This window comes from Hordeum vulgare, chromosome 3H (genome assembly GCF_904849725.1).
Source record: "Hordeum vulgare subsp. vulgare chromosome 3H, MorexV3_pseudomolecules_assembly, whole genome shotgun sequence".
In the NCBI taxonomy this organism is placed as follows: domain Eukaryota; kingdom Viridiplantae; phylum Streptophyta; class Magnoliopsida; order Poales; family Poaceae; genus Hordeum; species Hordeum vulgare.
Genome location: NC_058520.1, coordinates 42,231,828 through 42,303,916, shown reverse-complemented (window position 1 = coordinate 42,303,916; position 72,089 = coordinate 42,231,828).

Below are 72,089 nucleotides of genomic sequence, written 5' to 3'. Positions count from 1 at the left end.
CTCATGTATTGCGTGAGAGTTGAAAAAGTTTGAGAAAGCAAAGGTGTGAAAACAATTACTTGGCCAATACCGGGGTTGTGCATGCTTTAAATTCGTTGTGCAAGGATGATAGAGCATAGCCAGACTATATGATTTTGTAGGGATAACTTCCTTTTGGCGTTGTTATTTCGAAAGTTCATGATTACCTTGCTAGTTTGCTTGAATTATTATTGTCTCCACGTCAATAGCAAACTATTGTTTTGAATCTAACGGATCTGAACATTCACGTCACATAAGAGGAGTTACGAAGGACATCTATGTTAGGTAGCATGAAAGCATCAAAAATTCATTCTTTATCACTTCCCTACTCGAGGACGAGCAGGAGTTAAGCATGGCGATGCTTGATACGTCTCAAACGTATCTATAATTTTTGATGGTTTCACGCTGTTATCTTGTCAACTTTGGATGTTTTGTTTACCTTTTATATCTTTTTTGGGACTAACTTATTAATCCAGTGTCAAGTGTGAGTTCCTGTTTTTTCTATGTTTTTGGTTCTTTTCAGATCTGATTTTGGAACGGAGTCCAAACGGAATAAAATCCCCGAAATAATTTTTTCCAGAACAGAAGAGGATCGGGAGGCTTGAGGGCCAAGGTAGTGGGCCCATAGGGAGCCCAGAAGCCCTGTTGCCATGGCCAGGGGGGCCCGCGGCAACCAGGCTTGTGGCCTCCCTGGCGCTCCCCTGCCCTAGCTCTTTGCCGTATAAATTCCCTGAAAATCCAGAAAAAATCAGGGCATCCACGAAAACACTTTTCCGCCGCTGCAAGCTTCCGTTTCCGCGAGATCTCATCTGGAGACCCTTCACGGTGCCCTGCCGGAGGGGACTTTGGAGTTGGAGGGCTTCTACATCAACATCATCGCCTCTCCAATGACTCGTGAGTAGTCTACTTCAGACCTACGGGTCTGTAGTTAGTAGCTATATGGCTTCTTCGCTCTCTTGGATCTTCAATACAAAGTTTTCCATGATCTTCATTGAGATCTATCCGATGTAATCCTCTTTGGCGGTGTGTTTGTCGAGATTCGATGAATTGTGGATTTGTGATCAGATTATCTATGAATTATATTTGAGTCTTTGCTGATTTCTGTTGGAATTATGCCCTAGAGGCAACAATAAATGTATAGTTATTATTATAATTCCTGTATCAAGATAATAGTTTATTATCCATGCTATAATTGTATTGAATGAAGACTCATTTACATGTGTGGGTACATAGACAAAACACCGTCCCTAGCATGCCTCTAGTTGGCTAGCCAGTTGATCGATGATAGTCAGTGTCTTCTGATTATGAACAAGGTGTTGTTGCTTGATAACTGGATCACGTCATTGGGAGAATCACGTGATGGACTAGACCCAAACTAATAGACGTAGCATGTTGATCGTGTCATTTTGTTGCTACTGTTTTCTGCGTGTCAAGTATTTATTCCTATGACCATGAGATCATATAACTCACTGACACCGGAGGAATGCTTTGTGTGTATCAAACGTCGCAACGTAACTGGGTGACTATAAAGATACTCTACAGGTATCTCCGAAGGTGTTAGTTGAGTTAGTATGGATCAAGACTGGGATTTGTCACTCCGTGTGACGGAGAGGTATCTCGGGGCCCACTCGGTAATACAACATCACACACAAGCCTTGCAAGCAATGTAACTTAGTGTAAGTTGCGGGATCTTGTATTAGGCAACGAGTAAAGAGACTTGCCGGTAAACGAGATTGAAATAGGTATGCGGATACTGACGATCGAATCTCGGGCAAGTAACATACCGAAGGACAAAGGGAATGACATACGGGATTATACGAATCCTTGGCACTGAGGTTCAAACGATAAGATCTTCGTAGAATATGTAGGATCCAATATGGGCATCCAGGTCCCGCTGTTGGATATTGACCGAGGAGTCTCTCGGGTCATGTATACATAGTTCTCGAACCCGCAGGGTCTGCACACTTAAGGTTCGACGTTGTTTTATGCGTATTTGAGTTATATGGTTGGTTACCGAATGTTGTTCGGAGTCCCGGATGAGATCACGGACGTCACGAGGGTTTCCGGAATAGTCCGGAAACGAAGATTGATATATAGGATGACCTCATTTGATTACCGGAAGGTTTTCGGAGTTACCGGGAATGTACCGGGAATGACGAATGGGTTCCGGAAGTTCACCGGAGGGGGGCAACCCACTCCGGGGAAGCCCATAGGCATTTGGGGGGGGGGTCACACCAGCCCTTAGTGGGCTGGTGGGACAGCCCACCAATCCCCTATGCGCCAAGAGAGAAAAAATCAAAGGAAAGAAAAAAAAAAGGAAGAAGTGGGAAGGGGGAAGGACTCCCTCCCACCAAACCAAGTAGGACTCGGTTTGGGGGGGGGGGAGTCCTCCCCCCTGGCTCGGCCGACCCCTTGGGGATCCCTTGGACCCCAAGGCAAGGTCCCCCTCCCTCCTCCTATATATATGGGGCTTTTTAGGGCAGATTTGAGACGACTTTCTCACGGCTGCCCGACCACATACCTCCATAGTTTTTCCTCTAGATCGTGTTTCTGCGGAGCTCGGGCGGAGCCCTGCTGAGACGAGATCATCACCAACCTCTGGAGCGCCGTCACGCTGCTGGAGAACTCTTCTACCTCTCCGTCTCTCTTGCTGGATCAAGAAGGCCGAGATCATCGTCGAGCTGTACGTGTGCTGAACGCGGAGGTGCCGTCCGTTCGGTACTAGATCGTGGGACTGATCGCGGGATTGTTCGCGGGGCGGATCGAGGGACGTGAGGATGTTCCACTACATCAACCGCATTCTCTAAACGCTTCTGCTGTGCGATCTAGAAGGGTACGTAGATCACTCATCCCCTCTCGTAGATGGACATCACCATGATAGGTCTTCGTGCGCGTAGGAAAATTTTTGTTTCCCATGCGACGTTCCCCAACAGTGGCATCATGAGCTAGGTTCATGCGTAGATGTCTTCTCGAGTAGAACACAAAAGGTTTTGTGGGCGGTGATGTGCGTTTTGCTGCCCTCCTTAGTCTTTTCTTGATTCCGCGGTATTGTTGGATTGAAGCGGCTTGGACCGACATTACTCGTACGCTTACGAGAGACTGGTTTCATCGTTACGAGTAACCCCCTTTGCTCAAAGATGACTGGCAAGTGACGGTTTCTCCAACTTTAGTTGAATCGGATTTGACCGAGGAGGTCCTTGGATGAGGTTAAATAGCAACTCATATATCTCCGTTGTGGTGTTTGCGTAAGTAAGATGCGATCCTACTAGATACCCTTGGTCACCACGTAAAACATGCAACAACAAAATTAGAGGACGTCTAACTTGTTTTTGCAGGGTATGATTGTGATGTGATATGGCCAATGATGTGATGTGATATATTGGATGTATGAGATGATCATGTTGTAATAGAAATATCGACTTGCATGTCGATGGTACGACAACCGGCAGGAGCCATAGGGTTGTCTTTATACTAACGTTTGTGCTTGCAGATGCGTTTACTATTTTGCTAGGATGTAGCTTTAGTAGTAATAGCATAAGTAGCACGACAACCCCGATGGCAACACGTTGATGGATGATCATGGTGTGGCGCCGGTGACAAGAAGATCGTGCCGGTGCTTTGGTGATGGAGATCAAGAAGCACGTGATGATGGCCATATCATGTCACTTATGAATTGCATGTGATGTTAATCGTTTTCATGCACCTTATTTTGCTTAGAACGACGGTAGCATTATGAGGTGATCTCTCACTAAAATTTCAAGACGAAATTGTGTTCTCCCCGACTGTGCACCGTTGCTACAGTTCGTCGTTTCGAGACACCACGTGATGATCGGGTGTGATAGACTCAACGTTCACATACAACGGGTGCAAAACAGTTGCGCACGCGGAACACTCGGGTTAAGCTTGACGAGCCTAGCATGTGCAGACATGGCCTCGGAACACATGAGACCGAAAGGTCGATCATGAATCATATAGTTGATATGATTAGCATAGGGATGCTTACCACTGAAACTATACTCAACTCACGTGATGATCGGACTTGGGATAGTGTAAGTGGATCATGAACCACTCAAATGACTAGAGAGATGTACTTTTTGAGTGGGAGTTTAGCATATAATTTGATTAAGTTAAACTCTAATTATCTTGAACATAGTCTAAGTCCACTTTGAATATATTTGTGTTGTAGATCATGGCTCACGCAAGTGTCATCCTGAATTTTAATACGTTCCTAGAGAAAGCTAAGTTGAAAGATGATGGAAGCAACTTTGTAGACTGGGCTCGTAATCTTAAGCTAATCTTACAAGCTGGAAAGAAGGATTATGTCCTTAATGCTGCGCTAGGAGATGAACCACCCGTTACGGCTGATCAGGATGTTAAGAACGCTTGGTTAGCGCGTAAGGAGGACTACTCAATAGTTCAATGTGCAGTCTTGTATGGCTTAGAACCGGGACTTCAACGTCGCTTTGAGCGTCATGGAGCATTTGAGATGTTCCAGGAGTTGAAGTTCATCTTTCAGAAGAACGCCCAGATCGAGAGGTATGAGACCTCCGATAAATTCTATGCTTGCAAGATGGAGGAAAACTCGTCTGTCAGTGAACATGTGCTCAAAATGTCTGGGTACTCAAACCGTCTAGCTGAACTGGGGATTGAACTCCCGCAAGAAGCTATCACTGACAGAATTCTTCAATCACTGCCGGCAAGCTATAAAGGCTTTGTGTTGAACTACAACATGCAAGGGATGAACAAGTCTCCCGGCGAGTTGTTTGCGATGCTGAAAGTCGCAGAGTCTGAACTCCGTAAAGAGCATCAAGTGTTGATGGTGAGCAAGACCACTAGTTTCAAGAGAAACGGCAAAGGCAAGAAGGGCAATTCCAAGAAGAGCGGCAAGCCTGTTGCCAATCCGCCGAAGAAGCCCAAGGCTGGACCTAAGCCTGAAACAGAGTGCTTCTATTGCAAGGGTATGGGTCACTGGAAGCGCAATTGCCCCAAGTATGTGGCAGATAAGAAGGCGGGCAAAGAAAAATCAGGTATATTTGATATACATGTTATTGATGTGTACTTAACCGGCTCTCGTAGTAGTGCCTGGGTATTCGATACCGGTTCTGTTGCTCACATTTGCAACTCGAAGCAGGAACTGCGGAATAGACGAAGGCTGGCGAAAGACGAAGTGACGATGCGCGTAGGAAACGGTTCCAAGGTTGATGCAATCGCCGTCGGCACAGTGTCACTTCAACTACCATCGGGATTAGTGATGAGCTTAAATCATTGTTATTTAGTGCCTGCGTTGAGCATGAACATTATATCTGGATCTTGTTTAATGCGAGACGGTTACTCTTTTAAGTCTGAGAATAATGGTTGTTCTATTTCTATGAGTAACATCTTTTATGGTCATGCACCGAATGTGAGAGGATTGTTCATATTGAATCTTGATAGAGATACGCATATACATAACATTGAGACCAAAAGAGTTAGAGTAAACAATGATAGCACCATATATTTGTGGCACTGCCGCTTGGGTCATATTGGTGTAAAGCGCATGAAGAAACTCCATGCTGATGGACTTTTGGAGTCACTTGACTTTGATTCACTTGACACGTGCGAACCATGCCTCATGGGCAAGATAACTAAGACTCCGTTCTCCGGAACAATGGAGCGTGCAAGTGACTTGTTGGAAATCATACATACCGATGTGTGTGGTCCAATGAGCGTGGAGGCACGCGGCGGATATCGTTATTTTCTCACCTGCACTGACGATTTAAGTAGATATGGTTATGTCTACTTGATGAAGCACAAGTCTGAAACATTTGAAAAGTTCAAGCAATTTCAGAGTGAAGTGGAAAATCATCGTAACAAGAAGATCAAGTTCCTACGGTCTGATCGTGGGGGTGAATATCTGAGTTTCGAGTTTGGTACTCACTTAAGACAATGTGGAATTGTTTCGCAGTTAACACCGCCTGGAACACCACAGCGTAATGGTGTGTCCGAACGTCGTAATCGTACTTTGTTAGAAATGGTACGATCTATGATGTCTCTTACTGATTTGCCGTTATCGTTTTGGGGTTATGCATTAGAAACAGCTGCATTCACTTTAAATAGGGCACCATCGAAATCCGTTGAGACGACACCATACGAACTGTGGTATGGCAAAAGGCCAAAGTTGTCGTTTCTTAAAGTTTGGGGATGTGATGCTTATGTCAAAAAGCTTCAGCCCGAAAAGCTGGAACCCAAAGCGGAAAAGTGCGTCTTCATAGGTTACCCAAAAGAGACAGTTGGGTACACCTTCTATCTCAAATCCGAAGGCAAAGTGTTTGTTGCTAAGAACGGAACTTTTCTCGAGAAGGAGTTTCTCTCGAGAGAATTGAGTGGGAGGAAGATAGAACTTGACGAGGTTGTCGAACCTCTCATCCCTCTGGATGGTGGCGCAGGGCAAGGGGAAACCTCTGTCATTGCGACGCCGGTTGAGGAGGAAGTTAATGATGATGATCATGAAACTCCAGTTCAAGTTTCTGTTGAACCACGCAGGTCGACGAGATCACGCGCTGCTCCAGAGTGGTACGGTAATCCCGTCTTATCAATCATGTTGTTAGACAACAATGAACCTGCAAATTATGAAGAAGCAATGGTGGGCCCAGATTCCAACAAATGGCTAGAAGCCATGGAATCCGAGATAGGATCCATGTATGAGAACAAAGTGTGGACTTTGGAGATACTGCCTGAGGGCCGCAAGGCTATTCAGAACAAATGGATCTTTAAGAAGAAGACGGACGCTGACGGTAATGTGACCGTTTATAAAGCTCGACTTGTGGCAAAGGGTTTTTCACAAGTTCCAGGAATTGACTACGATGAGACTTTCTCTCCCGTAGCGATGCTTAAGTCCGTCAGAATCATGTTAGCAATAGCTGCATTTTTCGATTATGAAATCTGGCAGATGGATGTCAAAACAGCATTCCTTAACGGTTTCCTTAAGGAAGAGTTGTATATGATGCAACCCGAAGGTTTTGTCGATCCTAAAAATGCTGACAAGGTGTGCAAGCTCCAGCGATCCATTTATGGACTGGTGCAAGCATCTCGGAGTTGGAACAAACGCTTTGATGAGGTGATCAAAGCATTTGGGTTTATACAAGTGGTTGGAGAATCTTGTATTTACAAGAATGTGAGTGGGAGCTCTGTGGCGTTTCTAATATTATATGTGGATGACATATTACTGATTGGAAACAATGTAGAGCTTTTGGAGAGCATAAAAGGTTACTTGAATAAAAGTTTCTCTATGAAGGACCTAGGAGAAGCTGCTTACATACTAGGCATTAAGATCTATAGGGATAGATCAAAACGCCTGATAGGACTTTCACAAAGCACGTACCTTGATAAAGTTTTGAAGAGGTTCAAAATGGAACAGTCCAAGAAAGGGTTCTTGCCAGTGTTACAAGGTACGAGATTGAGTAAGACTCAGTGCCCAGCAACTGATGAAGATAGAGAGCATATGCACTCCGTCCCCTATGCTTCAGCCATAGGCTCTATCATGTATGCAATGTTGTGCACTAGACCGGATGTTAGCCTGGCCATAAGTATGGCAGGTAGGTTCCAGAGTAATCCAGGAGTGGGTCACTGGACGGCGGTCAAGAATATCCTGAAGTACCTGTAAAGGACTAAGGAGATGTTTCTCGTGTATGGAGGTGACGAAGAGCTTGCCGTAAAAGGTTACGTCGATGCAAGCTTTGACACAGATCCGGACGACTCTAAGTCGCAAACCGGATACGTATTTATTCTTAATGGGGGTGCAGTAAGCTGGTGCAGTTCCAAGCAAAGCGTCGTAGCAGATTCTACATGTGAAGCAGAGTACATGGCTGCCTCGGAGGCGGCTAAGGAGGGTGTCTGGATGAAGCAGTTCATGACGGATCTTGGAGTGGTGTCAAGTGCACTGGATCCAATAAACTTGTTCTGTGACAACACTGGTGCCATTGCCTTAGCAAAGGAACCAAGGTTTCACAAGAAGACCAGACACATCAAACGACGCTTCAACCTCATCCGCGACTACGTTGAGGAGGAGGACGTAAATATATGCAAGGTGCACACGGATCTGAATGTAGCAGACCCGCTGACTAAACCTCTTCCACGGCCAAAACATGATCGACACCAGAACTGTATGGGTGTTAGATTTATTACAATGTAATTCACATGGTGATGTGAGGGCTAGATTATTGACTCTAGTGCAAGTGGGAGACTGTTGGAATTATGCCCTAGAGGCAATAATAAATGTATAGTTATTTTTATAATTCCTGTATCAAGATAATAGTTTATTATCCATGCTATAATTGTATTGAATGAAGACTCATTTACATGTGTGGGTACATAGACAAAACACCGTCCCTAGCATGCCTCTAGTTGGCTAGCCAGTTGATCGATGATAGTCAGTGTCTTCTGATTATGAACAAGGTGTTGTTGCTTGATAACTGGATCACGTCATTGGGAGAATCGCGTGATGGACTAGACCCAAACTAATAGACGTAGCATGTTGATCGTGTCATTTTGTTGCTACTGTTTTCTGCGTGTCAAGTATTTATTCCTATGACCATGAGATCATATAACTCACTGACACCGGAGGAATGCTTTGTGTGTATCAAACGTCGCAACGTAACTGGGTGACTATAAAGATACTCTACAGGTATCTCCGAAGGTGTTAGTTGAGTTAGTATGGATCAAGACTGGGATTTGTCACTCCGTGTGACGGAGAGGTATCTCGGGGCCCACTCGGTAATACAACATCACACACAAGCCTTGCAAGCAATGTAACTTAGTGTAAGTTGCGGGATCTTGTATTACGCAACGAGTAAAGAGACTTGCCGGTAAACGAGATTGAAATAGGTATGCGGATACTGACGATCGAATCTCGGGCAAGTAACATACCGAAGGACAAAGGGAATGACATACGGGATTATACGAATCCTTGGCACTGAGGTTCAAACGATAAGATCTTCGTAGAATATGTAGGATCCAATATGGGCATCCAGGTCCCGCTGTTGGATATTGACCGAGGAGTCTCTCGGGTCATGTCTACATAGTTCTCGAACCCGCAGGGTCTGCACACTTAAGGTTCGACGTTGTTTTATGCGTATTTGAGTTATATGGTTGGTTACCGAATGTTGTCCGGAGTCCCGGTTGAGATCACGGACGTCACGAGGGTTTCCGGAATAGTCCAGAAACGAAGATTGATATATAGGATGACCTCATTTGATTACCGGAAGGTTTTCGAAGTTACCGGGAATGTACCGGGAATGACGAATAGGTTCCGGAAGTTCACCGGAGGGGGGCAACCCACTCCGGGGAAGCCCATAGGCATTTGGGGGGGTCACACCAGCCCTTAGTGGGCTGGTGGGACAGCCCACCAATCCCCTATGCGCCAAGAGAGAAAAAATCAAAGGAAAGAAAAAAAAAGGAAGAAGTGGGAAGGGGGAAGGACTCCCTCCCACCAAACCAAGTAGGACTCGGTTTGGGGGGGGAGAGTCCTCCCCCCTGGCTCGGCCGACCCCTTGGGGATCCCTTGGACTCCAAGGCAAGGTCCCCCTCCCTCCTCCTATATATATGGGGCTTTTTAGGGCAGATTTGAGACGACTTTCTCACGGCTGCCCGACCACATACCTCCATAGTTTTTCCTCTAGATCGTGTTTCTGCGGAGCTCGGGCGGAGCCCTGCTGAGACGAGATCATCACCAACCTCCGGAGCGCCGTCATGATGCCGGAGAACTCTTCTACCTCTCCGTCTCTCTTGCTGGATCAAGAAGGCCGAGATCATCGTCGAGCTGTACGTGTGCTGAACGCGGAGGTGCCGTCCGTTCGGTACTAGATCGTGGGACTGATCGCGGGATTGTTCGCGGGGCGGATCGAGGGACGTGAGGACGTTCCACTACATCAACCGCGTTCTCTAAACGCTTCTACTGTGCGATCTACAAGGGTACGTAGATCACTCATCCCCTCTCGTAGATGGACATCACCATGATAGGTCTTCGTGCGCGTAGGAAATTTTTTGTTTCCGATGCGACGTTCCCCAACAATTTCTTATATGCATGATTTGATATCCTTGTAAGTCTCTCCGAGTCTTGGGTTTTTTTTGGCCAACTAGATCTATGATTCTTGCAATGGGAGAAGTGCTTGGTTTTGGGTTCATACCGTGTGGTGACTGATACGTCTCCAACGTATCTATAATTTTTGATGGTTCCCTGCTATTATCTTGTCAACTTTGGATGTTTTATATGCATGAATATGAAATTAAATATCTTTTTCGGGACTAACCTATTAACTCAGTGCCAAGTGCTAGTTTCTGTTTTTTTTTGTGTTTTTGACCCTTTTTCAGACGGAGTCCAAATGGAATGAAACTTTACGATGATTATTTTTGCAATGGGAGAAGTGCTTGGTTTTGGGTTCATACCGTGTGGTGACCTTTCCTAGTGACAGAAGGGGCAGCAAGGCACACATCGTGTTGTTGCCATCTAGGGTAACAAGATGGGCTTTTATCGTAGATATGAGATTGTCCATCTACATCATGTCAACTTGTTTAAGGCGTTACTCTGTTCGTTTGGACTTAATACACTAGATGCATGCTAGATAGTGGTCGACGTGTGGAGTAATAGTAGTAGATGCAGAATGTATCGGTCTACTTGTTTTGGACGTGATGCCTATAGACATAATCATTGCCTTAGATAACGTCACGACTTTGCACGGTTCTATCAATTGCTCGACAGTAATTCGTTCACCCACCGTCTACTTGCTTTCATGAGAGAAGCCACTAGTGAACACTACGGCCCCCGGGTCTATTCACAACTATCTTTTCCACTTTCACTTTTACTTTACTTTGTTTTCTTTGTTGCTTTTAGTTCTCACTTTGCAAACAATCTATAAGGGATTGACAACCCCTTCATAGTGTTGGGTGCAAGCTTTTTGTGTTTGTGCAGGTACTTGTGACTTGACGCAATCCTTTCTCTGGTTCGATACCTTGGTTCTCAAAACTGAGGGAAATACTTGCCGCCGCTGTGCTACATCACCCTTTCCGCTTCGAGGGAACACCAACGCAAGGCTCCAAGGCCACGGGGGAATCCTTTGCATATTAGCCAAAGAAGTCCCTAAAGGTGTAGCCGTAGCAGAAGGATTCCTGGCGCCGTTGCTGAGGAGTTTCAAGACAAGAATAGTCTCCCATCAACACGCTTGTTTCTCGCGCCGTTGGAAGATCTTTTGTTGCAGTAGCAGTATTCAACCCAAATTTATTGATTCGACACAAGGGGAAGCCAAAGAATATTCTCAAGTATTAGCAGTTGAGTTGTCAATTCAACCACACCTGAAAGTTTTAGTATCTGCAGCAAAGTATCAGTAGCAAGGTAGTATGATAGCAACAGTAGCAACAATATCTAATGGCAGCAAAGTGACAGCGGTAGCAGCAAAGTAACAGCAGTAGCAACAGAGTAACAGTAGCAGCAGTGACAGCAGTAGGAGCGAAGTAACGTAGCAAGGACCAGTAGTAAAAGACTCGTAGGCATTGGATCGGTGATTAAGCTGGATGTTATTCATCACGCAACAGTTATAACACGGAGAGATATGTAATTAGCTCTAGTTCGTCAATGTAATATAGGCATGTATTTCGTATGTAGTCATACATGCTTAGGGAAAGGAACTTGCGTGACATCTATTGTCCATCCCTCCCATGGCTGCGGGGTCCTAATGGAAACTATGGGATATTAAGGTTCTCCTTTTAATAAAGAACCGGACCAACGCATTAACACTTGGTGAATACATGAACTCCTCATACTATGGTCATCTCCGGGAGTGGTTCCGGGTATTGTCACTCCGGGGTTGCCGGGTCATAACACATAGTAGGTGACTACAACTTGCAAGATAGGATCAAGAACACACATATATTGGCGACAACATAATAGGTTCAGATCTGAAATCATGGCACTCGGGCCCTAGTGAGAAGCATTAAGCATGGCAAAGTAGTAGCAACGTTAATCTCAGAACATAGTGGATACTAGGGATCAATCCCCGTCAAAACTAACTCGATTACATGATAGATCTCATCCAACCCATCACCGTCCAGCAAGCCTACGATGAGATTACTCACGAACGGTGAAGAGCATCATGGAATTAGCGATGAAGGAAGGTTGGTGATGACGATAGCGACGATCTCCCCTCTCCGGACCCCAGAACGGACTCCAGATCTGCCCTCCAAACGAAGAACATGAGGTGGCGGCACCTCCGTATCGTAAAACGCAATGAACTCTTCTCTCTGATTTTTTCCGGACGAAAGGGACTATATAGAGCTGAGATCGGAAGCGGTGGAACAACGTGGGCCCCACAAGCCTGCCAGGCGCGGCCAGGGGGGCCCGCGCCTGGTGGGCTTGTGGGATCCACGCTCCACTTCCTCCATTGATTCTTGCGCTAGTATTTTTATATATTCCACAAAAACTCTCCGTAAATTTCCAGGTCATTCCAAGAACTTTTATTTCTGCTCAAAAACAACACCATGACAATTCTGCTGAAAACAACGCTAGTCCGGGTTAGTTCCATTCAAATCATGCAAATTAGAGTCCAAAACAAGGGCAAAAGAGTTTGGAAAAGTAGATACGACGGAGACGTATCAGACACCAGCATACAGAAACTGACACTAGGTGCACTGAGTTAGTAGGTTAGTCCAAATATGTGTAAAATGATATAAAAGTGTAATAAAACATATAACAATGTCACCCAAAAGATCATGGAACAAGCAGAAATTATAGATACGTTTGTGACGTATCAACATCCCCAAGCTTAATTTATACTCGTCCTCGAGTAGATAAATGATAACACAATAATTTCTGTGGTGACATGCTAACACACATATAAGAACTTCTAAGTAAACCAAGTGAGATATGCAATTCAATTCAAGACAATAACAAGAAAGAGTCTATATCTAGTATTGAATTTAGCAAAGTAAGAACATAAAGGTGCAAGAGCTCTCGCTGTCCGTGACTCGAATGTCCCGAAATGGTGTTTGCGTGCAAGAAGTGGGAGATGGGTTCAGAGATAAAATATTTTTTTAATTGAGAACTCAATCTACTAAACCTCACACTTAGTCTCCTTTGGAATCTTATTTTGACTCATCCCTAGACCACTTGTCAGGCACGAGTCAAAATGATCCTCTCCCTTTTGACTTTGAGCACTCATGCAATGGATGAGCGTAAGCAAGATATGTTGGCACTTAGGATGGCAAATAGAATAATGACGAGGAAGGAAGACAAAAAGGTGTGAAAGGCTCACATCAATGAGGACAACCATAGGCGAGATAAAGCCAAATAATAGATATGATGCGAGCAGTAGGGATTGGCATGTAACAGATGCACATATGAGCTAAGGTAAGCTCTCCAGTGGAACTGGTGGGGTGCATCCAACTTGTTTTCTCATGAAGACCTAGAGCTCATTTGAGGAGGCTCATCATTGGAATATGCAAACTAAGTTCTATAGTGTAAGGATCCCCACATAGTAATGCATGAATGATAATCTCTATGTAGTACGAATATAGTAATGGAGTACGAGTGTGGATCTTTCAAAAGGAATAGTAGTGTTGCCCCCTTCTCTCTTTTTATTTGTTTTTCTTTTTCTCGTTCTTTTTTATTTTTTTGTGTGCCTCTTTGGCTCTTTCTTTTTATCTCTCATTTGTCCTTTTTGGGATCTTTTGTTTGTCCTCTTTGGGATCTTTTCCTCACTTAGGGGCAACACACTCTATTTTACATGAATAAAAATAAAAATCATCGTACTTTATAAGAAGTACTAAACATAAAGACAAGTGAAAACTATTATGATGTATGCAAATGTATGCCTCTCCTAGTGTAGCAGGATATGCAATGATACTAGCGCGTCATGTAGCAGTAATGAGGGCAAGGCCCAACTAGCATGCGGCTCTATGATCAAGCAAAAGCATGTATGACATGAAGATGAAGTCATGAGATGATGGATGTTACATGGAAATGTATCTCGGAAAGGCTATGGAAATGCCTTAATAGGTAGGTATGGTGGCTGTTTTGAGGAAAGATATAATGAGGCTTATCTATGACAGAGCGTATCATGTCATCGTTTTGGATGCACCGGTGGAGTTTGCACCAACTCTCAATGTGATAAAGGGCAATGCACGGTACCGAAGAGGCTAGCAAAATATGGATGGTGGAAGTGCCAACAATCGAATACTCACATTAGTCCGAAGAACTTATACACTTATTATCGGCAACTCTATATCTAGTTAGGAAATTCACAAAGAGAAAAGTACCCCGAGGAGGAATGTTTGGGGGTTTGGTTATCCTGGCGCATCCTCGACTCATGGTAACGTGAGGGTACTATATATATTCTAACCCCAACACAGGTTAGCGATCAATTTAGTAGCTAGAGTTCTCAACTAATTTTTAGTTTTTGAGAAACACACGGATGTCCCAAAATACGACACCTATCACTAGTAGGCTCAAGCTCTTGTCACCAATAGTCCAAACGTTACTCAAATCAATACCTCAAAACTATTGCAAGTTACTACTATACTTAAATAGCAACCTCAATTACCTACTTATGCAAGACACACAATTCAGTCCAACAAGCCAACTCTCTAAACAAGATAAGCATGATAACTCAAGGGAATTCGAAAATCAACCTAAGTGAAAGCTCTTAAAAAGATAAGCATGAAAACTAAGAGCTAAGCATGACAGCAGCTACGAAAAGATGAAGAACACACAAAAAGAATAAGCATGAAACCTATGTTGTGTTCTAGAGTGGAGTGGAGCGTGTCTCTCTCCCAAACAAGGTAGGCTATGTTCTAAATTGTTATGAGCAGCAAGAAAAAATAAAACAAACTAAAAAGAAAATAGCGGGACGATCCAAGCATAGCACATATCATATGAAGTGATAAAAATATAGCATGGAGATGGACGACCTAATGATTGTTGATAGAGAAGGGGACGCACGGGGGCATCCCCAAGCTTAGATGCTTGAGTCTCCTTGAATATTTCTTGGGATGCATGGGAGCATCACCAAGCTTGAACATTTGACACTCCTTTATCTTCTTTCATCATATCTCCCATCACAATACTTGAAAACCCCCTTCATAGAAAACTCATCATAAGCTGATTAGAGTAGTTAGTTCCCTTAATAAAATAATTCAATACCTGCTAGAAAAAGATTTTAATGAAAAGCTACTACTTATTATGAATTCCAAAGGTTTTTTGCAAATAAAAAGCAAGCTTAGGATTTGCAAAACAATGAAAACGCAAAACATGGCAGAATCTGTGAAAAATAGAACAACATGTAGTAAATAATTTATTCGTGGCACTTCTGCAACTCAAATCAAAAAACTCAGAACAAATGCCAGAAAGACAATTATATAGAGCTGCTGTCAATTTTTTTCCGTCAATCAGACAAAATCTGTTTTTCTGGACAACATGTCACAATTTTTGAACTTTCTTGCAATCGGAGGCTATAACCTGGCACAAAGCTTAAAAATAAAGATACAATGATGTTGCTATAGTAGTAACACACATCAAGACCACTAAAAACAGAAAGTAAAAACTCAAAGTAAAGATAACAAGGGTTGTCTCCCTAGAGCTCTTTCTTTATAGCCATAAAGATAGGCTTAAGATTTTAATGATGCTCTCATAGGAATAAGAGTTGTAGAACAAAAGAGAGCATCAAGAAGAAAATACCAAACACATTTAAGTCTAACATGCTTCCTATGCATAGGAATATTGCAATAGAATAATTCAATGAAGCACAAAGCAATAAGCATAGGAAGGCAAAACAAGTGCAGCTTCAAAACCTTCAACATAAAGAGAGGGAGCTTGATATTATTGAAATATCTATAAGCATATGTTCCCTTCTCATAATAATTTTCAGTAGGATCATGAATAAACTCAACAATATAAGTATCGCATAATGCATTGTTACCATGATCCACATGGATTTCATGAAGAGGATAAAACTTGGAGTAAAAGAGAGACTGAATCTCTTCCCAATCCCGTAGGTGAGAATCATCTAGTAGCTTATACCATTCCAATGATTTTCCTTTTAGTGACAAGGCAAATAATTTCCTCATGACTCCATCTCTTGTCAAACCTGAAATTTTAAACAACTCACAAAGTTCTGTAAGTTTCAACAAATGAATACTAGGATTGACTGTTCCATCTCCTACATAACAATAATTCCTAATTATTTCAATTATCCGAAGTGGTATTTTGAATGGGATACATTCAGTAGGTGGAGGAGACTTCTCTACCACGGGTGTGGTAAAGCGGCCTTCCCCAAGCAGAGAACTAAGAGTGCAGTTTTCCATAAGCCTAACAAGTGGAGTCACCCAACTTAGTGTTCTCGGTGGAACCCACGGCAGCGGCAACAAGCAAGAACAAATCAACTATTTTTGTGTGTGTTTTTGGTATAGAACTCTAAAGCAAAAACTAAAAAGAAAACTAACAAGACTAAAAAGCAAAGGTAAATGATACTGTGCAACTCCTCTATCTTGAAGACTGGAGTCCACGGCAACGGCGCCAGAAATTCGCTTGATGACGAGGTGATGTATATACTTCTCGCCCCTCGTTGGACCCCAAGTGGAAGGTGGAGATGTAGTCAGCAGCAAATTTCCCTTACACGGAGACTGTAAGGTTTATCGAACCAGGAGGACTCCTAGGCTCAACAAGTAGGTGTCTTCCACCCTGGCGCTAGCAGAAGACGTGGACCTGCACACACACCAAATAACTTTGCTCCCAACGAGTACAGAGAGGTTGTCAATCTCTCCGGCCTTGTAGTTTGCAAATGATCAAAACACAAGCGGGAAGGTAATAGTGATTGCAATGGAAAAGTAAATAAAGCGGTAAATGGTGGAGGTGTAAGCAATGATGGTGATATGGACCGGAGTCACATGACGTTCACTAGTGAAGTATCTCTCCCAAAAGGCGATAACCAACTATGCTAGGGTAAACAAATCACAGTTGGGCAATTGACACAACTATGACCGCACCGCAATGCTAAATATGCTCCTTGATAGTTAGAGGTTCAATAGTAATGGGCAATACGCCAAGACAAGTAGACTTTATTCATCGGCATCTACTTACTAATGATCCACCTTGAGATATCTATCCAGAACATCTCTCCGGTATTAAGTTGCGAGCCCCACCCAAAGTGTAAACTCAAAGCAACGGACAACTGCATTAATGAACTATGCTTAAGGTAAACAATCCTTGCAACCTTGGTCACAAGCACCGTTGTTTTCTAAACCCACAATCATGCATAACTCTCCCTCTTGGAGTTACGATCTACTACTTGGCCAAAGCAATAAAAAGCAACGAAGAACATGCATGAATCACTAAGGAACATATTCTAAAAGGATAATGAAATATATAACTCATAACAATCTGAACATAATCTCATAATCCATCGGATTCCAACAAACCGATCATAGCAATAGCAAGAGAATTACATAGATGCCTTGATCATGTAGGGAAGCTCACAAGGACTAACCATTGAAGCACAAGATTGGAGAGAAGACATCACATAGCTACTGGTCATGGAGTCATGGTCCAAGGGAAACTACTCACGGCACATCCGGGAGGCGTCCATGGTGGTGGAGAAGCTCCCGAAGGTCAATCCTCCCTCCGACAGGGTGCCGGGAAGATGTCTCCTGACGCTCCCGATCTCGGAAGCGTTGCGACGGCGGAACGATGGAGAAATTCGCGATTCCAGAAGGTCTGCGAGGGTTTCCTCACGGAACACTAAATATAGGTGGGGCCCACCCAGGCGACCTCCTGGCCTGGCCTAGGGATAGGCCGTGCTGGCAGGCCGCCTGGGAGGCCCCTGGCCCCCCTCTCGCCCTCCTTCGATGATCCCGAAGCTTCTGTTTCGCTGATTGTTTTATATATTTTTCTGGATTTTTTCAGGCTTCGAAAAATTGGGTAAAAGCCCGTGCAAAAAAGACATCAGCAGACAGAAACTCACACTGGGTGCACTGGATTAGTAGGCTAATCCAAATATGTGTAAAATGATATAAAAGTGTAGCAAAACATATAACAATGTCACCCGAAAGATCATGGAATAAGCAGAAATTATAGATACGTTTGGGACGTATCACTTCCCACCAGGGAGGTGGACTACTTTGGGAGGACTCCTCATTACTTTCCTTTTAAAGGACTTCTGCCTTTTATCTCCACTCCTAGCCACATGGGCTTTTGACAGAGGCTTCGGCCAGCCCACCAGGGGCTGGTCCACCTCCTATCACAGCCCAGAAGGCTCTTGGGTCGTCACACCCCTGTCGGGGGGGGGATAACCCCGGGGTTGGCTCATCAAGCCTGTTCCTTCATTTCCGGCCCAATGGACATGAAGATATGGAAATTCCCAAGGCCCAAGTCTTCTGACCGGCTAGGCATCACCTGCCGGCTGGAAGACGAGGCGGCCACCTTTTTGGCCGGCCAGGCAGCCCCTGCCAGCTAGAATGCAGGCGGCCTCCCCTTCAGAGCCGGCCTGGTCCCGCCAGCCGGACTGAGGAGGAGGCGGCCACCCTCAAGCCGGTTGACCAAGCAGGCTAGCCGGCCGAGGATCACAAGTCACATCAGATCGTTGGTCAGGAAGAGACCTCACGACTAAAGGTAGCTACGCGTCAGCAAAGGTACAGGATCAGGGCGCCCGGCTGGTACGAGCGTCAGCGGCCATGCCGCTGACCTACCTCGGCTCTGATCCATCACCTAGCATAGTGTCGTACCGTCACACTCCCACTCCATTACTGCACTCGGCGTTGGGAACGGTGGAGGCGATCGTACTGCCTACCCATGAAGAATCTCACGGCGCGACGCTTGACGTACATCGTGTGCACAACGTCAACCTTACACAGGAGCCCCATTGCCCAGCCGGCGGGTCCCACAAGTAATCGAGACCATGCAGCTGGCGGGCCCCTCATCGACAAGACAAGACCCTTGTGGGCCCCTGTCCAGCCGGCGAAGCAGCCAGTCGTGTCCCACGCCTGTACCCTTTATCCATATTGTAGGCCGGCGGGTTTGTCTATAAAACCCCCCGGTCGCCCCCCATGCAGAGGGGCCGATCATTCATTAGTCATTCTACACTACACACTCACCAACCCACAAAGAGAGAGGTGAGACGAGCCGGCTGCTCCCCTCTTCTTCCTCCCAACACAGCTCCAGGAGCAACATTGTACTCTGTTCGCATACATCGAACACACCAGCAGGATTAGGGGTATTATCTCTACGGAGAGCCCTGAACCTGGGTACATCGTGCGTCCCATGCGTGTACCAACCTTGTTCCCAGGGCCCTCCTTTGTCCCTTCAGTTCTCATCGAATTTAGCCTACCTATGGCATATGTTGTGAGTATTCACCGACATTTGGCGCCCACCGTGGGGCCGATCGCGGCATCGGCTGGCTTTACGCACTGGGCGGCGCCCCGCACCTATACCACCGGATGCATCGCATCCAGATCAGTCTGCATGCCCATGGAGCTCGCTTTCGACGAGGCGACGCCCATGATGATCGATGTCCCCGTCCTCCATGCGGATTCAGACGAAGATTCTGATGACGAGGTGCTCCCTAGCGTCGTCGTCGCTGCTATGGAGAACCTCAGTGTTCTCTTGAGCGTCCTTCGCCTCAACGATGGCCCGTGCTACTTCGGTGAGGACTACGACGTTGAGGCGCTCTATGCCAGGTTCAGCAGGCTCTCTATCGCTGAGATGCCTGCCCATGCCGTTTACCCCAGTAACGTCCTCATCTTCGACGGCCCTCCACCGTCGGTAGGGTTCTTCACCCCATACTACATTGTTGCCGTCTCCAAAACCGTGGAGGTGATGGTTATCGACGCTGGCACCAACACGGCTCGTGGCAAGGCCTCCGCAGGCGCCGGCGAGCCCGCTGCGGCCATCGCTGATACTCTTCGGGACGCCATCGCCGGCCTGAAGACACCGGTCACCGCTTCCGCCGACCCTACAGACGCTCGGGCCTTGCTGGAGGAGGCTCGCAAGCGTATCTTGGAGGAGGGAATCGCCGTGGCCTCGGCGAAACATCGGTTGGAGGCTACGCATCGCGAGTATAACTCCGCGTACGGTCTCACTCCGATTTCCGAGGGCCCTAGTTGGCTTGGATCGGTCCGCAGCCGCGGCCAGTTCGTCGCCGAAGTTCTAGGCGGTGATCTGCCCACCTACGAGACTCCTGCGGCCAACATGCGAGCGGCGCAGGCAGCCATGGAGGAGATGGCAAGTTTGGAAGGCGAGGAGTGCGCCTTCCAGGAGAAGCGTGTCAGGGATCTCCTTGACGCCGCCAACCAGCAACACGCTCGGCTTGACCCTGGTCAGGCTCAATCGGAGTCCCCGGGACCAAACTCGGGGGCTCGACGCAACCCTAGCGGCCAGCACCACGCCGAAGGATCTTCCTCGCATCGCCCTTCCGGCTGGAGGGTCGAAGGAATCCAAGACCGGCACTCGCAGCGCCAGAGCGAGCACACTTCGGGCTTGCGCCGCGGAGGCGACAAGGGCGATTCGGAGTACGGGGATCTTCCCCCGCGACGGACTCATGGCTCCGGCTCCCGAGGCACCTCCCCTCTCGGCGGCGGGACTGGCGCCCCCGTCACCCAGGATGAGTGGGACGCTCGCCGGCGTATCGTCGCCCTGGCCCATGCGGCCTTCCTAGAGGAGGACGGACCCGTCGGTCCGGGATGCTTCGGCCCCCGGATCCGAGGGGAGCCGTTCCCCCGAGGTTTCACCCAGCCTCGGGATACGCCGAAATACAACGGCACGGCCAAGCCAGAAGACTGGCTGATTGACTACACCACGGCCGTAGGCATCGCCAGGGGCAACAAGCGCGTAGCGGTTCGCTATGTGCCACTCATGCTGGCCGGCTCGGCCCGGACTTGGCTTAACAGCCTCCCGGCCGGCAGTGTCGACTCCTGGGAGGACTTCGAGGAGGTGTTCATCCGTAACTTCACCGGCACCTACAAGCGCCTTGGTCGGCCCCGCGAGCTGGCCATGTGCGTCCAGAAGGCCAACGAACCCCTCCGCGACTACGTCACCTGGTGGACTGAGCTCTGCAACTCCTGTGAGGGGGTGCATGAGGTACAAGCCATCCAGTACTTCATCGACGGATGCCGAGATGGCACCCTCCTCAAGCACAAGCTCATGTGCGCCGAGCCCACCTCTTTGGCTGTGCTCATGGCCAAGGCGGACAAGTACGCCACGGTCAACTCCGCAATGCACATCAAGGTGACCGCCTTGGACAAGGTTGTGCCTGCGTCGGCTACTCCCAAGCCGGCTGGGGACAACCGAGGCGGCCAGAATAACTACAAGCGCAAGGCGGATCAGATGGATCCCCGCTCCAACAACAAGCTGGTGTCCAATGTGGAGGGCGAGGCATCGGCCTCTCAAGCCGGCCCTCCACGAAAGCGTCGCAATCAGGGCAACCCCAACTGGCTGCCCAGGCAGACTCTCGAGCAGCTACTCGACGCCCCCTGCAAGATACATTCTGGGGCGACGCCGTCTACCCACACCCTTCGACAGTGCAGCATCGCACACCGGTTGTCGCAAGGGGAGGGCCTGCGGGCTCCTCCGGGTGCGCAGGCGGCGCCCCGTGCACTGGCTCCCAATCACGCTCCGCTTCCGCCGCCACCGCCTTGCGATGACAATCCTCACCCTGATGACTACCCTCACCAAGACGGAGCGTTCGTCGTCTTCACCAGCAAAGGCGACGACAAACACAGCCTGCGCCAAAGACGGCGCGAGGTGAACGCCACTGTCCCCCCGGTTCCCCAGTACATGCATTGGTCTGACAAACCAATCACATGGAGCCGGGTGGACCATCCTGCGGTGATGCCCAACCCGGGGTCATACAAACTCGTCCTCGACCCCACCTTCGCCTCCAAAAGGCTCACCTGCCGATTCTCCCGGGTGCTGGTCGATGGCGGCAGCAGCATCAACATCCTCTACCTCGACACTCTCCGCAAGCTCGGGCTCAAGGAGACGGACGTCCTGCCAACCAGCACTGTCTTCCAGGGCATCGTGCCTGGGCAGTCATGCTCGCCCATCGGCAAGATCCAGTTGGACATCCTCTTCAGCAACAAGGCCCACTTCCGCTGAGAGTCCATATGGTTCGAGGCAGTGGACCTCAGTAGCCCGTATCACGCGCTGCTGGGGAGACCGGCTCTGGCCAAGTTCATGGCTATTCCGTACAACGCTTATCTGAAAATGAAGATGTCGGGCCCCAAGGGCATCATCACTGTTGTTGGCGACTACAAGAAGTCGCTCGAGTGTGCCCAAGATAGCATTCGCCTCGCCGACGCCTTGGTGATTGCTGAGGAGAAGCGGCAGATCGACCGGCTCGTGGCCCAGGCTACCGAGCAGCCGACGATTCCTTCTCCTCCGTCCCAATCGGCCAACAAGGGCTCTTTCAAGCCGGCTAAAGAGACCAAGCAGGTCCCACTCGACCCTCCCAACCCGAAGCAGTGCATCACCATTGGGGCTGGCCTCAGCCCCAAATAGGAAGGCGAGCTCGTCGACTTCCTCCGTGAGAATCGGGACATCTTTGCGTGGTCCCCCAAGGACATGCCGGGTGTTCCGAGGAAGTACACCAAGCACAAACTTCACGTGCGACCGGATGCAAAGCGGGTGAAACAACCTTTGCGCCGCTTCGCCGAGGGGAAGCGGCGCACAATCCGAGAAGAGATCACCCGGCTCCTTGCAGCCGGCTTCATCATGGAGGTTTTCTACCCGGACTGGCTGGCAAACCCAATCCTGGTGCTGAAGAAGAACAACACATGGCGAATGTGTATCGACTACACTAGCCTGAATAAGGCCTATCCAAAAGACCCTTTCGCATTGCCTAGGATAGATCAAGTGATCGACTCCACTGCAGGCTGCGAACTGTTGTCGTTTCTGGATGCTTATTCGGGCTACCATCAAATCAAGCTGGATCCAGCTGATCGCCTGAAGACCTCCTTCATCACGCCCTTCGGGGCCTACTGCTACACCACCATGACGTTCGGTCTGAAGAACGCAGGTGCGACGTTCCAACACTGCATGCAGTAGTGCCTACTGCCACAGATTGGCAGAAACATCCACGTCTATGTGGATGACATCGTCGTCAAGACGAAGCAGCACTTCAGCCTCCCCGACGACCTGCGGGAGACATTCGCCAATCTGCGCGAATACAAGATCCGGCTCAACCCTGAGAATTGCGCCTTCGGGGTCCCGGGCGGCAAGCTCTAAGGGTTCTTCATATCCGCCCGCGGCATCGAAGCGAACCCTGAGAGGATTAGCACCATCGAGCGGATGGTGCGGCCGGCTCGGATCCTCGACGTCCAGAAGTTCGCCGGCTGCTTGGCATCCCTCGGCCGGTTCGTCAGCCGGCTTGGCGAGAAGGCCCTTCCACTCTACCAGCTCATGAAGAAGACGACGAAGTTCGAGTGGAACGACCAGGTGGACGAAGCCTTCCGCGACCTAAAGCGGGTAATCTCGAGCCTGCCAATCTTGGAAGCCCCGTCTGAAAGGGAACCCATACTCATATACATCGCGGCAACCACTCGCGTGGTCAGCGTAGTGTTGGTAGTTCAGCGCAAAGAGGAAGGCAAGGCCCTGCCAGTGCAGCGCCCTGTCTACTACCTTAGCGAGGTCTTGTCTGCCTCTAAGCAGAACTACCCTCATTGTCAGAAAATGTGTTATGGTGTTTACCTTGCTGCAAAGAAATTGAAACAATACTTCCAAGAGCATGCCATCACTGTGGTGAGCACTGCTCCTCTCTCAGAGATCATGGGCAACCGTGATGCCACAGGCAGAATTGCCAAATGGTTGATCGCCATGGCGGACCATGACATTCGGTACGAGCCTCGCACCGCTATCAAATCACAGGTGGTGGCCGACTTCTTAGTCGACTGGGCCGAGACCCAGCTCGAGCCACCGCCTCCAGACTCCATGCATTGGCGGATGCACTTTGACGGCTCGAAGATGCGGACAGGACTGGGAGCCGGCATCATCTTGACGTCTCCGAAAGGGGACCAGCTCAAGTACGCTCTCTAGATCCATTTCGCCGCCTCCAACAACGTCGCCGAGTACGAAGCACTGGCTCATGGCCTCCGGCTTGCCAAGGAGATCGGCATCCGGCAGCTCATATGCTTCGGCGATTTAGACTTGGTGGTGCAACAGGTCTCTGGCGAATGGGACGCCAGGGATGCCAACATGGCGAGCTACCGCTTCCTCATCCAGCAGCTCAGCGGCCCCTTTGAGGGTTGTGAGTTCCACCATGTCCCCACGGCGGAAAATGCGGCGGCCGATACGCTGGCGAAGATCGGCTCCACGAGGCAGGCCATCCCAGCTGGCGTCTCCCTCGAGCAACTCCACAAGCCGTCTATCAAGCCGTCTCCCGAGTCGACATCAATCTTCGTACCAGCCGACTCAACGATTCAAGCGCCGCCGGCTCTGCCAGTTACGCCGGCTGTGGACCCCATGCCGGCTGAGCTGGCGGCACCGGCTGAGTCTACGGTGCAAGCACCGTCGGCTCTGCCGCCTACGTCGGCTTCAGATCCTAATCCGGCTCCATTGGTCCAACCGACTCCAATAGCGGCACCAGCTACAACGACAACCCCGGCTCTATCCGGGCTCGAATCCTCCCAGTGGGTGGACGTCATGGAGATAGATGGTGAGCCGGCTGCAGTAATAACACCATCAAGCTCTGGGGCTGCAGAAGCCCCCAACAGTCAAATCGAGGCAGAGGCGACCCATGTGTCGGCTCCATCATGGGCTCAGGCCATTCTGGCCTTCCTTCTTCACGGCGAACTTCCTCAGAACTAGGCAGAGGCGAGACAGATCCAACGCAGGTCCGCCGCCTACGCCATCATCAATCGCGAACTGGTGCGACGCAGCACGACCGGCGTGTTCCAACGCTACGTCGAATCAGAAAAAGGGCAGGAGATCCTTAGAGACATCCACCAGGGGGAGTGTGGGCATCATGCCACCTCCAGAACCCTGGTGGCCAAAGCATTCCGTCATGGATTCTACTGGCCCACGGCCCTCGAGGAGGTCATGGATCTAGTGGACAAATGCGAAGGCTGCCAACGCTTCAGTGCACAAAGCCATATGCCGCCTTCAGCGCTGAAAACCATTCCCTTATCATGGCCATTCGCCGCCTGGGGACTGGACATGGTTGGGCCCTTCAAAACGGCTCGCGGAGGGATGACACATCTTTTGGTAGCCGTCGACAAGTTCACCAAGTGGATTGAAGCCAGGCCTATCAAGAAGCTTGACGGCCCCACTACTGTCAGGTTCATCGCAGGCATCTCTGTCCGATATGGTGTTCCCCACAGCATAATCACCTACAATGGCACCAACTTCGCCAAAGGCGCCCTGGCGCTCTACTGTTCCAAGGTAGGCATCCGGCTCGACCTGGCCTCAGTGGCACACCCTCAGTCAAACGGCCAAGCGGAGAGGGCCAACTGCCTGATCCTAGCCGGCATCAAGCCATGGCTGGTGGCACCATTGGTCAGGTCAGCCGGCTGCTGGATTGAAGAACTGCCAGCTGTGCTATGGAGCCTCCGCACCGCGCCCAATCGGTCGACCGGCTTCACTCCATTCTTTCTGGTATATGGGTCTGAAGCTATTATCCCCATGGATGTCGAGTTCGACTCGCCTAGGGTCACCCTATACACAGAAACACACGCGAATGAGGCCAGAGAACACGGTGTGGATCTCCCTAAAGAAGCAAGGGACTTGGATTTAAGCCGGACGGGCATCTACCAACAGAAGCTGAGATACTACCACAGCAAAAGGATCAGGCCTCTCTCTTTCAGAGAGGGAGACTTGGTCCTCAGAAGAATCCAGCGCACTGCCGACCAGCACAAACTCTCACCCCCCTCGGAGGGACCCTTCATCATCAGTAGGGCGCTACACAACAACGCTTACTACCTGATTGACGCCCAGAAGCCAAGGAAGCGCAAGAGGGACGACTCCGGCCAAGAAACGGAGCACCCATGGAACGCGGCGTTTCTTCGCCCGTTCTATTGCTAAAAGGCATAAGACAAGCAAAGGAAAGAGCATGCACATGTATGTCCCTCCCTCTTCAGGGAACAACGAAGGCAATAAAAAGAACAAGCTCCATGTTTCTTTTTGTCAAGAGTTTTCACTCAGTGTACGGGCTACACAACGTACCACCTCTTTCCAGCTTAATCAAGCTCGGAGGCTACGCAGCGCGGCCCCTTGCTAGCTTAAACAAGCTCGGGTGCTCGCGAGCCGCCTGAATAGTCCACCCTTATAACGGACACATGGTGTACCGGCTGACTCCTGGTCCGTCGCTCGAGCCTCCGGGCTGGCTGCGGTCGCTCGGTTCGCGATATGATGCCAGGTCAGGTCGAATACATGCAAAGTCCGGCTATACTTGGGACGACCGGCTCGGTCTAGCTCGATCGTATATATGATCTCATTCAAGACTCAAGACGGCCTCTGACTGCCGGGAACAACAAATACGATAAAAAGAGCATGCTCCATGCTTCTTCTTGCTAAAGAGTTTTCACTCAGTGTACGGGCTACACCGCGTACCACCTCTTGCTTGCTTAATCAAGCTCGGAGGCTACGCAGCGCGGCCCCTTGCTAGCTTTAAACAAGCTCGGGGGCTCGCGAGCCGCTTAGACGGTCCACCCTTGTAGACGGGCACATAGTGTACCGGCTGATTCCTGGTCCTTCGTCGAGCCTGCGGGCTTTCTCCGGTCGCTCGGTTCGCGATATGATGCCAGGTCAGGTCGAAAACATGCAAAGTCCGGCTATACTAGCGACGACCAGCTCGAGTTGGCTCATTCAAGTCGGCCTCTGATTGGCTTATGTCTTGGTCTTTATGTCTTGATGGCTTCGGATAAGAGAAGTCAACCAGGAACCAAAAGACGGGATCATAAGACAACACGCTTGGTGACGAATATAATGTTGAATATATACATTCATAAAAAGCATTGGCCCATGGCCCACGTTCGTTGCATCCCTCCGGGGGTAGAACCAAAAACACAAAAGGACGCCAGTTACGGGACAGCGGCCTCAGTGGTCGTATCGACTGCTGCTCCTGATGTGGTAGCATCGCCACCTCCGGCTCCTCCCGAAGTGGTTGCGCCGTCTCCCCCGCTGCGTCCCCCGGCTCCGCTGATCCTGGAGTCGGTATACGCCCCACGGCTAGAGGCGGCTGCAGATTGTGTAACCCAGGCCGCCTCGTCGGAGCTGCCACCGGCGTCGTAGGGTTGAAGGCCATGCAGGTCTTCAGCGATCACGCCGCCGTCTTCACCCCGCTCCAAGACGAAGTCGTCCCAGGCGGCGTACTCAGCGACGGTGCTAGGTCTCACCCACAGCTCCTCCTCCATGCCTTGCAGCTCCGCCTCTGAGCCGTCGCGCTGGGCAGCCAGCTTGCCCAAGTTCAGGTTACGATACCATGACTTGGCCAAGCGCAGGGCCATATAAGCCCCAGACCGAGCTGCGGAGGCACGCCAGGCGTCCAGGCGCTCTCCACCCGCTGCGAGCCAGCGGGCAAGCCGGCTCATGGTCGTCGGCTCCATGCCCTCCGGCCACAGGGCCGCCACCATCGACGAACCTGCAACCTGGAGCTGAGTCACAGACTCGCCCAGGACGTGCAGGCGGGCCCGAAGGCCCACTCCGATCTCCTCTACGCTCCAGCCGGAGGTAGTATCTACCTCCTGCCCGGCCACATGGCGCTCCTCACGGCACACCTCAACGGCGGTGTCGGCTGCGACCTGGATCTCGGGAAAGAGATCTGGGGTAAAGGCAACCAGGACATAAGAACACATCAAGAGGAGGAGACGGTGTCGTGGTTTTTTCACGGTAGATGTCCTCGTGAAAGGACTTAGTACTGGAGCCATCGCACCTTGGTGGCGACTCAAAGGGGTTAAGCGGGAGAGACACGGCGATTTACCCAGGTTCGGCCCCTCTGAGGAGGTAATAGCCTACGTCCTGCTTTGGTGTGTATTGATATGGATTCGATTACAAGGAAGGCGTAACTCGCCTAAACCTAGCACTCGATGATTTCTAACCCGTCCTCTGTCCACCAGGACCTCGCCTTTATATACAGGTCGACTCCCTAGGGTTTGCAAGGATTCCTTCCTTCTTACAACTCGTGACCATTGCGATCTCTTAAATCGCCATCTTCCAAAGATGGGAGACCCGCCAAGGGCCATACTCGTCATGCGACCTTGATTCGACCAAAATGAGGCCCAACTAAACACTTAGCTGAGTCGCCCAATGGATAACCCGGCCCAACTAGGGCGGGTCATCCACAGGTTACATCCCCAACATTAGGCCCCAAAAATTGACTTGAACCTTTCTTCTTCACGCCAATACCTCTGCTCCATTGAAGGCGATTCATCCCCTATTTTTCTTCATCTGTCAAAAAAACTGCACACCCGCCATCGCCTTTGGGTACTGACAATCCCTTAAGTCGCCAGATCATTACTAACTGGCCCTTTCTTATTCCTCTTTTTTCGGGAAGACCGCCACAACTCCAACGGATCTTTAGCGCATTGTTATCCCGAAATTTTCGGTGCACATTTATAGCGAATCTTTTATCCCCCGGCGGTTCCCACTCATGGCGCCTCGATTCCAGCACTTGCCTTGATAAATAGGCCCGGGGGGACAGAACTGGCGTTTCCCACCTACCAGTCCTGTCACCTTCCTCCCCACCGGCGCAGCGAGAAAAACGCATCGCCCTAAGGGATCCACCGTCGACCGTGTTTTCGGCCTTCACGCGAGGAGCCTCGGTACCGCCTGTGGGTTTTCGCCGTCGTCCATTCTCGTGCTGCAACCTGCACATCCGCCATCGTCATCGTCGACTGCATCGCCGTCGGACACCTCGCCATTCACCACGAACTTCGCCGCCGCCGAAAACCTCTTCGCTCGACGGGACGCCCGTGCTTCTCCGGCAAATCCCATCACCGTCGGCTCTTCTCACCCAACAATATCAGGTTAGGCTTCCACCTATCTTTAGGAGTAGTTTTGCTTTCCGCTTGAACTTCCGCCATTGCCATGTTCTTGAAGCTCCTTGTGCACAGACGTTATCTGCTCTGAATCGATTAGCACGAGTGTCGATAGGATAGCTAATGTTCCGAATACTTTTACCGATCCGCTGTACTCGTGAATCTTTGAAAATAATGTTTTCACCAAGCGATGGGCATCATCTGATAATAAACTGTCGCGACCTGTCATTTTCTCTAGGTTTTCGCGTCTGTCTGGTAGATCCATTCCTTGTTTTACTGTTTGCAAAAAGTTGTTTGTAGTCTTCATCTCCTGGTAGTTCAAATGAAACGCCTTTACCATCTTCATAACGTAACCCTTGGGAATCGCCCCACTTCCATAAGTCGCCATAGTGACCCAACTCGGCCCTTAGATCTGGCGGGTCAAAACCCTTCCTTAAGCAAAGTACTTGGCGGGTTTAAATGAACCGATTTCATCCCATATAGTAGGTGTCCAAGGAATGTAATATCATACTTTACTTATTTGTAGCATGGGTGCCGTCTTCAAGAGTGACTGGCTTCCTACCAAGGCCGACGACTCCATATTAGCCGATTATGTGAAAACGGGCAGTTTGGATCCTCAGGACGTTATTGGCTGGCGCATCGGGTTCGGAGAAGATCTCCCTAACCCCAAAGAAGGGGAGATAATTGTCTTTGTTGAACACCTGGAGCGAGGTTTTAAGCCGCCCGGATTAAAGTTTCTTAGGGACGCCTTAACTTTCATGAACGTCCGTCTCCAGGATCTGGGACCCAATTCCATAAGTAATTTGTGCCAATTCCAAGTTCTCTGTGAGGCTTATCTGCGGATCGAGCCTTCTGTCCCCTTATTCTGGCACTTCTTCCACCTGAATCGCCAAATAGAATCCCATAACGGCCCCAACTTGGAACTTGGTGGTGTCAATTTCCAGCGCCGCAGGGATAGCCCATTTCCCTCACTCACCATGCCTAGCCATCCCAAAGGCTGGGGCGAGTCTTGGTTTTACTGTCAAGAGACGTCTCCTGCTGGTGAGAACAAGCTTCTGGGTTATAGGCCAACTCGCCTTCCGACCAACTTCAAGCTTCCAGACAAGCTTACCGAGGAGGAAGAATCGGAATTCATCCCAATACTATCTGAATTAAGATCTTTGACGAACAACGGTCTTACCGGGGTCGACCTAATCCGTTGTTGGGTCGAATGGCGTATCCTCCCTCTGAGCCGCCGGGATGGTCTGATGTGTGATTTTGATGGCACCCTGGATCATCCTCAATGCTATTTCCGCACAGCTTTAACGGAGAAGGATATTGTGACCATTATCAAAAAGCTGACTGGCGAGCCTGCGGGAAAATGCGGCCAAATCGGCCTTAAGCCTTTCTGCAAAATTAACCCGGCGCCCAAGGTAAACAAACCTAACCCGCCTTTTGTCTTTATTCATTATGCTTCATTTGTATTGTGGTTTCGTAATATATGCCATTTCAGATAGGCGATAAGTTCTGGTCCAGACGGCCCAAAAAGCAAGCCGTGAAAAATGTCAAGCCGCCCTCAAAGAAAACCAAGGGTAAGGGAAATCTGCTGCAGCCGAACCATCCGAAGTTGACGAATCGCAAGTCGGTGATGCCCTTTCGGAGGTAAAAAATTCGTTCTCTTTTCACTCGCCACCTATTACTGTTAGCCTTTGTATTTATATCTCTTCCTTCCCTTGAAATAGAATGAAGATAACGAAAGCCAAGAGGACTCTGTTGAGGTAATTTCTGTTTCCTCCGATTCATCTCCTTCTCCACCTAAGTCGGCCAGGCGAATTTGTGGGAAAGTTCCCTTCTCACATCCAAATGCTTATTTGGACCCAAATTTCCTACTGAAGAAAGCACAACACGCCTCAAACCGGAAAACACGAAGTCACTCTGGCGATCTGGTATCTGGCTTACCAGCAACGAACAAAAGAAAGCCAAGAGAGGTACTTTTATGAGTAACAATTATTCATGCTTCTTTGGATCACATTTGTAACCCGCCTGTATTATTGACGTATAATTCTTGCAGAACTCTCCTCCCACTTCCGGCGACTCAGTGATGTCAACACTTCCACCAATGATTCGAGTTCCGGGGTAAGTCTTTTGATAACCTTGTCTCGACTTTTGAGAATAACGATCTTTTCAATTCCTTAACGTGCTTATTCCCTTTGTCAGGGCACAAGCCAAGAAGAGAAAAACCAGTGGATCAACTCCTGATACAACTTTAGAACCCACGAAAGAATCAACTCCGACTCAAGACAATCCGGATCAGACTGAGCCTGCGATTCAAGTGGATCTTCCTGAGTCGTCGAAGGAAACAATGGATGCCTCTAAGTCGCCGAACCCATTGATGACAATAGAAGACCCAGATGCTGTAGTTATTACTAGCACTGGCTTTTCTAAGCCGGCGGCGACAGTTTTGTCCAAACATGTAGCATCCTCCTCTCAGGCCATTCCCGAATCCGGGCTCTCCAAGGCGATTCTTTCTGACTATGCAAATTTGGAGTTTAAGGAACTCTGCTCTGGCTTTGCAAGTCGCCTGGAGGCGAGCTATGAGATGGAGAAACACCTGCTGAAGATGTTAAACAACAAACATGAGGTAAATTTTGTTATACTTATATTATTCCCATTAACCCCAAGGGCCGGGTCATCAGTAAAAAGATGAGTCGGGTCTTTGAAAATTTAGAAAAACCTTCGCGACCAGTAACCCCCAAGGGCCAGGTCATTAGTAAAAAGATGAGTCGGGTCTTGAAAATTTAGAAAAAACTTCGCGACCAGTAACCCCAAGGGTCGGGTCATCAGTAAAAAGATGAGCCGGGTCTCGATTTTTGTATAATTTCACCTGAAAAAATTATACATTAGCCCCCAAGTGTCAGGGATATAGCTTTGAAGTAATTCTGAGACTTGCCCTTATTTTAAACTTTCAATAGGAAAACCTTGCTCAGAACGAATCAGCGTTGGGCGATTTAAGGAAAAACTTAGCTGGCCAACAAGACGCCCGAGCTAAGTCGGAGGAAAAATGTCAATTGGCCTTGGCCGAACTGGTAAAACTCAAGGCCGAGTTGAAAGAAGCTCAGGCTGAACAAAATGTCGCCTTGAAGAGGGCAGAGAAAGCTGAAGCTAGGCTGGCCACTGTACAACAGGAATTATCCAGCTTAAAGCGTCATATCTCCAACATGACGCAAGCCGTCTTTGGTAAGCTTTACTTAAACCTTTGATCTCCTCCTCTCTTTTTTTGTTTTACATATGATAAGTCGCTAATCATCATGATTCAGGTCCAAGAGCCGCCAACCTTCAAGAAGACTGTGTGTTGATGCTGAAGGCGATTTACACGCTGACAGAGCAATTATACACACGCAGTGTCTTGACAGTTAAAGCTGTGATGGGTGCCAAAGAACCTATCACTTCCATCAAGAAGGTGCTTGGCTGCTTATCCACACTTCCCCCTCAGATTGGCGAGTTAACTCGGTCAGTCGCCCGGAGAGGTATTCTGACTGCCCTGAGTCGCTGTTTGGCATATGCCCCAGAAATCAACGTAGAAGAAGTAGTCGCAGGCTTTCCTCAGCTCAAGGACGATGGGTCCGAATTTGTTGAAGAGGACTATCAGCGAGTCGTCAAAGACTCTCGGCTGGCTGCGACTCAACTTGCCGCAAGCCTTGACTTAACAAAATACCAGGCGGCTTATGATAGCAGAAACAAGAAGGTCAGCCCGCCAACTTTCGTGATGACCAGTCTAACTCCTCGGCGACCCAAGAATCCTTTCGACTTGGAAGCAGACCTGGCATCAATTCTGACTGATGAAGATGACTTTGCTGCTTTGGCCAAGTGCAATTGGGTATTGGGCGACTTGCAAATCGAAGTCGTCCAGAGCTCACATCAGGATGATCCCGAGGCGCCAGCAAAGTAAAAAAAATTGAGTTTGGCCTGAGAACCATGTAATAGGTCCCTTTTCCATAAGTCAGTACTGTTTTTGATGATACCTCTTGCAAGAACCTTTATATCGCCCTGAAGGCGACTTGAAATATTTGACCCGCCTTTTTATAAGAGTCTTTTATAGCGCTTAATTCGCCATGGATGAAACAATTCTTATCACCCTCCTGTCTTAAGCCTTGAGAATAGCATACGTGAAAACAAACAAACTATAGATATTTTCAACAAGCATCAGAAAGAAAAGGCTTAAAACCTTCAGGGCTATGCCACAACGAAAAATAGCAGCAGTAATTTCGTCGGCTCATAAGGTCGCGACAGGGGGGAGGCGAGTCAAATAGCTCATGACCCCACCCTAAATACAGGTTTCGTCGGCTCATAAGGTCGCGACAGGGGGAGGCGAGTCAGAAAGCTCGTGCACCCACCCTAAATGCAGGTTTCGTCGGCTCATAAGGTCGCGACAGGGGGAAGCGAGTCAGAAAGCTCGTGCACCCACCCTAAATGCAGGTTTCGTCGGCTCATAAGGTCGCGACAGGGGGAGGCGAGTCAGAAAGCTCGTGCACCCACCCTAAATGCAGGTTTCGTCGGCTCATAAGGTCGCGACAGGGGGAGGCGAGTTAGAAAGCTCGTGCACCCACCCTAAATGCAGGATTCGTCGGCTCATAAGGTCGCGACAGGGGGAGGCGAGTCAGAAAGCTCGTGCACCCACCCTAAATGCAGGTTTCGTCGGCTCATAAGGTCGCGACAGGGGGAGGCGAGTCAGAAAGCTCATGCACCCACCCTAAATGCAGGTTTCGTCGGCTCATAAGGTCGCGACAGGGGGAGGCGAGTCAGAAAGCTCGTGCACCCACCCTAAATGCAGGTTTCGTCGGCTCATAAGGTCGCGACAGGGGGTGGCGAGTCAGAAAGCTCGTGCACCCACCCTAAATGCAGGTTTCGTCGGCTCATAAGGTCGCGACAGGGGGAGGCGAGTCAGAAAGCTCATGCACCCACCCTAAATGCAGGTTTCGTCGGCTCATAAGGTCGCGACAGGGGGAGGCGAGTTAGAAAGCTCGTGCACCCACCCTAAATGCAGGTTTCGTCGGCTCATAACGTCGCGACAGGGGGAGGCGAGTCAGAAAGCTCGTGCACCCACCCTAAATGCAGGTTTCGTCGGCTCATAAGGTCGCGACAGGGGGAGGCGAGTCAGAAAGCTCATGCACCCACCCTAAATGCAGATTCCGTCGACTCATACGGCCGCAACAGGATGACACAATTTGCATTTTAATAGAGAAGCCCCCAAGTCGGGGAATATTTTATTACTTCATAATGAAACTGAAAAACTTTCAAAGTGTAAAGCTTAAGAGCTTAAGTGTAGTAAGGCCGCAAATGGGCAATATTCCAGGGGCGAGTTGACTCAGCCTCAGTGGTCGGTCGATTAGGCCGAAGATCCACCAAATAGTAAGAGCCATTGCGGAGGTTCTTGCTAACGATGAACGGCCCTTCCCAAGGGGGTGACAACTTGTGCATGCCTGCTCGATCTTGTATTAGACGAAGCACTAAGTCGCCTTCCTGAAAGGTCCGACTCTTAACCCGGCGACTATGATAACGCCGCAGATCTTGCTGGTAGATAGCCGAACGGGCCGCAGCCAGGTCACGCGCCTCCTCCAAGGCATCCAAAGAATCTTGACGCGCCATCTCATTATCTTGCTCCACATATGCGGCGACTCTAAGGGAGTCATGCCTTATGTCCGTAGGAAGAACAACCTCTGCTCCATAGACCAAAAAGAAAGGGGTGAATCCCGTGGACCGGTTTGGGGTGGTCCGAATACTCCACAGTACCGAAGGTAACTCTTCAACCCAACACCCTGGAGTCCTTTCCAGGGGAACCATGAGTCGGGGCTTGATCCCTCGCAAGACCTCCTGATTCGCCCGTTCTGCTTGCCCGTTAGATTGCGGGTGAGCGACCGCAGAAATATCAAGTCGGATATGTTCTCGACGACAAAAATCCTGCATCGCCCTTGGGACAAGTTAGTACCATTATCAGTAATAATACTGTGCGGATATCCAAACCGGAAAATCAGCTTCTTCAAAAATTTGACCGCTGTCTCCGCATCGCAAGCTCCAACAGGTTCCGCCTCAACCCACTTGGTGAATTTATCAACCGCCACCAATAGGTGGGTCTTCTTGTTGGAGGACATTTTAAAGGGACCAACCATGTCCAGCCCCCAGACTGCAAAAGGCCAAGTAATGGGAATCATTCTCAATTCTTGAGCCGGCACATGAGCCTGCCTCCCATAATGTTGGCACCCTTCGCACCGACGAACTATGTCTTCTACATCTGCATGAGCCGTCAGCCAAAAGAAACCATGACGAAAAGCCTTTGATACGAAAGAACGTGACCCGGCGTGATGTCCACAGTCTCCGGAATGAATGTCATTTAGGATCGCGCATCCTTCTTCGGGGAGACACATCGCTGAAAAACCCCAGAAGCGCTCCGTTTATACAACTCGCCATTAATGATGACCATGGATTTGCTGCCCGAACGATCTAGCGAGCCAAAACTTCGTCAGTGGGTAACTCTCCGCGAGTGAGATAAGCCAGATAAGGGAGAACCCAATCCGTAATGACATGGAGAGCTGCCAGGAGCTAAGACTCGGGATCTGGTATCGCCAATTCCTCCTCTGAGGGTAAAACCACGGATGGTTTATGCAAGATATCCAGAAAAACATTAGGGGGAACCGGTTTTCTTTGTGAGCCGAGTCGCGAGAGGGCATCAGCTGCCTCGTTGAGGCGCCGGTCAATATGGTCCACCTGATAGCCATGAAAATAACCCGCCACGTCAGACACAGCTCGTCTATAAGCCGCCATCATGGGATCCCGAGAGTCCCAGGTACCCGAAACTTGTTGCGCCACCAAATCGGAGTCGCCAAAACACCTGACTCGTGTTAGGTTCATCTCTTTTGCGAGTCACAAGCCATGAAGCAAGGCTTCATATTCCGCCGCATTATTAGTGCAGGGAAACATGAGTCGGAGAACGTAACAGAACTTATCTCCTTGAGGGGATACTAACACCACACCAGCCCCCGAGCCTTCCAGCTGCCTAGATCCATCAAAGTAAATAGTCCAGTAGGTAAGGTCAGGCCGGTCTTCCGGAGCCTGTAGCTCGGTCCAGTCGTTAACGAAATCAACTAGTGCCTGGGATTTGATAGCTGTGCGGGGAGTATATTGTATGTGATGAGACCCAAGCTCTATCGCCCATTTGGCGATTCGCCCTGTTGCCTCCCGATTCTGGATAATGTCACCAAGGGGGGTAGAACTAACCACTGTGATCGGGTGCTCCTGGAAGTAATGCTTAAGTTTTCGACTCGCCATAAACACCCCATAGACCAGTTTTTGCCAATGCGGGTATCGCTGTTTGGAAAAAGTTAACACCTCGCTGATAAAATATACTGGGCGTTGCACCGGGTATTCCTTCCCTTCTTCCTTTTTTTCAACGACCACGGCCACACTTACTGCCTTGGAATTCGCCGCGATATACAAACGCATAGGCTCCTTTTGAGTCGGGGCTGCCAGGACCGGCGGGTTAACCAATTGGCGTTTCAGGGCCTCAAGCGCCTGGTCTGCCTCATTTGTCCACACGAATCGATCAGACTTCCTTAATAATTGATAAAGAGGAATCGCCTTTTCCCCTAGGCGACTCACAAAACGACTTAAAGCCGCAATGCGACCTGCCAGCCGTTGAACTTGATTAACATTCGCCGGCTTTCCGAGAGAGGTAACCGCTTCGATCTTGTCCGGGTTAGCCTCGATGTCGCGCTCCGATATCAAGAAACCCAGCAATTTTCCTGCAGGTACACCAAAAACGCACTTGGTAGGATTTAACTTCATCTGATATACCCGTAAATTATCAAAAGTCTCCTTAAGGTCTTCCAATAGTGTCTCCCCTTGGCGGGTCTTGATCACAATATCGTCGACATAGGCATGGACGTTGCGACCAATTTGGTTACGAAGACAACTCTGGATACAGCGTTGATAAGTCGCCCCCGCGCTTTTGAGTCCGAAAGGCATGGACACATAGCAAAAGGCCTCGAAGGGGGTTATGAAGGCCGTCTTCTCCTGATCTTCCATGGCCATCTTGATCTGGTGATATCCTGAATAGGCGTCCAGAAAACACAATCGTTTGCATCCCGCCACCGAGTCCATTATTTGATCGATGCGGGGAAGAGCGAAGGGATCTTTGGGACAAGCTCTGTTGAGGTCTGTATAGTCAATTCACATACGGAAAGTGCCATTCTTCTTGAGTACCAACACCGGGTTAGCCAGCCATTTCGGGTGAAAAACTTCCACGATGAACCCGGCGGCTAAAAGGCGGGCGACTTCTTCTCCAATCGCCTTGCGTCGTTCCTCGTTGAATCTGCGGAGGTACTGCTGGACAGGTTTGCATTTTGGGTCAACGTTAAGATGGTGCTTAGCGAATTCTCTCGGTACACCAGGCATGTCAGAAGGTTTCCATGCGAAGATGTCCCGATTCTCATGGATGAATTCGATGAGCGCGCTTTCCTATTTGGGGTCCAGACCCGTCCCAATGGTGAACTGCTTGGATGAATCGCCAGGCACGAAATCGATTGTCTTAGTGTCATCCGTCGGCTTGAACTTGAGGGGCGACTCAGAATCTGTAGTCGGCTTCTTGAGTGGTGACATGTCAGCCGGTTCAACATTGGCCCGATGGTGCTTGAGCTGTTCCGCCGCACAGGCGACTTCCACATAAGCCGCGTCCCCTTCTTCACATTCTTTTGCGATCCTTCTATCTCCATCAACCGTGATGGGTCCTTTAGGACCAGGCATTTTGAGCTTGAGGTAGACATAGCACGGGCGGGCCATGAAGCGGGCGTAAGCCGGTCGCCCGAACAGCTCATGGTATGGGCTTTTCAGCTTGACCACCTCGAAGATTAGAGACTCCGACCTGAAATTCTGCGCAGTTCCAAACGCTACCGAGATCCTGACCCGGCCTATGGGATAAGACGACTTGCCCAGGACAATTCCGTGGAAAACCGTGGTCGAAGGCATCAAGTCTTTCTCCAATAGATTCATCCTCTGGAAGGTGTCAAAGTATAGGATATTGATGCTGCTGCCACCATCCATTAATACCTTTGATAGGGTGTAACCTCCCACTTGGGGAGCCACGACCAATGCCAGGTCGCCCGGGTTATCTATTCTTGGTGGGTGATCCTCCCTGCTCCATGTTATGGTCTGCTCAGACCAGTGGAGATATCTGGGAATCGCCGGCTCAGTTATACTGTACGCCCAGTGACTTACCTTTTTATGACGCCTACAAGCATTAGTGGTGAAAACGTGGTACTGCCCATTACTTAGCTGTTTGGGATTGCTGCGGAAGCCCCCATTGTCATCCTGGTCCTGTGGATCCCCCTGTGGGGGCAGCTGCTGGAAAACTCCCGACGGGTTATACCGCTGCTGGTGGTGCACCGGGTACTGGCCGCCGCCTGGTTGCGGGCCTCCCTGAGCCCCCTATTTCGGGAAAGCCGCCGAAGGGGTTCTGTCTTTGGTTGGACGCGGCGAGTTGGTCCTGGCGCCGGTTTGGATCTTCGTTTTGGCTCTTCTTGATTGCCTCCGCCCGAAATTCTCGCATCACGAAACAGTTTTCCCAAGAATGACTCGCCGGGCCGTCAGCCGTGGCGTGGTGCGGGCAAGGGCCCTTGAGTAACTCTTCATAGTTACGCGGCCTTTTCCCACTGAAGCCTCGGTTCTTCTTTTTGCCATCATTAGCATTGGTGTTGGCGACCAAGTCCAAGGGCTCCTCCTGCGGTCTACGCTTGCCATTGGTCCCCTGATTGTGACGGTTGCGCCCCTGGAAACGGGTATGATTTTTGGACGACTCGCCCTTTTTGGGCGAGTTAACCTTGCCATCCTCGCCGGGATCCTTAGTATCATCGGCCTCGGCATACCTAGTGAGGGTGTCCATTAGTTCGCCCATGTCTTGGAACTTCCGTTTGAGTCGCCCCAACTTCTGTACTAAGGGCTCGTAATGACAATTGTGCTCGAGGATGAGCACAGCTTGAGCCGCCGTAATACCATCTGAGGAATGAATAATTTCTGCCACCCGCCGCGACCAATGGTGGGCCGATTCGTCCGGGCGCTGAACAGAGTGTTGTAGATCGACAATCGTCATTGGACGTTTGCAGGTTCCCCGGAAGTTTTTGATGAAACGCTCTTTTAACTCGGCCCAGGACTGGATGGAATTGGGAGGCAAAATTTTCAACCAGGTGCATGCCGACCCCTCGAGCATCATCGTGAAGTATCGGGCGCAAACCGCCTCGTTCACGTCGAGCATGTCCATGGCAATCTCATAACCCTTGATCCATGACGTTGGTTCGAGGTCTGGTGTATAATTAGGCACTTTCCTTGGTCCCTTAAAGTCCTTGGGCATCCTTTCGCTTCGAAGGGCCGGGGATAAGCATGGTACCCCAACTCGCCCTCCGCCCCCTACGAGGGGGGCCGGAGCGTCTTGGATATTCGGGAGATCACGGCCCGGTGGGTTCCGCTCGGGCGGGTTGTCCTGCGGGAAGTGTCGCGGCCCACTGTTTACAGCAGGCTGGTCCTCCGGCCTGCTCCTGGTATAACTTGCCTGAGGGGTGGAGTGCAACGTCTCGAGGCTATGCGAGAACTGGGCGTTTTGGACCACCGTTGTTTTCAACATCTCGATGGCGTTCCTTGCTTCAATCTCAGCTGGGGTGTTGCCGTGAATCAGAAGGGACTCCAGGTGGCGAGTTGCGGCAAGAACGTTATCCACCGGGTTGGAGAAGTGGCCTTGAGGGTTCCGGAAACGAAGAATTTGACCCTCAATCGGCTGAACCAGCGGGTTAGGTGGGCGGCCCGGTCCTCCTGCCGGGGCGGTTCCCATCCCGGGGGTTCGTGGAGTGTCGAACAGACGGGTCGGGTTGAGGTCATGGGGCAGGCGACCCTGGTGTCTCCGCTGATGGACGGTGTCGGACGCGCGCTGCTGTCTTTCGAGCCGCCAGTTGTCAGTGTTTAATCACATCCTTTTGGGCGCAATTTGGGCTTGTCGAGTCTCGATCCTGGTGGACTCCATCTCAGCATCCTGGTGGGCCTTTGCCACCGCCTCTCTGAGCTTTGCTAATTCTGCGTTTATCTCCTCTTGGTTCTCTGGCGTGAGGGGAGTCGCCATTAGTCTCGTGATTTCCGCCGCTAAATCCACCAGGACTGTGGATGCACTTTTGGATGTCCCACCGGTCCCATCGCCTCCGGTAAGGTTTTGTGCGGGTTGAGTTGCCCCAGCCATGTAGATGGCGATCTGGCGGCGGGTTCGGTCAAGGACTTCCGGATCCATGGCCAGCGACAAGCCTCCGAGACCGTCCCCATGGAGACACCGGATGGAATCTGAGTCGCCCATGGATGACTCGTCGTGAGAGTTGACCGGGGTAACTTCCTGAGTCGCCAAGTGTTCTGGTTCCTCCGATCCCTGCGTGAACCCCACAAAGACCGGGCGAGTTAAATTCTGTGTTATGACTGGGCGGACGTACCTGGCCGGCTCGACGATGTCGGTGGGGATGTCCGGCTCAGGAACGGGTGATCCGATCATGCCGATGAAGATGTTGATCTTGCCGAAGGGGACCCTGTAGCCAGATTCAATCGAATTCGCTTCAGGTCCCCATCGCTGGTTGTCGATGTAGGTTATCCCGCGGCGGCTCCGAGTCATGAGCGCCGTCGCGTAACTCCCAAACCCTGGTAGGGCTCCCTTTGAGAACTCAACTCCACCGTGCGTAGGCCCCACGGTGGGCGCCGACGGTCGTGGTTTTTTTCACGGCAGATGTCCTCGTGAAAGGATTTAGTACTGGAGCCATCGCACCTTGGTGGCGACTCAATGGGGTTAAGCGGGAGAGACACGGCGATTTACCCAGGTTTGGCCCCTCTGAGGAGGTAATAGCCTACGTCCTGCTTTGGTGTGTATTGATATGGATTCGATTACAAGGAAGACGTAACTCGCCTAAACCTAGCACTCGATGATTTCTAACCCGTCCTCTGTCCCCCAGGACCTCGCCTTGATATACAGGTCGACTCCCTAGGGTTTGCAAGGATTCCTTCCTTCCTACAACTCGTGACCATTGCGATCTCTTAAATCGCCATCTTCCAAAGCTGGGAGACCCGCCAAGAGCCATACTCGTCATGCAACCTTGATTCGACCAAAATGAGGCCCAACTAAACACTTAGATGAGTCGCCCAATCGATAACCCGGCCCAACTAGGGCGGGTCATCCACAGGTTACATCCCCAATAGACGGCAAAAAGACCAAACCCAAAACAAGGAAGAGAGACCCACGCTGGAGGCCGTCGTCGGTCTCATGAGAGACCTCGAGGACCTCGCGCTCCCGCACCTCACTCGCATGAGTAAGGCGGGCAATTTCCTCCTGGAGGGTCGCGGCGGACTCCAGCGCCTTAGCCAGCTGCGTTTGCTTCTGGGTAAGGGCTTCATCCTTCTCCCTGAAGGCGGCGTCCTTGAGGTCCACCTCCTTGAGGTGAAGCGAAGCGAGGCGGTCCACGTCGGCAGAGTAGGAGGCCTCCTTCTCCTGCAGCGTGGCCTGCAACCGCTCCAACTCGACCCGGCCGGCCGCCTCGAGCTCCTTCTTCTCCGCCTGAAGAAGGTCCAGCTACTCTTGGAGCCTGCCGCTGGCGTCGCGCAGGGCATCACGCTCCGCGGCAACCTCGCCCAACCGGGCTTCAAGCTCGGCGATCCGGCTATCAGCCCCCAGGTGCTGGTCTCGAAGCTCGTTGTACGCATGTACCTGAGCATCGTAAAGCGCCTGCCAAAGGGGAGAGAAAGGGAACAAGATTAAGATTCGACCTGGTTAAAAGCCTAACCAGCCCGATTCTCGGGGGCTACACCCAGTGGGTGCGCTTACGCACCCCCACTGAAGAAAACTGTGCAGGGAAAAAAGGCCTCCAAGAGATTCGGACCGGTTGGCAATCAACCCGCCCGATTCTCGGGGGCTACACCCAGTGGGTGCGCTGTCGCGCCCCCACCAACATCAAGAGAAGAGAAAAAAGTGCAAAGAAAAACCAAAAAAGGCAAGGCCTACCTGGGTGCGGGCTTCCAGGCGCTCCATGTCGCCGCACACAACGCGGGCTGCCTGCTCCACCTTCGATCGGCCGAAGGAAAACAGCGTCACCAGCTCTCGTACACCAGAAAGAACGGTGCTGGCGGGCATTCGCAAGTGGGCCAAGTTCGCTGCCCGCCATCTCTTCATGGGTCGGCTCCTAGCCCGGCCCCCGGCCCTTGGCGCAACAGGGCCGTGCTGGGGGACGACGGTGGCGCCGGCTCCTGGTGTCGGCTCTACGGCCAGCTCGGGCGCTGTCCCAACCAGCGCTACCTCCCCCGCAGGAGGCGGATGAGCCGCGTCCGGCGCATCTATGGTCGCCCCTGGGGCATCAGGGGCCGCGTCCGGCGCCGTCAGATCCAGCACCGGCGAGTCAGGAGCCGCTTCGGCCGTGGGAGAAACCGGGATCGTCTCCAGGTCCACCCGCTCTGGGGCTGCCGGCTCAGATGGCTGTGCCCCTTCGGTCCTTGGAGCCGGCCTGGAGGCGGCCTCGCTAGCTGGCTCCTCCACACGGGCATGTGCGGAGGGGTCCTGTCTAGCCTTCGCACGCTTCTCCGCCGGCCTCTCGACCCGGCTGGGGCGAGGCTGACCCACGGCGGCCTTCCCCGCAGCCGTGTCCCACCGACGCTTGGAGTCTATCTCGAGCTCCCTCTCGGCATCATCAGCTGCTGCCCAGCCGGCCCGCTCGGCTGCGGAGGCGATGTTTTCATCCGCATCCTCTGCCTCCCTGTGAAGCCAAGCTTCTCAGGAACAAAGCTCATCTCAAGGTGGGGAAGGGAAAAGAGGAGGAAACCATACCCTGCAACCAACGGGACCTGCCTCCGGCCCCGCCACGGCGCCTCTTGGCGTCGTCAGCTCGCTGCCCGGCTGGAGGACCCGACATCGGTCGCTTAGAGGCCGGCCGGGAAGCTGTGGCACCCTTGCCCTTCTTCCCGGCTGCCTCGTCAGCAGCGGTCGCTCCGCCACCTTGACGCTGACCCCGCGTCAGCAGTGAGCTGGTGACCTCCTCCACCTCGTCGGAGTCTTCCTCGAAGGCTGCATCAGAACAGAATGAGGCTTCCTCATCGTCGTTAGTCCAGTCTGAGCGGGCGGCTCCTCGTCCTCATCTTCATCTCCACCCGACGGCTCCTCGTCCTCCTCCACCCGACGGCTCCTCGTCCTCCTCCACCCGACGGCTCCTCGTCCTCATCTTCCGAGCCGGCGGAGGAGTCTGAGCGGGGCTCCATCGCACCCTCGTCCTCCATCTCGGAGGCGTCGGACACCTCCACATCAGGAGCAGGCTGACGGAGGGACCCCTGCAGGGTCTTGAACATCTACAAAAAATGAATTCAACCAGGCTCAGCAGCGCCGCCGGCTCCAAGACAAAACGACAGAGAAGAACGGAGAAAGGCTACCATCGGAGGCGGGTGAGCCCGGTTAAACGGGGGCATCCCCCATGTCCATTCCCCGCCCTCATCCATGCGGGTGGTGGAGATTAGATTCACCCTTCGCGCTACAGCGCCCGGGGTGAACCTCTTGGCGGACAGCCGGCATGGATCAAGCCGGCCGCTCATCTGGCAAACGAGATGTGGCCGCCTCTGCAGAGGCAGAATCCGGCGGACCACCATGGTGGCGAGAAGGTCGCGGCCGAGGAGGCCGCTCTTCCCCAAGATGTCGAGGTGGGCACAGATAAGCGCCACCTCAGGATGCGGCTTGGGAGTCTTCGCATCCCAGTTCCGCCGCGTCGGAGGAGCGATGGCGAACGGGGGCATGTTGAGGGCGTCCTGGGCCGGGTCGGCGTTCTTCATGTAGAAGAAACCCTTCTGCCAATGCTTGATGGAGTCTTGCAGAGGCATCTGGGGGAAGCCGGCCTTTACGCGGTGATGCACCAACGCGGCCCAACATGGCGTCATGGGGTGCGGCCCCTTGAGCTTCTCCACCTCGGATTTCTCCATGGCGATGGACTGTTGCTTGAAGAAGAACAAGCTGCGCAACAGATCGACGCGAGGCTCGATCCCCACGAAGCCCTTGTACAACACCACAAAGGCGGCCAGCTGCAGTATGGCGTTCGGCGCCAGGTGGTGTGGCTGCAGGCCGAAGAACTGGAGCCATTCAGCGAAGAAGAAGCTAGCCGGGAGCCCGAAGCCCCGGTAGAAGTGATCGACGAAGACCACAACCTCTCCCGTGGCGGGTGCCGGAGCGGTCTCGGAGCTGGGAAGGCGCACCGACACTTGGGAGGCCGGGGGCAGCAGTCGATGGTGACGAAGCGCATCGATGTGCTCCTCGTCGACGTCGCTACCCAGCCAGACCCCCTGCAAGGACGCCTGCTGCGCTGACGACTTCTTCGAGGAAGATCCGCCGGCCATGGTTGCGGGTGGTGAGAGTTCGAAGCGGTCGACGGAGGTCTCGACCGCGAAGATGAAGAAGACAGAGGGCGCGAGCTTTTCTTCTCAGGACGCAAGGAGGAAGAGAGCACAGAGCAAGGCGAGAAGAGGGGGCGAATGGCCTCCTCGAAACCCTCGTGCCCCATTTAAACCCCCACGAAGCATCGTGGGGAGGGGATCCGGTGCGCGCCGGGCCCCATTAATTCCGTGTATTACGGGCCGTAACGCCCCCCTAAGCCCAACCGTCGCAGAGTAAATCCGCAGAGGATCTCCCGCGGGGAGGCCGAGGGCGCGTCGTGGAGGGACCCAGGTCCCAGGCCCGGTCCCGTCAAGCAGTAATCGCCATCATTACGCCAGGCGGGGCCTAGCACGTGGCGTTCTCCGGGTCAGTTACGACTGGACCGAGGCGTCGCTTCGAAGCTACCCGGTTCCGAAGCCGGCGCCCTTCTTCACGAACAATAGCCAAAATATCAAGACAAATCAACAAGCCGGTGAGGCCGCCCGCCCGCAGGTGGCAGACCTCGCCAGCTTCGGGGACTACTGTCGGGGGGATAACCCCGCGGTAGGCTCATCGAGCGTGTTCCTTCATTTCCGGCCTAATGGACATGAAGATATGGAGATTCCCTAGGCCCAAGTCTTCTGACCGGCTAGGCATCACCTGCCAGCTGGAAGGCGAGGCGGCCACCTTTCTAACCGGCCAGGCAGCCCCTATTGGCCAGAATGCAGGCGGCCTCGCCTTCAGAGCCGGCCTGGTCCCGCCAGCCGGACTGAGGAGGAGGCGGCCACCCTCAAGCCGGCTGACCAAGCAGGCTAGCCGGCTGAGGATCACAAGTCACATCAGATCATAGGTCAGGAAGAGACCTCGCGATTAAAGGTAGCTACGCAACAGCAAAGGTACAGGATCAGGGCGCCCGGCAGGTACGAGCGTCGGCGGCCACGCCGCTGACCTACCCCGGCTCTGATCCATCACCTAGCATAGTGTCGGACCGTCACACTCCCACTCCATTACTACACTCGGCGTGGGGAACAGTGGAGGCGGTCGTACTGCCTGCCCATGAAGAATCTCGCGGGGCGGAGATTGACGTACAGCGCGTGCTCAGCATCAACCTTACGCGGGAGCCCCATTGGCCAGCCGGCGGGTCCCACAGGCAATCGAGACCATGCAGCCGGCGGGACCCTTATCGACAAGACAAGACCCTTGTGGGCCCCTGTTTAGCCGATGAAGCAGCCAGCCGGGTCCCACGCCTGTACCCTTTATCCATATTGTAGGCCGGAGGGTTCGTCTATAAAACCCCCCGGTTGCCCCCCATGCAGAGGGGCCGATCATTCATCAGTCATTCTACACTACACACTCACCAACCCACAGAGAGAGAGGTGACACGAGCCGACTGCTCCCCTCTTCTTCCTCCCAACACAGCTCCACGAGCAACATTGTACTATATTCCCATACATCAAACACACCAGCAGGATTAGGGGTATTATCTCTACGGAGAGCCCTGAACCTGGGTACATCATGCGTCCCATGCGTGTACCAACCTCGTTCCCAACGCCCACCTTTGTCCCTTCGGTTCTCACCGACTTTAGCCTACATATGGCATATGTTGTGAATATTCACCGACATCCCCTCTCGGTGGTCCCCCGGTACCCTCCTCGCACTCCCGGTACACTAACGATGAGCCCAAAACTTTTCTGGTGACCAAAATATGACTTCCTATATATCAATCTTTATCTGTGGACCATTCCCAAGCTCGTCGTGACGTCCTAGATCTCATCCGGGACTCCAAACAACCTTCGGTCGCCAACACATATAACTCAACAATAGAAACGTCACCGAACCTTTGTTGGAAATATGCCCTAGAGGCAATAATAAATTAGTTATTATTATATTTCTTTATTCATGATAATCGCTTATTATCCATGCTATAATTGTATTGAATGAAAAACATAGATACATGTGTGGACACATAGAGAAAACAATGTCCCTAGCAAGCCTCTAGTTGGCTAGCCAGTTGATCAAGGATAGTCAAGGTTTTCTAATTATGTGCAAGTGTTGTTGCTTGATAACTGGATTACATCATTAGGGGAATCATGTGATGGACTAGACCCAAACTATGAACGTAGCATATTGATCGTGTCGTTTTATTGCTATTGTTTTCTGCATCTCAAGTATTTATTCCTATGACCATGAGATCATATAACTAACTGGCACCGGAGGAATACCTTGTGTGCATCAAACGTCACAACGTAACTCGGTGACTATAAAGGTGCTCTACAGGTATCTCTGAAGGTGTCCGTTGATTTAGTATGGATCAAGACTGGGATTTGTCACTCCGTGTGACGGAGATGTATCTCGGGGCCCACACGGTAATACAACATCACACACAAGCCTTGCAAGCAATGTGACTAAGTATAATTCACGGAATGTTGTATTACGGAACGAGTAAAGAGACTTGCCCGTAACGAGATGGAAATAGGTATGCAGATACCAACGGTCGAATCTCGGGCAAGTAACATACCGAAGGACAAAGGGAATGACATACGGGATTATATGAATCCTTGACACTGAGGTTCAACCGATAAGAAGGTGGAGATCGTCATCGAGCTGTACGTGTGCTGAACGCGGAGGTGCCGTCCGTTCGGCACTAGATCGGAACGGATCATGAGACGGATCGCGAGTCGGTTCGTCGGACGGATCGCGGGACGGATCGTAGGACGGATCGCGGGATGGTTCATGGGACGGTTTGTGGGCGGTTCGAGGGACGTGAATACGTTCCACTACATCAACCGCGTTTCTTAACGCTTCCTGCTTTGCGATCTAGAAGGGTACATAGATCCAAATCTCCTCTCGTAGATGGACATCACCATGATAGGTCTTCGTGTGCGTAGGAAATTTTTTGTTGTCCATGCAACGTTCCCCAACAGCGGCATCATGAGCTAGGTTCATGCGTAGATGTTATCTCGAGTAGAACACAAAGGGTTTTGTGGACGGTGATGTTCGATTTGCTCCCCTCCTTAGTCTTTTCTCGATTCACGGTATTTTTGGATTGAAGCGGCCCGGACCGACATTATTCATACGCTTACAAAAGACTAGTTTCATCGATTGACATGCAACCTCGTTGCATAAATATGACTCGCGGGTGTCAGTTTCTTCAACTTTAGTTGAATTAGTTTTGACCGTAGCGGTCCTTGGAGAGGTTAGATAGCAATTTGCACATCTCCATTGTGGTTTTTGCGTAAGTAAGATGCGATCATACTAAATACCCATAGCAGCCACGTAAAACATGCAACAACAAATTAGAGGACGTCTAACTTGTTTTTGCAGGGTATGCTTGTGATATGATATGGCCAATGACGTGATGTGATATATTGGATGTATGATATGATCATGTTGTAATAGTTAATATCGACTTGCACGTCGATGGTACGACAACCGGCAGGAGCCACAGGGTTGTCTTTAAACTAACTTTTGTGTTTGCAGATGCGTTTACTATATTGCTAGGACGTAGCTTTAGTAGAAATAGCATAAGTAGCATGACAACCTCGATGGTGACACGTTGATGGAGATCATGGTGTGGCGCCGGTGACAAGAAGATCGTGACGGTGCTTGGGTGATGGATATCAAGAAGCACAACATGATGGCCATATCATGTTACTTATGAATTGCATGTGATGTTAATCCTTTTATGCAACTTATTTTGCTTAGAATGACAGTAGCATTATGAGGTGATCTCTCACTAAAATTTCAAGATGAAATTGTGTTCTCCCCGACTGTGCACCATTGCGACAATTCGTCGTTTCGAGACACCACGTGATGATCGGGTGTGATAGACTCAACGTTCACATACAACGGGTGCAAAACAGTTGCACATGCGGAACACTCGGGTTAAACTTGACGAGCCTAGCATGTGCAGACATGGCCTCAGAACACATGAGACCGAAAGGTCAAGCATGAATCGTATAGTTCATATGATTAGCATAGAGATTGTTACCGCTGAAACTATTCTCAACTCACGTGATGATCGGACTTGAGATAGTGGATTTGGATCATGTACCACTCAAATGACTAGAGAGATGTACTTTTTGAGTGGGAGTTCTTAAGTAATATGATTAATTGAACTAATTATCATGAACATAGTCTAATGGTATTTGCGAATTACGATGTAGCTTACGCTATAGCTCTACTGTTTTTATATGTTCCTAGAGAAAATTTAGTTGAAAGTTGATAGTAGCAACTTTGCAGACTAAGTCCGTAAAACTGAGGATTGTCCTCATTGCTGCACAGAAGCCTTATGTCCTTAATGCACCACTCGGTGTGCTGCACCTCAAGCATCGTGTGTGGATGTTGCGAACATCTGACATACACGTTTTTTATGACTACGTGATAGTTTAGTGCGCAATACTTAATGTCTTAGAAGCAAGGTGCCCAAGAGTTTTGAAAAACGTCGCGGAACATAAGAGATGTTCTAAGAGATGAAATTGAGATTTCATGCTCGTGCCCTTGTTGAGAGGTATAAGACCTCCGACAAGATCCTTTGCCTACAAAGTAAAAGGATAAAAGCTCAAATCGTTAAGCTTGTTCTCAGATTGTCTGAGTACAACAATCGCTTGAATCAAGTGGGAGTTAATCTTCCAGATGAGATAGTGATGGTTCTCCAAAGTCACTGCCACTAAGCTGCTAGATCTTCGTGATGAACTATAACATATCAAGGATAGATATGATGATCCTTGAGTGATTCGCAATGTTTGACACTGCGAAAGTAGAAATCAAGAAGGAGCATCAATTGTTGATGGTTAGTAAAACCACTAGTTTCAAGAAGGGCAAGGGCTAGAAGGGATACTTCATGAAACGGCAAACCAGTTGCTGCTCTAATAAAGAAACCCAAGATTGAACCCAAACCCGAGACTTTGTGCTTCTGTTATGACAGGAACGGTCACTGAGGCGGAGCTACCCTAGATACTTGGTAGATAAAAAGGTTGGCAAAGTCGACAGAGGTATATTTGATATACATGATATTGATGTGTGCTTTACTGGTACTCCTAGTAGCATGAGGGTATTGGATACCGGTTCGGTTGCTAAGTGATTAATAACTCGAAATGAAAGCTACAGTATAAACGGAGGCTAGCTAAAGGTGAGGTGACGATATGTGTTGGAAGTGTTTCCAAGGTTGATGTGATCAAACATCGCACGCTCCCTCTATCATCGAGATTGGTGGTAAAACCTAAATGATTGTTATTTGGTGTTTGCGTTGAGCATGAACATGACTGGATCGTGTTTATTGCAATACGGTTATTCATTTATAGAGAATAATAGTTATTCTATTTGCTTGAATAATTACCCTCAATGGTTTATTGAATCTCGATCATAGTGATACACATGTTCATAATATTGGTGCCAAAAAGATACAAAGTAATAATGATAGTACCACTTACTTGTGGCACTGCCGATTGAGTCATGTTGGTGTAAAATGCATGAAGAAGCTCCACGCTGATGGATCTGTTTACTCACTCATTTTGGAAACGTTTGAGACATACAAACCATACCTGTTGGTATAAACGCATGAAGAAACTCCATGCAGATGGATCATTTGGACCCACTTGTTTTTTAATCACTTGAGACATGCAAAATCATACCACATGGAGCAAGAGAGTAACTTGTTGGAAGTAATACATTTTTGATGTGTGCAGTCCAATAAGTGTTGAGGCGCGCAGTGGATATCATTATGTTCTTACTTCACTGACGACTTGGGTAGATACAGGAGTATTTACCTCATGAATCAAAAATCTGAAATATTGAAAAGTTCAAGGCTATTTATGAGTGAAGATCATCGTGACAAGAGGATAAAAATGTCTATGATATGATCATAGAGATGAATATCTGAGTTGCGAGTTTTGGTACACAGTTGAGACAATGTGGAAATTGTTTCGCAATTCATGCCACCTGGAACATCATAGTGTGATGGTGTGTCCGAACGTCATAGCCGCACCCTATTTGATATGGTGCATACTATGATGTCTCTTATCGAATCACCACTATCGTTCATGGGTTATGCATTAGAGTCAACCGCATTCACTTTAAATAGGGCACCGCGTATTTCCGTTGAGATGACACAGTATAGACTATGGTTTGGAGAAACCTAAGGTGTCATTTCTTAAAAGTTCGGGGCTGCGACACTTACGTGAAAAAAATTCAGTCTGATAAGGTCGAACCCAAAGCGGATAAATGCATCTTCATAGGATATCCAAAACAGTTGGATACATCTCCTATCTCGGATCCGGAAGCAAAGTGTTTGTTTCTAGAAACGGGTCCTTTCTCGAGGAAAGGTTTCTCTCGAAAGAATTGAGTGGGAGGGTGGTGGAACTTGATGAGGTTAGTGAACCGTCACTTCAACCAGTATGTAGCAGGGCGCAGGAAGATGTTCCTATGCCGCCTACACCAATTGAAGTGAAAGCTGATGATGGTGATCATTAGAGCTTCGGATCAAGTTACTACAAACCTCGTAGGTCGACAAAGGTCGCGTACTACTACAGAGTGGTATGGTAACCCTATCTTGGAGGTCATGTTGTTGAACAGCAATGAACCTATGAGTTATGGAGAAGCAATGGTGGGCCCGGATTCCGACAAATGGCTCGAGGCCATGATATGCGAGAGAGGATCCATGTATAAAATAAAGTGTAGACTTTGGAAGAACTACTTGATGGTAGTAAGACTATTAAGTAAAGATGGATCTTTGAAAGGAAGACACACGATGATGGTGATAAGTGACTATTAAGAAAAGCTCGACTTGTCGCAAAGATGTTTTCGACAAGATCAAAGAGTTGACTATGATGTGACTTCCTCACTCATAGCGATGCTAAAATTCTGCTGGAATTATGTTAGTAGTTGCTGCATTATTTGTGAAATATTGCACATAGGAAGTCAAAACATTGTTTCCTCGATGGTTTCCTTGAGGAAAGATTGTATGTGATACAATGAGAAGGTTTTATCGATCCTAAGGATACTAAAAAGTATGCAAGCACCAACTGTCCTTTTATGGACTCATGCAAGCATCTCGGAGTTGGAATATACGCTTTGATGAGATGATCAAAGCTTTTGGGTTTGTGCATGGCTTATGAGAAACTTGTATTTCCAAAAAAGTGAGTGGGAGCACTATAGAATTTTTGATAAGTATATGTGGTTGACATATTGTTGATCGGAAGTAATGTAGAATTTTTGTAAAGCATAAAGGTTGTTTGAAAGGGATTTTCAAAGGAAGACCTGGATAGAGCTACTTGAACATTGAGCATCAAGATCTATGGAGATAGATGAAAATGCCAAACAGAACTTTCAAATGAAATGCATGCCTTGAATAGTTTTTGAAGGAGTTCAAAATAGATCAGCAAAGAAGGAGTTCTTGGCTGTGTTGTAAGGTGTGAATTTGAGTAAGACTCAAAAGCCCGACCACGGCAGAAGAAAGAGAAAGGACGAAGGTCATCCCCTATGCCTTAGCCATAGACTCTATAGTATGCCATGTTGTGTACCGCACCTGATGTGTGCCTTGCCACAAGTCTGTTAAGAGGTACAGAGAGTGATCCAGGATTGGATCACTGAACAGCGGTCAAAGTTATCCTTAGTAACTAATGGACTAAGGAATTTTTCTCGATTGTGGAGGTGGTTAAAGAGTTCGTCGTAAAGGGCTACGTCGATGCAAGCTTTGACACTAATCCTAATAACTATGAGTAGTAAAACGGATTCATATAGTAGAGTAGATATTTGGAGTATTTCCAAATAGCACGTAGTAGCAGCATCTATAACATGACATAAAGATTTGTAAAGAACACACGGGTCTGAAAGTTTCAGTACCATTGACTAAAACCTCTCTCACGAGCAAGACGTGATCAGACCGAGAACTATATGGGTGTTGGATTCATTGAAATCACATGGTGATGTGAACTAGATTATTGACTCTAGTGCAAGTGGGAGACTGTTGGAAATATGCCCTAGAGGCAATAAAAAATTAGTTATTAGTATATTTGTTTGTTCATGATAATCGTTTATTATCCATGCTATAATTGTATTGAATGAAAACATAGATACATGTGTGCATACATAGACAAAACAATGTCCCTAGGAAGCCTCTAGTTGGCGAGCGAGTTGATCAAGTATAGTCAAGGTTTTCTGATTATGTGCAAGTGTTGTTGCTTGATAACTGGATCACAGCATTAGGAGAATCATGTGATGGACTAGACCCAAACTTTGAACGTAGCATATTGATCGTGTCGCTTTATTGCTATTGTTTTCTGCGTGTCAAGTATTTATTCCTATGACCATGAGATCATATAACTCACTGGCACCGGAGGAATACCTTGTGTGCATCAAACATCACAACATAATTGGGTGACTATAAAGTTGCTCTACAGGTATCTCCGAAGGTGTCTGTTGAGTTAGTATGGATCAAGACTGGGATTTGTCACTCCGTGTGAGGGAGAGGTATCTCGGGGCCCACTTGGTAATACAACATCACACACAAGCCTTGCATGCAATGTGACTAAGTGTAAGTCACGGGATCTTGTATTACGGAACGAGTAAAGAGACTTGCCAGTAACGAGATTGAAATAGGTATGCGGATACCGACGATCGAATCTCGGGCAAGTAACATACCGAAGGACAAAGGGAATGACATACGGGATTATATGAATCCTTGACACTGAGGTTCAACCGATAAGATCTTTGGAGAATATGTAGGATCCAATATGGGCATCGAGGTCCTGCTATTGGATATTGGCCGAGGAGTACCTCGGGGCATGTCTACATAGTTCTCGAACCCGCAGGGTCTGCACACTTAAGGTTCGATGATGTTTTAGTATATTTGAGTTATATGTGTGGTAACCGAAAGTTATTCGGAGTCCCGGATGAGATCCCGGATGTCACGAGGAGCTCAGGAATGGTCCGGAGGTAAATATTGATATATAGGAAGTCCTGTTGTGGTCACCAGAAAAGTTTCGGGGTCATCGGTAGTGTACCGGGAGTGTCGAGAGGGTACCGGGGACCATCAGGAGGGGTGTCACGTCTCGAGGGGCCTTATGGGCTGTGGGAGGATACAGACCAGCCCCTAGTGGGCTGAGATAATCTCCCACTAAGGCCCATGAGGTTTGAGAGGCAAAAACCCAAAGGTGGAAAAGGTGGAAAGGGTTTCCAAGTGGAAAGTAGGAATCCTACTCCTAGTAGGATTGGAGTAGGACTCGTCCACCTCCAATTTCGGCCAAACCTTGAGGGTTTGAGGCTGCCTCCTCCCCTCCCTCCCTCCTATATATAGTGGTGATTTAGGGCTGATTTGAGACAACTTTTTTCCACGTGCAACTCAGATCTAAACACCATAGTTCTTCCTCTAGATCGTATTTCTACGGAGCTCGGGCGGAGCCCTCTAGGATTAGATTGTTGGGCGGAGCCAAAAAAGCTACTATGATCCAAAACACAGAGAAGTGACCTTTGAACCAGGAGAATATGCCTATCTCCGAGTAACCCCCATGAAAGGAGTGAGAAGATTTCGCACACGGGGAAAGCTCGCACCGAGATATATCGGTCCCTTTCTAGTGATGGCAAGAAGAGGCAGAGTCGCCTACGAGTTAGAGCTACCACCCGAATTGTCAGATGTGCAAGATGCATTTCATATCTCACAACAAAGAAAGTGTATTGCACCTTGATGACCCACAAGTATAGGGGATCAATCGTAGTCCTTTTGATAAGTAAGAGTGTTGAACCCAACGAGGAGCAGAATGCTCTGATAAACGGATTTCAGAAAGGTAATAACTGCAAGCACTGAAAGTAGCAGTAACAAGTGATTGTGTAGCGAGGTGAAATGTAGCAAGCAAAGAGTAATAAGTAACAAGTGATAGCAACAGTGTAGCAAGTGGCCCAATCCCTTTTGTAGCAAGGGACAAGCCTGAACAAAGTCTTATAGGAGAAAAAACGCTCCCGAGGACACACGGGAATTTCTGTCATGCTAGTTTCATCATGTTCATATGATTCGTGTTCGTTACTTTGATAGTTTGATATGTGGGTGGACCGGCGCTTGGGTACTTCCCTTACTTGGACAAGCATCCCACTTATGATTAACCTCTCTCGCAAGCATCCGCAACTACAAAAGAAGAATTAAGACAAAGTCTAACCATAGCATTAAACTAGTGGATCCAAATCAGCCCCTCACGAAGCAACGCATAGACTTGGGTTGAAGCTTCTGTCACTCCAGCAACCCATCATCTACTTAATACTTCCCAATGCCTTCCTGTAGGCCCAAATATGGTGAAGTGTTATGTAGTCGACGTTCACATAACACCACTAGAGGAAAAACAACATACATCATATCAAAATACCGAACGAATATCAAATTCACATGACTATTATCAGCATGACTTATCCCATGTCCTCAGGAACAAAAGTAAATACTCACAAAGCATAATCATAATCATGATCAGAGGTGTAATGAATAGCATCAAGGATCTGAACATAAACTCTTCCACCAAGTAATCCAACTAGCATCAAATACAAAGAGTAATCAACACTACTAGCAACCTTACAAGTACCAATCGGAGTCGCGAGAGGAAGATTGGTTACAAGAGATGAACTAGGGATTTGAGAGGAGATGGTGCTGGTGAAGATGTTAATGAAGATGCCTCCCCTCCGACGAGAGGAGTGTTGGTTATGACGATGGCGACGATTCCCCCCTCCGGGAGGGAAGTTTCCCCGTCAGGATCGTCCTGCCGGAGCTCTAGATTGGATCTGCTCAAGTTCCGCCTCGTGGCGGCGACGAAACCACGAAAAAGCTCCCTCTTAATTTTTTCTAGACCAGGACACTTCATATAGCAAAAGAGGGGGGCTAGTGGGCCGTCAAGGGGTCCACAAGCCCCCACTCCGCCACCAGGGGGGTGGCGGTGGCACGGCTTGTGGGGCCCCGATGGCCCCCCTTCGGTAGTTCTTTCGCCCAGTATTTTTTTATATAATCCAGAAAAATCCACGTAACTTTTCACGGCATTTTAAGATGTGCAGAATAGTGGACTAGGATTTTCTCCTTTTCCAGTCCAAAATTCCAGTTGCCTGAATTCTCCCTCTTCAAATAAACCTTGCAAAATAAGAGATAAAAGGCATAAATATGGTACCACAAGTAATATAACAGCCCAAAAAGCAACAAATATCAACATGAAAGCATGATGCAAAATGGACGTATCAACTCCCCCAAGCTTAGACCTCGCTTGTCCTCAAGTGAAAACCAAGTTCCATAAACATGTCCACATGTTGAGGGACGGAGGTGTCGATAAAACATAATACGGACATCAGGGCATCATGATCACACATAGAACAGCAAAACATCATAAAGATTCTTATGGGGAAGTAACAATTCCTTCACAAAGCAAAGCATGAAGCAAAAACCTTACTGAGAAGTAACCAACAATAGTCCATAGTCAATGAAACAATTGCAATTTATCACAACATCACAAAGAGTCAAATAAGAGCTTGTAAGGCAAACCCACATACTCAATCATCTCTTTTGTTTTCCACAATTGTTACAACTCACGTCGTACTCATGGTGTCAAAGTTTTAGCTGGACACAGAGGAAGATAGGGGCTTATAGTTTTGCCTCCCAACGGTTTACCTCAAGGGTAAAGTCAACAACAATAAAGCATGAGTACTCAACTCCAAGTTGATATATGAATATAGATCTTTCCCAAGCATGTGACGGTAGCCAAGACAAAGGCAAAAAGGAAATTGGTGAAGATCACCATGACTCTTACAAGGGTAAAAAGTAAAGGTACAAGATAGGCCCTTCGCAGAGGGAAGCACAGGTTGTCATGCGCTTTTGAGGTTTGAATGCATGTCCTCTTAGTGCGGAGGAACGTCACTTTATATTGCCTCCTGTGATAAAGAACTTTATTATGCAGTCTGTCGCTTTTATGTCTTCCTCATCACAGGTTCGTACAAAGCTTTTTTTCCACACACTAATAGATCATACATATTAGAGAGCAATTTTTATTGCTTGCACCGATGACAACTTACTTGAAGGATCTTATTCAATCCATAGGTAGGTATGGTGGACTCTCATGGAAAAACTGGTTGGAGGATTATGGATGCACAAGTAGTATCTTTACTTGGTGCGGGAGTTTTGGCTAATATGAGGTGGAAGCAATTGTCACATGCTAAGGGATCTCTAATCATATAACATTGTTTGGAACCAAGAAAACACAATTCATTATGTTGTCTTCCATGTCCAACATCTACTCCTAGGCATGTAATAGTTTGGTGAGTGCTCACAATTGTAAAAAGTGTCTAAGATGATATATTTATATGTGAACCTATCTTTCCTTATTACTTCTTATTAATTGCAACAATGACTGAGGTCTATGTTGATTTATTCTCAACAAGTTCCAATCATCATATGTGTCATAAGTGAAGTTATCACTTTCCATAAGATCGTCTCATGATCTTTCATGCTATCGTACTTTTCATACTATTGATCATGGCACGAAGCAAAGCCCTTAACTAAGACACTCTTTATTATATAGCTCGTAAGCTCGAATACAACGGGGGAGAGACAAAAGAAAAAGACACAAACTAAAAGCTAAAGACTTATTCCTCTAAAAGAAGAAATAAAAATTGAAAAGGAAGAACTAAAACAAAGGTAAAATCAAAAGATATAAAGGTGATACGATACCAGGGCAACTCCCCCAAGCTTGGCAGAAGCCAAGGGGATTTCCCATACCAATGCTTAGTTGTCTTCCTTTGGTGGTGATGGTGGTGTTGTTGTTGAAACAGTCTTGAGCTTGTCTAATTTCCACTTGAGCAAGAAGTTATGCTCCCTTAGATCATCATTTTCTTCCTCAAGTTTCAACACTCTATGGCAAAGTTCCTGCTTACTCTCCTGCAAGACACGAGAAGAGATAAACAAGGTCTTAGGCTTCTTCTTATGGTCAGGGAGGCTTGACTTCTTGAACTCCACATGGGTGTTTGCAGGTTGAGGTAGAGGAGCCCCCTCTTCATCGGAACTCGTTTGCTCCTTACCTTTGGGCTCATAGTCCTCTTCCTCATCAGTGATCCAGCCATACTGTTCTCTCCCTCTGAATCTTGAGAAGACATCTTGACCTAGATCTGCGGCAGAACAAGTTCAAAACGAAAACAGAGGAAAACTGCGAGATACGGAGATCAAAACCTTCGGGCGAATATATATTGACTTTTTTTGGGCCAGAAGGAGTCCTCCGCAAGAAAACGGAGTCCGGGAGGCACACGAGATGCCCACAAGCTTGCCCTCCGCCACCAGGGGTAGGGGCGGTGGCAGGGCTTGTGGCCGCCTCGTTCGCTCTCCGTAGTGCTTTTTTATTTTTCTAATTTTCCAAAAATTCCAAAACGGAAGAAATTTCCTATTGGAAAAGTATCGGAGTCCAATTTCTTACCGAAACAGATACATCTTCGTTTTCAAGGTCCGAAACAGTCTGATAAACATCCCTTATGTACTCCTCTGGAGTTATGACATTGATGATATTGGTCTCAACATTTATGGGAGTACCAGAGATGTAATGCTTGATTCTTTGCCCATTTACCACTCTAGGAAAATTTCCTTCCGTGTTATTGATTTTGATGGCACCGGAACGATATACTTCCTCGACAACATAGGGACCTTCCCATTTAGAGAGAAGCTTGCCTGCAAAGAATCTCAAACGAGAATTGTATAGCAAGACATAATCACCTACATTGAACTCTCGTTTCTGTATTCGTTTGTCGTGCCATCTCTTAACCTTTTCCTTGAACAACCTAGCATTCTCATATGCCTGGGCTCTCCATTCATCTAACGAGCTGATATCAAACAACCGCTTCTCACCGGCAAGTTTGAAATCAAAGTTGAGCTCTTTGATTGCCCAATAAGCTTTGTGTTCCAGCTCAAGAGGTAAATGACAGGTCTTACCGTAAACCATTTTATACGGTGACATGCTCATGGGATTCTTATAAGCAGTCCTATAAGCCCATAGTGCATCGTCAAGTTTGCTAGACCAGTTCTTTCGAGATCCATTGACGGTCTTTCGTAAGATCAACTTGATCTCCCGATTACTCAACTCCACTTGACCACTAGACTGAGGATGATAAGGAGATGCAACTCTATGGTTGACATCATACTTAGCTAGCATCTTGCGGAAAACACCATGAATGAAGTGTGAACCGCCATCAGTCGTCAAGTATCTAGGGATTCCAAATCTTGGGAATATGGCTTCTTTAAGCATCTTAATAGAGGTGTGGTGATCAGCATTTTTAGTGGGCATAGCTTCTACCCACTTAGTAACGTAATCCACAGCAACTAAGATGTGAGTGTACCCATTGGAACTCGGGAAGGGTCCCATATAATCAAAGCCCCAAACATCAAATGGTTCAATGACAAGTGAATAGTTCATAGGCATTTCCTGACGCTTACTGATGTTCCCTATTATTTGGCATTCGTCGCAAGACAAGACAAACTTACGGGAATCCTTGAAGAGAGTGGGGCAATAGAAACCTGATTGCAATACCTTATGGGCAGTTCTATCTCCAGCATGGTGTCCTCCGTAGGCTTCGGAATGACACTTCTGCAGGATCTGTCCATGTTCATGTTTAGGCACACAACGTCTAATAACACCATCTACTCCTTCCTTATAAAGGTGAGGATCATCCCAAAAGTAGTGTCTCAAATCAAAGAAGAATTTCTTCTTTTGCTGATAGGTGAAACTGGGTGGTATGTATTTGGCTACGATATAGTTTGCATAATCGGCATACCACGATGCACTATGTGAAGTGCGGATGACACTTAATTGCTCATCAGGAAAGATGTCATCAATTGGTAGTGGGTCATCAAGGACATTCTCTAGCCTAGACAAGTTATCTGCTACAGGGTTATCAGCACCCTTTCGGTCAACGACGTGCAAATCAAATTCATGTAGCAGGAGAACCCATCTGATCAGCCTGGGCTTAGCATCCTTCTCCTCCATGAGGTACTTAATAGCAGCATGATCAGAGTGAATAGTGACTTTGGAGTCAACTATGTAAGATCTAAACTTTTCACATGCAAACACGACTGCTAAAAATTCCTTCTCCGTAGTGGCATGCTTTCTTTGGGCACTGTCTAGAGTTTTACTAGCGTAGTGAATGACATTCAACTTCTTGTCAACTCTTTGTCCTAGAACAGCACCAACAGGGTAATCACTAGCGTCACACATGATTTCAAAGGGAAAATTCCAGTCAGGTGGTTGAACAATAGGTGCGGTTATCAAAGCCCTTTTAAGTATTTCGAAGGCTTCCTCACAATCCTCATCAAAAACAAAAGGAACATCCTTCTGCAAGAGGTTGGTAAGAGGCCTAAAAATCTTAGAGAAGTCTTTAATGAACCTTCTATAGAAACCAGCATGACCTAAGAAACTTCGTATACCTCTGATATCTGTGGGGTAAGGCATTTTCTCAATTGCATCAACCTTAGCCTTATCAACTTCAATGCCTCTCTCGGAAATTTTGTGTCCTAAGACGATACCTTCATTAACCATAAAGTGGCACTTCTCCCAATTCAAGACGAGGTTGGTTTCTTTGCATCTCTGTAAGACTCGATCAAGGTTGCTGAGGCAATCATCAAAGGAAGACCCGTAAACGGAGAAGTCATCCATGAAAACCTCGACGATCTTTTCACAAAAGTCAGAGAATATAGCCATCATACATCTTTGGAAGGTGGCAGGTGCATTACATAAGCCAAAAGGCATACGTCTATACGCAAAGGTACCGAAAGGGCAGGTGAAAGTGGTTTTCCCTTGATCAGATTGTGCAACAGGTATTTGCAAGAAACCTGAATAACCGTCTAAAAAGCAAAAGTGTGTGTGCTTTGATAGCCTTTCTAGCATTTGGTGATGAACGACAAAGGATAATGATCTTTCCTGGTTGCCTTGTTCAGTTTTCAGAAGTCTATCACCATTCTATAGCCGATAATAATCCTTTGTCGGATTAGTTCATCCTTATCATTAGGAACGACGGTGATACCTCCCTTCTTAGGTACGCAATGTACCGGACTTACCCAATCACTATGAGCAACAGGATAAATGATTCCTGCTTCCAGAAGCTTTAATATTTCTTTTCTAACGACCTCTTTCATCTTAGGATTCAATCTCCTTTGATGATCAGCAACTGGTTTGAAGTCAGGATCGGTTTTAATCTTGTGCTGACATAGAGTAGGACTAATACCCTTAAGATCATCAAGAGTATATCCAATAGCAGCGCGGTGCTTCCTCAGAGTTTTTAGTAACTTCTTCTCTTCACGCGCTGAGAGGAGAGCACTAATAATGGCAGGATAAATCTCCTTCTCATCAAGATAGGCATACTTAAGAGTATCATGCAACTGTTTAAGCTCGAACACAGGATCACCCTTCGGTGGGGGAGGATCCCCAAGCAGTTCAACAGGCAGATTATTCTTGAGAATAGGATATTGTTCTAAGAAAATTTTATCTATCTCATCTCTCTCCTCCATATGCATATCATTTTCATGCTCAAGCAGATATTGCTCTAAAGCATCCGTAGGAGGTACGACAATAGAGGCAAGAGCAATGATTTCATCTCTACCAGACGACTCTCTTTCATGGGTTTGTCTTCCAAACTTGGAGAAATTAAATTCATGAGACACACCCTCAAAACTTAATGTGACAATTTTCTTAATGCAATCAATGTGAGCATTGACAGTGTTGAGAAAGGGTCTACCAAATATGATGGGACAAAAGCTATCTTGTGCAGTGCCAATGACGAGGAAATCAGTAGGATACTTCGTCTTACCACACAAGACTTCTACGTCTCTCACAATTCCCAGAGGGCGGATAGTGTCTCTATTAGCTAGCGTGATAGTGACATCAATGGGTTCTAACTCAGCAGGTGCAATCTCATCTTTGATTTCATCATATAGAGAACGGGGTATTGCACTAACACTAGCTCCCATATCACATAAACCATGGTAACAGTGATCTCCTATCTTGACAGAAACAACGGGCAGGCCAACTACAGGTCCGTGTTTGTCTTTCACGTGAGGTTTAGCAATTCTAGCGGAGTCCTCACAGAATTTGATAACATGTCCATATATGTCGCGGCTAAGAGATCTTTGATAATAGCAACACTAGGTTCAACTCTAATCTCCTCAGGGGGTGCAAGTGGTCTAATGTAACCCCTACGTATCACAGTTGGAGCTTTAGAATAATCCTTTATCCTAGCAGGGTATGGTGGTTTCTCAGTGTAAGCACAAGGAACAACAGGATCACTAAAAGCAACGACTTTCTCCTCAACTAGATTGGTTTTGGCTATGTTGCTTTCTACAGGAGGATGATATTTAAACCACTTCTCTTTGGGAAGATCAACATGAGCAGCAAAAGATTCTCAAAGAGAAGCTACTATCTCAGAGTCAAGTCCATACTTAGCGCTAAAATCTCTAGAAGTGTTTGTCTCAACAAAATATTTAACGCAATCAAACTGGAAATTCATACCTGACTCCTTACCTTCCTCCAGCTCCCAATCTTCAAAGTTGCGTTTGATTCTCTCCAATAAATTCCACTTGTGATCAATATCCTTCTTCATAAAAGAACCGGCACAAGAAGTGTCAAGCATGGTACGATCTTCATGAGAAAGCCGAGCATAAAAGTTTTGAGTGATGATTTCTATCGAGAGCTCATGATTGGGGCATGAATATAGCATTGATTTAAGCCTCCCTCAAGCTTGAGCTATGCTTTCCCTGTCACGAGGCCAGAAGTTATAAATAAAGTTTCGATCATGATGTACTAAATGCATAGGATAGAACTCTTGATGAAATTCCAATTTCAACCGATTGTAGCCCCATGATCCAGTATCATCACATAGCCTATACCATGTCAACGCCTTATCCTTCAAAGATAAAGGAAAGACTTTCTTCTTTACCTCATCCTAGGGCAAACCTGCAAGCTTAAATAAACCACAAACTTCATCTACATAGATCAGATGCAAGTCTGGCTGTGAAGATCCATCTCCTGTAAAAGGATTAGCCAGAAGTTTCTCAAGCATACCCGAAGTTACCTCATGTTGAGGAGAAACTCCTCGTGCTTCCGCTCGTTGTGAAGATACCCCGAACAAACTCCTCAAAGGAACAGTTTCCATAGTGACAAGTGACAATAAATTTCAGCACAGTATATAAATGTTTCCTTACCAATTTCCACTTACCAAAGGCGCTTCACTCCCCGGCAACGGCGCTAGAAAAGAGTCTTGATGACCCACAAGTATAGGGGATCAATCATATTCCTTTCGATAAGTAAGAGTGTCGAAACCAACGAGGAGCAGAAGGCTCTGATAAACGGATTTCAGCAAGGTAATAACTGCAAGCACTAAAAGTAGCGGTAACAAGTGATTGTGTAGCAAGGTGAAACGTAGCAAGCAAAGAGTAACAAGTAACAAGTGATAGCCACGGTGCAGCAAGTGGCCCAATCCCTTTTGTAGCAAGGGACAAGCCTGAACAAAGTCTTATAGGAGGAAAAACGCTCCCGAGGACACACGGGAATTTCTGTCATGCTAGTTTCATCATGTTCATATGATTCGCGTTCGTTAGTTTGATAGTTTGATATGAGGGTGGACCGGCGCTTGGGTACTGCCCTTACTTGGACAAGCATCCTAGTTATGATTAACCTCTCCCGCAAGCATCCGCAACTACAAAAGAAGAATTAAGACAAAGTCTAACCATAGCATTAAACTAGTGGATCCAAATCAGCCCCTCACGAAGCAACGCATAGACTGGGGTTTAAGCTTCTGTCACTCCGGCAACCCATCATCTACTTACTACTTCACATGGTTATGTAGTCGACGTTCACATAACACCACTAGAGGAAAAACAACATACATCATATCAAAATACTGAACGAATATCAAATTCACATGACTATTATCAGCATGACTTATCCCATGTCCTCAGGAACAAAAGTAACTACTCACAAAGCATAATCATAATCATGATCAGAGGTGTAATGAATAACATCAAGGATCTGAACATAAACTCTTCCACCAAGTAATCCGACTAGCATCAACTACAAAGAGTAATCAACACTACTAGCAACCTTACAAGTACCAATCGGAGTCGCAAGACGAAGATTGGTTACAAGCGATGAACTAGGGTTTGGAGAGGAGATGGTGCTGATGAAAATGTTGATGAAGATGCCTCCCCTCCGATGAGAGGAGTGTTGGTGATGACGATGGCGAAGATTCCCCCCTCCGGGAGGGAAGTTTCCCCGGAGGATCGTCATGCTGGACCTCTAGATTGGATCTGCTCAAGTTCCGCCTCGTGGCGGCGGCGAAACCACGAAAAAGCTCCCTCTTAATTTTTTCCAGACCAGGACGCTTCATATATCAAAAGAGGGGGCTAGTGGGCCGTCAGGGGGCCCACAAGCCCCCACTCCGCCACCAGGGGGTGGTGGCGGTGGCAGGGCTTGTGGGGCCCTGGTGGCCCCCTTCGGTAGTTCTTTCGCCCAGTATTTTTTATATAATCCAGAAAAAATCCACGTAACTTTTCAGGGCATTTGGAGATGTGCACAATAGTGGACTAGGATTTGCTCCTTTTCCAGTCCAGAATTCCAGCTGCCTGAATTCTCCCTCTTCAAATAAACCTTGCAAAATAAGAGAGAAAAGGCATAAATATGGTACCACAAGTAATATAACAGCCCAAAAAGCAATAAATATCAACATGAAAGCATGATGCAAAATGGACGTATCACACCTCCAATGAAGCAGGCAGATATGAGTGACCTAGAATTGGCTAAGGATCTGACCTATGAGGAGAAACCCATCAGAATTTTGGATGAGATGGAAAGAACTACCAGAAGAAAGGTGCTTAAGTTTTATAAAATACTATGGGAACACCATACTGAGGAAGAAGCTACATGGGAGAGAGAAGATTTCTTGAGATCCGCTTATTCATACTTGTTCCCTGAGCAATCGAATCTCGAGAACAAGATTCATCCTAAGGGGGTAGGTTTGTAACACCCTGATTTTTTAAACCTTTTCTTTTCAAAAAATTTGAAAAGCACTTGCAATTTGGTGGATTTTCAAAGCAAGTTGGATTATGAAATCTTTGAATTCTTGTCTCAAACAACCCAAAACCATTTGCTTTATGATAAAACCCTTGTGAGATTTATTTGCAATATTTTCTTTCATTAAATAATTCTCTTTTTCTATTTTGGAAATTATACCATCACTATGGGTTGTGAAGCAACCTATTGCTTGGGTGAGCTTTCAGACCCAAAACTTTTTGCAACATTTTCTCAATGCTATATGATTTTAAAATATGCAAAAATATTTCTTTGTGCAATGGATAATTATGGCCAGAATAATTATTTATTATCTGACCAGAATCATCCCTTTGTGAAGCAACCCTATGATTCCTATTTTGAAAAATTCCCAATAAATTCTTGTGGTTACTAGGGATCATATATGGTTCCAATATGTAAAAACATTCTATGGCCCAATACAAATTTTGAGCAAAAACACTCTGCTAAGTTTCTACTAAAACGAGACCTTTGTGAAGGAAGTGCCAGCTAGGAGTGCACAATGGAGCTGCAAATTTTTGGGCATGTATGCACCACAAAATGACACTTTCCCACCAAAAGACACTGGTAGCAAAGCTTGCAACTCAGTGCTAGAAGCTAATTTGTGTTCCGGACCAGAAAGGGGGTTTACAAAGGAACTATATCCATTTGATCTTCAAACCTTGCCAATGTTTCCAGTTTAGAGTCTTTTCTATGCTGATTCCATTAGTCATCTTAGTTTGCTCTAATCCCAACCCTGTTGAGCTCCAGAACCTCCCTAAGTCTGCTGGCAGAACCTGTTGATGATTTTCCTAGTTCCAGCACAGCTTGTATGCTCAGGCTAGCAGTGGATGGTGACGATGGAAGGCTGGCCGACGCTATGGACAAGGTCTCAAGGCTTGTGTGGCATCATGGTGGCCGCAACCGTGGTGATCACAGTGTTGACATGCCACAGAGCATGCTCTGCGCAGCTCCAGTGATAGCCGAGTCACCCCGAGCAGTCAATCGTTGCCCCCCCCCTTGGCTGAAGCGCCGACGAGGTCCCTGGTAGCCGCGTGGCACCTCTCGAACCCTCTGGTTTGCTGGGGAAGGCCGCTGGTGCTCCCGGCCAAGCTCCGCCACGGGAAACACAATGGTCTTCGACTAGTGTGGTCGTCGGCATGCCATTAATGGCTCCAGACCCATCTTGTCGCTCCCCTGACCTCCTCCATCACCTCACCATCGCACCGTGACAGCCAGCTCGCCGTCCTTGCTCCAGTGGCAAGCCAGAGCCTCGCCGCTTCGAGAGAGCTCGGCAGCGCTCGTCGCTGGCCTATTTAAGGCACTCCCCGAACCCCTCCTAGCTCCCACCCCTCTCCTCCACCTCTCGATAGGCCCTAGAGCCCCCCAGCAAGAGCTGGGAGCTCGTCTCCCTCAGCTCCGGCGAGTTGCTCCGCCGCCAAATCCTCTCTGTCGCCAGCCTCCTCCACCCCTCCCCAGTCCAATCCAAGGCCACCAGTGTGTTCCTTGGGTCCCTCTGGTACTCCTCGAGCCGTCGGCGAGTTGAATCCCTACCGGAACCGTCGCCGTCGAATACCACAGTAGCCTCCACCCGCCGGAGAAAGAGGGACAACGCCGCCCGTCCACCTCCGAAGGAGCTACGGGTACAAGGAGCATCACCGTCGAGTGCCCGTTCCATTCCCGTATCTCCCAAATCACTTGATTCTTTTTGCATTTGGTTTGTATTCAAATTCTTTACAATATGGTAAATTTAGGTATTTTCCCACACTCATAGAATTTCTGGTTAATAAAAAGGTATTTAAAGCTTTTCCCTTTTCTTTTGTTATTTCAAATACATTTTCAGACGGAAACATTGAATACCATGAGTGTTTGAACAACCCCACTCATCAAGGCAAGCCATCATATCCATGTGATGTAGTTTTGCATAACATAGCTCACATCCTCATGCATTAAACTTGCTTAACTTGCTAAGAAAATAATGATTTAATAAATGATCATATAGAGATATATGATTATGATTATGAGTTACTATGGTTGCTATGATATGGTGGATGAACATGAGTCACCTGACCGGTCATAATCGTACAACCACCTCTTGCGGTATGGGAAGGTCGTGACTTGGGCTGTCCGCGTGATCTCTCACTGATATGCCCTAAAGAGGGAGGATTATGCACGCGTGCCACCTTGGCCCGGTGGGTGGTGATAACTCTGTGAGCCCAGTTAAGTTGAGTTGGGCCCGTCCCCGTTTGGGACAGTTTGTTTGGCCACGACGGTGGCAGGTGTCATGAGGACACAGGGCCACCTAGGGCAGGACTCTGGAAGGGAGTGGTTGTCGGGGATATGATGAGAGAGTCACGGGTCACGCAAGTTGGTTGGAGCAATGCTGGTCCACCCGAATGGGATCTCGAGGTCAGTGCTCCAGAGTGTGGGTAAAGTGTGAAACCTCTGCAGAGTGTAAAAACTATTCGAATAGCAGTGTCCACGGTAATGGACGGCCCGACCAGACCTCACTAGATGGTCACCCGTGTGGATGTTAGTAATGATGGAAGAACTCTCCACTTGAGTGGAGATGCTTGATGAGCATTCCATTGGTTGGGAAACAACCCCAGACATGAGTAAGTGGTTGCTATAAAGTCAAGTGGTATTATTCTTAATTTGTTGCCATGATATTGTTTGCTGCGTTGCTTGGTTATTATGAGCTTGTGAGTACATTCAAAGTACTCACCTGGCGTATCATGCCAGATGCAGGAGAAGCTGAGGATGGAGGTCCTCATGATGCGTACTAGGAGGTGTCCACAGCAGTGTCCCTGTGTATGGAGTTGCCGCTATATTCCGCTACACCGTAGAAGTACTCAGTAGTTTCGAGGCCCCACTATGTCTCATAAATAATGTAGATATTATGCTGTACCAATGGTACCTTTGGCCTCGCCATCATTGTAAGATATGCTCTTGTAACATTATGCTACCAATAAAGTCAGTTCTGTTCTATGCCAAGTTGTTGAGTGTTTCCAGAAGACATGATCTCTGGGTTGGAAACACTGGTAATCCGATTTGTTGAATTAGGGTGCCACAACGCTTGGTATCAGAGCCACGCTGACTGTAGGACACCCTAGTCCCCGCGTTAGCACAACGAGTAGTATAGGGTCGTGAGTATGCATTTGCTTGTTGCATTTGGATGATGCATTTGGTTGTTGCATGGCATGGATCATGATTCATCGTGTTACTAAACCTTGGCTTTGTGAGTGTAGTTGGCACAAGTTCCATATCATTTCCAGTATGATCCTGCACCATCCTCCTTCCCAGCACTGCTGCGGAACGTCTGGTTTCGACTATACCCGCATGGCGAGGAACCAGTGTACCAGGTGTTTCTGGAGCAGCTTGCCGAGTCCGTGTACGAGTTCCATGCTCAGGCTTATGTGGTTGTCAGCTCGGATATTGGCAGCTATTCTCGCTCTACTAAGGGCGGAACGGCTTCCACTCCAGAGATGGCAATCCAGTTTGCTGTAGTGGAGGCTCTCACTGACTTGCGCTACCACGAGGTGGAGATGCAGACTCATCCAGGTTTCTTCCATTACCCCACCTTGTCGCATTCGACAGAGCGAGTAATTTTTGCTCTCGTAGACCCGGCATGTGACCGTGCGACAGCTGTGCTGTCTCGCTATGTGAGCGCCAGCTACCGTACGATCGTGTCCCTGGCAGAGGAGTTATCCCGTCTTCGGGCGGCACTTGTCATTGCAACTGCAGTGCGACCCCCACCCCAGTCTTCTATTCCACCCCCAGATGCACCATCAGTTCCACCACCACCCGGATTTGAGATCCCAGCCAGTTCTTCAGCACCGCCAGGCACTTCGTCTGGCAGTCGCCGTGAGACTCCTTCTGAGTGGGCCTCACTCCTTGCTACTCCTGCTGCCCCGATGTTGAGGCGACGTGCTTCCTCGGAAGCAGGACCGTCTCGTCAGCGTCACCGCGTAGCCTTTGCTCTAGAGATTGAGGTTAGCATCATTAGTTCAGACTCTGACTCAGGATCAGACGATGAGGAGTCAGAGGTCTTCAAGTGTTCGTGCCATCCGCGCCACTAGAGCCGAGGTTGGAGTTGTTGAGCATGCATCTTTGCATATGTCAACTGTCGTGTGAGCAGTCTAGTCATGATATGTTCCCCTACTAGCTTGCCAATGCTGATGTTAATGTGCATTGTATAATTGTGTTCTTTGCTTATTTGCCTTTCATAAGGATTTCTTTGGGTTTTATGACCATGCTTTTCCCTTAGGGATGTTGCTCGTCGATTCGGTACTTTGCAATGGGAACAATAATTTAGGATGAAAGGAAGTTGTAGCCAAGGCAACGATGGAACCCCCATCCGTCGGTCTGCCAGGCAGGCAGGTCAACCACCAGAAGACCTACCACCTCCACCACCCCAGGCACCAAGTACTCAGCAGATTATGAGAATGTTTGAGGAAAAGAGGAATCAGGATCTCATGGAATTCCTGAGAAGCATGCAAGCTATGGTAGGCCAGAACAACCACAACAGGGCATGATCCAGGTTGTCGGATTTTCAGCGTACTAAGCCTCCCAATTTTGGTCAAGTTGTGGATTCGATTGAAGCCGACGATTGGATAAGGACTATGGATAAGAAGCTAGAAATAGCCCGTTGTGAGGAAGCCGACAAGGTACCCTTGGCCACTCACTACTTGGAAGGGCCAGCAGCTATATGGTGGGATAATACTAAGATAACGTGGCCCTGTGGAGAAGAGATTACATGGGAAAGGTTCAAGGAAGCATTCCGCAAATATCATATTCCTACGGGTATTATGAAGGTGAAGCAAAGAGAATTCCTTGCCCTTACACAAGGAAACATGACAGTAGCTGCTACTTCTCAAACAACAGCGCCAGAAATTGACACGTTGACGGAGACTGGGCTTGCGTTGGTTTTTCCCTTGAAGAGGAAAGGGTGATGCGGCACAGGAGCAGTAAGTATTTCCCTCAGATTGAGAACCAAGGTATCGATCCAGAAGGAGGGTCTCGTCAAGTCCAGAGTACCTGCGCAAACACAAACAAGCTTGCACCCAACGCTTCAAAGGGGTTGTCAATCCCTTCAAGATTGTTTGCAAAGTGAGATCTGAAGGCGGAAAGTGCAACGAAGTAAAAAGTGTAAGGCTGAAAATATGGTGTGGAGTAGACCCTGGGGGCCATAGTGTTCACTAGAGGCTTCTCTCAAAATAGCACATATCACGGTGGGTGAACAAATTATTGTCGAGCAATTGATAGAACCGCGCAAAGTCACGATATCTAAGGCAATGATCATACATATAGGCATCACGTCCGAGACAAGTAGACCGATACTTTCTGCATCTACTACTATTACTCCACACATCGACCACTATCCAGCATGCATCTTGTGTATTGAGTTCATGACAAAAAGAGTAACGCCTTAAGCAAGATGACATGATGTAGAGGGATAATCTCAAACCAATGATGAAAACCCCATCTTTTTACCCTTGATGGCAACAACATGATGTGTGCCTCGCTACCCCTTCTGTCACTGGGTGAGGTCACCGCATGATATGAACCCAAAACCAAGCACTTCTCCCATTGCAAGAATCATAGATCTAGTTGGCCAGACAAAACCCACAACTCGAAGAAAATTACAAGGATATGAAATCATGCATAAGAGAGATCATAAGAAACTCAAATAAGATTGATAGATAATATGATCACAAATCCACAATTCATCGAATCTCGACAAACACACCACAAAAGAAGATTAGATCGGATAGATCTCGATGAAGATCATGGAGAACTTTGTATTGAAGATCCAAGAGAGAGGAGAAGCCATCTAGTTACTAGCTATGGACCCGTAGTTCTATGGTGAACTACTCACGCATCATCGGAGAGGTGATGGTGTTGATGAAGAAGCCCTCCATATCCGAATGTCCCCTCCGGCGGGGCACCAGAACGTGCCCCAGATGGGATCTTGCAGAGACAGAAGCTTGCGGTGGCGGAAAAGTAATTTCGATGATCTCCTGATTTTTTTGGGATTTTTAGGGAATTTATAGGCGCAACCCCTAGGGCAGAGGGCGCCTAGGGGGACCACAAGCTTGTGGGTCGCGGCCTCCCCCCTGGCCGCAGGGTGGGGGCTTGTGGGGCCCCTGAGGCTCCCCTGCCTTGGCTCTCAAGATTCCCGATCTTCTTCCGTTCCGGAAAAAATCTTTTCAGGGATTTTCTTCCGTTTGGACTCCGTTTCAAAATCTCCTCTGAAAGGGGTCGAAAACATGGAAAAACAGGAACTGGCACTTGGCACTGAGTTAATAAGTTAGTCCAAAAAAATATATAAAAGGCATGCATAACATCCAAATTTTGACAAGATAATAGCATGAAACCATCAACAATTATAGATATGTTGGAGACGTATCAGTAGCCGAGTATCTGAACAAGTTTAACAATCTGGCACGATACTCGACCCATGATGTATCCACTGAGGAAAGGAAGGTTGATCGCTTCCTAGGCGGTCTTAACCATGCCCTCCGTTGTCAGCTTTATATGCTGGACTTTCCAGACTTCCAGACGCTGGTAAACAAAGTGTTCATAGCCGAGCGAGAGCTTAAAACCGGGTACGATGACCGCAAGAGGAAGTTTGAACCAAAAAAGGACAACAAGGAGCAGATTCCACAAAAGCCGCATACCTGGCAGCCAAACACCACTGTCTACAAGCCCACTTGGAACAACAGTAACAACACTACCAAGACAGTGAGCCCGAACAAGGCCTTCGGCAAGCAGCCAGTGTTAGAGGATTGTCGCCGCAACAACACATGTTTTACTTGCGGCCAAAGTGGACACTATGCAAAGCAGTGCCCCACCAATGGCGGAAAGCCATCCTCCGACATCAAACCACAGATCAACACTATTGGACGCCGCCCTAACTCTAAGGTTACGCAAGGACGCGTCTACCATATCTTTGCCGAAGAAGAATGCGAAGCTCCAGAAGTCGTCATCGGTTTGTTCTCTGTTAACAACATACCAGCAATAGTTTTATTTGATTCCGGGGCTTCACACTCATATATTTCAAGGAGTTTTGCCGCGATACACCAATTTTCCCCTTCATTGTTGGATAAAATCATGGTGGTACAATCCCCTGGCTCCATGCAGAGAACAAATCTCGTATACCGGGACCTGGAAATACGGATACGAGGAGTTACCTTTCCAGCTGCACTAATTGCCATCGAATCCTAGTGATTAGATGTAATACTAGGGATGGATTGGTTGACACCCCATCAAGTGTGCATCAGTTGTGCCACCAGAACTGTGATGCTGGTTAATCCGTCCGGTAAAACCGTCTAGTTTATCACCAACAAAATGAAGACAAGGAACGGAATGGCATACCAAGCAGATGTGACGGATATGAACTTGATTTCAGTGGTATGTGAATTTCCAGATGTGTTTCCCGAGGAATTGCCAGGAATGCCACCCGACCGGGAGTTCGAGTTCACAATCGAATTAGTTCCCGGTACCGCCCCAATTTACAAGAAATACTACCGTATGCCAGGACCAGAATTGGCAGAGCTGAAGAAACAGTTGGACGAATTACTACAGAAAGGATACATTCGCCCAAGCACCTCACCATGGGG